The 72,089-nt window shown below is 33.9% G+C and overlaps 2 protein-coding genes and 1 long non-coding RNA gene across 7 annotated transcripts in view; 1 reads left to right on the top strand and 2 right to left on the bottom strand.

Annotated features, from left to right (window-relative positions):
* The window catches only part of LOC145307442 (beta-1,3-galactosyltransferase 1-like), a 23,661-nt gene extending 15,065 nt beyond the window's left edge, over positions 1-8,596 (top strand). The window contains exons 10-16 of the mRNA XM_080149886.1: positions 467-546; positions 1,947-2,038; positions 3,134-3,170; positions 4,328-4,366; positions 5,334-5,363; positions 7,211-7,287; positions 8,288-8,596. Of these exons, the coding sequence (XP_080006012.1) occupies positions 467-546; positions 1,947-2,038; positions 3,134-3,170; positions 4,328-4,366; positions 5,334-5,363; positions 7,211-7,287; positions 8,288-8,448 (516 nt within the window). The 3' untranslated portion in view covers positions 8,449-8,596. The remainder of the gene's footprint in view (positions 1-466; positions 547-1,946; positions 2,039-3,133; positions 3,171-4,327; positions 4,367-5,333; positions 5,364-7,210; positions 7,288-8,287) is intronic.
* Positions 8,597-21,165: 12,569 nt separating this feature from the next.
* LOC145307441 (uncharacterized) lies at positions 21,166-23,960 on the bottom strand. Its single transcript, XR_013875469.1, has 2 exons — positions 23,797-23,960; positions 21,166-23,342 (listed from the first exon to the last, which is right to left on the bottom strand). It is a non-coding gene; the product is annotated as an uncharacterized LOC145307441 (long non-coding RNA).
* A 2,983-nt stretch (positions 23,961-26,943) lies between these two features.
* On the bottom strand, positions 26,944-66,088 carry LOC145307440 (uncharacterized). 5 transcript variants are annotated; one of them, XR_013875468.1, is made up of 23 exons: positions 65,947-66,088; positions 64,813-64,940; positions 63,954-64,071; positions 58,935-59,059; positions 56,175-56,311; positions 55,140-55,218; positions 54,268-54,312; positions 52,492-52,580; positions 51,948-52,069; positions 50,199-50,316; positions 48,728-48,789; positions 48,378-48,422; positions 48,132-48,217; positions 43,516-43,590; positions 43,118-43,212; positions 39,866-39,958; positions 31,539-31,597; positions 30,830-30,980; positions 29,721-29,862; positions 29,048-29,117; positions 28,563-28,621; positions 27,474-27,679; positions 26,952-27,028 (listed from the first exon to the last, which is right to left on the bottom strand). XR_013875468.1 is itself a non-coding variant. In XM_080149882.1 (22 exons), exons 2-22 carry the CDS (start codon positions 64,927-64,929, stop codon positions 27,569-27,571), a joined length of 1,998 nt encoding a protein of 665 aa, XP_080006008.1. In that variant the 5' UTR covers positions 64,930-64,940; positions 65,947-66,088; the 3' UTR covers positions 26,944-27,568. The 5 variants fall into 5 exon arrangements, 4 of the variants coding, with proteins under 4 accessions (XP_080006008.1, XP_080006009.1, XP_080006010.1 ...); XM_080149882.1 differs by having other exon boundaries at positions 26,944-27,679; XM_080149883.1 differs by lacking the exon at positions 39,866-39,958 and adding an exon at positions 36,367-36,457 and having other exon boundaries at positions 26,944-27,679; positions 31,539-31,599.
* Between the last annotated feature and the right edge of the window lie 6,001 nt (positions 66,089-72,089).

The raw sequence follows: 72,089 nt of genomic DNA, 5'->3' as shown, positions 1-72,089 counted from the left end.
ATAAGAGAAGGTTATCAAAAAACTTTGGGGACTAGTGTAATAAACAGCCCAATGTCCCCTCCCTATGCATAAAGTTTATTTGATTTTCCATTTTTTCTTTCTTATTGGCCACTGTACATCTGTTGGAAATCTAATTTTGTCCCGTTTGTCCATCGTGACTTTTTTTGTGCATATTATCACCCTTGTTTTAAAAGCGAAGTTTTTCTATAATTAGGGTCGGTTCGTCCGTCCGTCAGCTTTTTTCGTTAGGCATGTTAGAGTTACCCTATCGATTTCAAACTTTGCATCAAAAATTTTCCTGAATTTAAGCAGTTTTTGACCAAATTTACTAAAAATTTTGTTTCTACTTTTGTTCATTTATATTCTGATTTTTCAGTTTTGACTCTCTACAAGTGTTAATGTTCGTTTGTCCTACCGTTTCATAGCTTCGCTTTTATGGATGTTGTCATCCTTGTTTTTTTTATAGACCCCCTATGGGCTGAATGTTACACGAACTATCCCATATGCGTTCCTGGGTCATGTCATGGATTCTATGAATATTAACAGGTAAACAGAAAGACAGACATACGGACAGACGGAAGGACATATAGACGAACAGAAATATGGATAGACAGACAGATAGACCGATATACAGACAGATAGACAGATGGATAGACAGAGAGAGAGAGAGAGAGACAGATAGACAGACTAATATACAGACAGAGAGAGAGACAAACAGACGGACGGAAAGATAGACGGACAGACAAACAGTCGGACAGACGGGAAGACAGACGGACAGATGGTCAGACAAACAGACAGGCAGACGAACAGACAGACAGACGGACAGACGGATAGAAAGATATACTTCCGGATAGACAGACAGATACAGATAGACAGAAAGACATCCAGTCAGACATACAGAAAGACAGACAGAAAGACATCCAGTCAGACATACAGAAGGACAGACAAAATGATTAAATCAATTCAATTCCTAACTCTTTGATGTACTAACCCTGCAGGGCTGCCCAGTACCCAAATTTAACCTAACCTAACACGAAAATCTATCAAATACCACCACGTTTACATAAAAAAAAGGAGAGGATGGGGTTATTATCTTTGTATAAGAAAACTGTGGTAGCACTGAAAATATAAGAGGAAAAAGCAGGGGCTAAAAATATGTTTTTATTTCTTCAAAAATTACAAATTATTATGTATATTTAAATGCTACACTATATAGAAGCTTTTTATAGTGCCTGTAACAAATGACGTCCTATTAAGATAGTCCATTATTCTAATATGACGTAATTTGGGATTTTTTGGCCAAAAATTTTAGATTTATACCCTTTCTATAGACACTACATTTAAATCTGAAAAATCCCGAATAAGGTAATAATAGAATAATGGACTATATTCTAATAAGTATAATACACCTGTGGATAATTTTTAAAAAGATAAGTCCAAAAACCGTTGGCTACCACACATTCAATTGTATAGCTATTTAGACTTTGAATACCGCTTAAAATGGTGTGCGGGTATGATCTGTACGTTCAGCCGTTTGGCAGCTAGCAGCCTTTAAAATTCATAGATTTTTGGCAATATTCGTTACCAGCAATATTTTAACGTGAACTGCAGTAGATCCTAAATTTTAAATCATCCAGAGTTGTATTATACTTATAAAAATCATGTGTAAGTTTCTGCTTTGGTCTCAGATAAAAATATACAAACTCGACCCACTCTAAATTGTACATTCCCTGTGATAATACACAAAATAATCCCTTCTTTAGATTATAATAAGTGGTTGAAACGTTTGAAAAACTCAAATTAATAAATCAACAAATCAAATTTCAAGAAAATCCCCAAAAGTGTTAAGCAAACCAATAAGAAAACATTACTATAAAACTTTGGGGACTAGTGTAAATAAACAGCCCATTGTCCCCTCCCTGTCTGACATAATTTTCCTTGTTCAGGGATGTAAACTCCAAGTATTTCATGCCGCCCGAATTTCTGCCTGGTTCCCTCATGCCAACATTCATACGGGGCCTCGCGTATGCATTCTCAGGTATGTAGTGTAGGGGATGTCCGTCAAATTACCGGATATCTGGTCAGATATTCTACCATGTCAACATTCATATGTGGCCTGGCGTATGCTTTCACAGGTCAGTAGTCTAGGGGTTGGGCCGGATACCATATGCCGGATATTCTACCATGCAAACATTTATATGGTGCCTGTCTTATGCTTTCACAGGTCAGTAGTCTAGGGTGGAGCCTGATTTATATTTAGCCGGATATCCAGCAAATTATCATATACTTCCGGTCGGATATTCTACCATGCCAACATTTATATGGGGCCTGGTGTATGCTTTCACAGGTATGTAGTCTAGTGGATATCCGGCAAATTTTCGGATATCCGACCAGGTTTTCTTCCATGCCAACATTCATACGGGGCCTGGCGTATGCTTTCACAGGTATGTAGTATAGGTGATATCCGGCAAATTACCGGATATCTGGCCAGGTTTTCTTCCATGCCAACATTCATATGGGGCCTGGCGTATGCTTTCACAGGTCAGTAGTCTAGGGTTGGGCCGGATACATTTTTTGCAAGATATCCGTCAATAAATCGGATATCCGGTCGGGTTTTTTACTATGCTAACATTCATACGGGGCCTGGCGTATGCTTTTACAGGTGAGTAGTATAGGATTGGGCTGGATACATATTTGGCAAGTTACCATGTACCGGATATCCGGTAAATTACAGGGTATCCGACCGGGTATTCTACCATGCCAACATTCATACGGGGCCTGGCGTATGCTTTCACAGGTATGTAGTCTAGGGTTGGGTCGGATACATTTTTGGCCAGATATCCGGAAAATTACTGAAGATGTCACAACTTTTGGCGCACCCATTCTATTGACGTCATAATAGAGGGGAATAGAAAGGGATTGGGGAAAGAAAGAAACTCCCTAGAAAAGAGAAGGGGTATAGGCTATTTTCTGACGTTAATAGAATAGGTAATTCAAAAGCAAATTTTCAAAACTGAAAAAAAAATTCTAAGAGGATATTACCCCTAAAATTTAAAGTTCCTCCTTCCTGTTTCGCCATCAAGTGCCCCTAGAGGCCTCTATGAGTGTAGCTGATATTAATTATTATCTTCAGGAACCCTCATCCTGCCTCTCTACTACTGCCTCGCAGGGTCAGAAACACATCATTTAATCACAGTGCGTTCGAAGGTGCTTTGACTTTTGTGTCAGAACCTAAATTGGGACATAGTGCATCTCATTACGCTAGGTTAAGTAACTTCATTTCACTTTTCAATAAAATCTAAATTGCAGCCGTTTTTGAGAAAATAAAGAAATTTGAACAAGTTTGCTTTTATGAAGTCTTTCACAAAACCTCTCTATATATGATTTATTTAAGGCTGAATTTCCGTGACCTTAGCAAAGCAACTGATAAAAATGGCCATTAATTAACTCAATTCAGGATTGGTTTTATGAAGAACTTTATAAAAGCAAACTTGTTCAAAATTTTAAATAAATAATCTTTGCTTTGCTTGTCATGATTATGCAGTAACTTCTAGGGGATGAAAATTGAACTTGAAATTTTTAAATCTATTTTTCTCAAAAACGGCTGCATTTTAGCTTTTATTGAAAAGTGAAATTAAGTTACCTAACCTAGGGTAAAGAAATGTCCCAATTTAGGTTCTGACACAAAAGTCAAAGCACCTTCTTACGCACTGTGTAATACCTATATGTGCGACAACTTTAGTTTAATACACTCTTCCAATTTTTAAAATTTACCAAAAGGCCTGCCTATTTGTTTCAAGATCCATGACAGATCTATGCAGGAAATAAATGTCTATAAATGAGCTCAAGTTTTCCAACGTCAAGTGTTTAAAACTCATAGTGCTTCAATAATCCATTGACCAGAACAATAAGACCCATTATTTTACTTTATTTCTTATTTTTTCATGTTGCTATTTGAATTACATTGAAGTATTTTATCTATAATACAAAGTAGAACGATGTCTGTCTGTCTGTCTGTCTGTCTGTATGTGTGTCTGTATGTCTGTTTGTCTGTATGAAGCTTAAAATCTCAGTAACCACTGAACCGATTGGGTTCTACTCTTCAGGGAATATACGTAGTGAATTTTGATTGATTGATTTGTTAAATTTAGTGTTTAAACGTTTAAACCACTAATTTTAATCTACAGAGGGGTTAATTTTGTGTATCATCATTGTAGATGTATTTCAATTTATCGGCCATTGTCTTATCCATTTATATCCCTGGTATATGACAGTCGCATAACCCCTCCCTTCCTCCCTGATATAAATGTGTGTTTCTGTGAACTAGAGGTAGATATATACCTGGAGAAGATGTCATGCTCTCAGGAATAATTTCAAATTTAATTTCAAAAGGGTCATCTCAGAAAACGCATATCTCAGAAAATGCCTAACTCAAAAACACCTATCTCAGAAAATGCCTATTGCCTAACTCAAAAACATTTATCTCAGGAAACCTAGGGTTTTGATAGACAAGAAAGCCAAAAACTTCAATTAACAAAACTGGTATCAATTTTGGGATTATCTTATTATTCGTAGAAAATTGCCAGTAATACGATGCTATATATAATTTTTCATTATGGATGAGACCGGTATTAATTCAGTAGATATTAATTAGTTTCGAAGCCATACTGGAATAGTTATTTATACCATTGTATTATAGACAGCTTTCCTCGGATATTAGAATGAAATATTATAGATTAAAACTTAATTAATTTTATGGTTTCTATATTATTATTCGTAGAAAATTGTCTGTAATATGATGCTAAATATAATTTTTTTAGTGTGGCGGAAACAGGTTTTAATCCAGTAGATATTAATCGGTTTTGAAGCCATACTATAAGTTTTTTCCGCTTAGACGTGCCTTTTTTCATTAAACATTTTTACACATCCATAAAAGCGAAGCTCTGAAACGGTAGAATGTCATAACTGAATAATCAGAATAAAAATGTACATTTTTACGACTTGTTTATAGATGCTTCGTGTACAGCAATGTACATTGTTGTCCTAGGAATCACTTAAAAAATCAGACCAATCGGATAATTAGATAACATAAAAATTAGTTGAAAAAGTTAAAAAGCAACAGGTTTAAATGGACGTACAGACTTTCTGGTAACGATTGTAGAGTTTCTACGCTTTCTAAATAATACCTAATTATTAGAGAAATCATCGTGCAAAGTTTGAAATCGATAGGACAATTCTAACATGCTTAAATTAACAAAAAAGCTAACCGTTACGGACGGACTGACGGACTGACTTCGCTTTTTAAAAGAATTGAATGAAAATTATTGAACAGGCATTTGTGGAACAAAACAACTGGGTCTCAGGTATGCATTTATATTTTCAACAGGGCTGGATACATGTATTTGGCCGGATATCCGGCTGATTTCTTATGCCGGATATCCAGTATCCGACTGGATATTTTTGTAATTTTGTAAATGGAAAAAGTAGCTCATTGTGACGTCATAAAAATGAGGGAGATGAGGGGAGAAGTGGGAAAGAAACCCCCTAAAAAAGAATAGATAATCACTAATTTTTATGACGTCACATGTCTTTTTTTTTTGAGCGACTTTCTTTATTAATTACCTAATTATCAATATCTACGTATAAAAGTAACAGAATGTCTGCGTGTGTGTTTCTATCTGTCTGTACTGAAGGATCTCGCTAATCCCTAATCTGATATGGTTCTCCTTTACATTGCATTGTATCTTCTCAAAGGTCCAACAAAGTTTATTTTGGGGGGAGGGTACTATCATGAGAAATCATTTTTTTCTAAAGAACATGTTCTAACTTTTTTTTATTTTTTTAACCCATTCGTGACGAGCTCACAAAGTTTTAAGTTTTGATTCAACGGGGTTCGATAAAATAGATTGTTTCAATAATTACTCAACAGAATTTAAAAAGTAAGGTGTAAAATTAAGATCTTACTATTTTTGTTCATAATGGCAATTTTCTTCTTTTTTTTGTTGCGTTTTAGTACCTTAAAACCAACTTAATATCTTTTAAAAACTTTAAATTACTTCAAAAATAAGAGGTCTACAATACAAACTGATTGCATATCTAAATTCTATGGATCATTTTACATCTACTTCTTACTAAAAACACCGACTAGCTCTTTAAAAAATCACAAAAGCTAGGACACGTTCTTTTGACACATTACAATCTTTCCCGATTTTGTATTACTTTTGCGGAACATGATTCCCGTTACATCATATTTTTCTTTCCCGAAAAAGGGAAGGGGGGAAGAAAATAAAGAGATGGGAGAAAAGGGGGTTTTCCCCATCTCTTTTGAAGAGATTTTATTCCCCCTTCCCTTTTTCGGGAATGAAAAATATGACGTAACTGGAATCATGTTCCGCAAAAGTAATACAATATCGGGAAAGATTGTAATGTGTCGTTCTTTTTTTATAGTAATGAATTAATTTTGACTGATATAAAACTTCCCACCACATTTTTGATTAATTTCTGACAGGGGTAAGTGGGATAAATTTACCAGTAATACTTTTGATTTAACCAAAAATCTAAAAATATTTTTTTACGACGAATGAACTAGAGTTGGGCCGGATACTTTTTTGGCCGGATACCGGATATCCGGCTGATTTCTAATGCCGGATATCCGGTTCTGGCCGGATATCTGGCCAACGTTCGATATCCGGTGATTTACCGGATATCCGGCGTTAAAAATCAGCCGGATATCATGTAACCGGATAGTTTTAATATCCAGTATCCGGCCGGATATTGAAAATGACCGGATATCCGGCCCAACCCTACAATGAACATATGTTCCTTCAAACCTACGAAAGGGACAAACGTACTAACATATGGTTATACCCCGAGAGAGTTATGGGCTGTTTATTACACTAGTCCCCAAAGTTTTAAACAACACTTTCTTATTTGTTGGCTTTACAACTTTGGGGACTTTGGGTGTATTTTAATTGGTTCGTTTATTAAGACAAGTGTTCAAACGTTCCAACCCCTAAATTAACACTGCAGCAGGGGTAGTTTTGTATATCATCATTGGGGATGTGCACCAATTTATTGGCCATTGTCTTATCCCTTTAGATTCCTGACTTTGATAGTTATATATGTCTCCGTATTATAGACAGCTTTCCGCGGATATTATGCGGATAGTATGTCTGAGAACCGGTTCTAATCCAGCGGATATCTTGCTTAGGTTGACCCACCATCCTGGATTTTGGAGGGGGCCATTTAATCTTGAAACCTTTGATATGTGTCTGATCAAAGAAGCAGGTTAGTATTGTTATTTTAATATTCGTGGAAAATTGTCTGTAATACGATCCTATACATGATTTTTGGTTCAAGTCTCTACGATACCTATCAAATGTTACGCTCAAGTCTCTACGATACCTAGCTTTGTTGCGTTGAAGTTAAATTTTATGTGATTTCTCTTGGGAGGGGGGTGGTACCCTCCCCCAAAATATTATAAACCTTTCCGGGACCCGATCGGTTTAGCGAGATCCTTCAGTACAAACATACAAACACGCAGACAGACAAACAGACATTCTTTTACTTTAGACTAATATTCAATTTTTATTTAACATGACAAAAGACATTAAATAACATTAAGTTGAATTTTTATAGCAAGCAAGGTATACAAAAGCCTTGGTCCAAAAGCTGGTGCACTCAACTACCATTAAAATTTAGGACAAATTTACGACGATAAAAGTCGTTCAATTAAATTGTAGACAGCCCTTTATTTTACAGCCAGTCAAACAAAAATTATTGCCGATTGGTTCAGCGGTTAGCAAGATCCTTCGGTGCAGACAAAAAGACATCCTGTTACTTTATTATAAGGTTTATTTTGGATATTATTACCTAATTTGGTCAGGACATCTTTCGAGTTCAATTTATAGTCTAGAGAACCCAAGGGCAGCCATCATCCGATTGTAATGGGATGCAATACTCTAACACCCACTGATGGATATTAGGTTAAGTAACATTCATCAGACAACCAACCCTTTAATTGCACCACCTTTGTCTGAGAAGTCCTAACTGTGTATGGTAATGAGTTGCGAATATTTATAGGTCAGCGCATTCACTCCTACTCTAACTATTTATATCGCGCACCTGACATAGCAGCAGTAGGAACGATTTTTAATGTCTTTAGTTAGTTATGACGCGGTATCGGGCTGAGGTTCGAACCTATCACCTCCAAAACGATGAGCAGATGCGCTACGTTTGAAAAAAGCTCATTTTGGCTACTAATTAATATTTTTTTTCTATTTTTCAGTTGCTGTTCATGATTTCGACCCAGACGTTATTACAGAAATATTTGAGACTATTCAGGAAACAATAAATATTCTTTACTACTTTTGGATGTTGTCATACTTGTTCTTATCTAATAGTTACTTATCACATCGTATTATAGACAGCTTTCCGCGAATAATATAATAAGATTAAAACCAATGTGATAGCCCCGTGGGGCCGAAGTTCAGGGCTAACAAAACTGGGGTTGATTTTATGATTTTTCTATTTTTTGTTCGTGGAAAATTGTCTGTAATACGATTATTCAGTTTTACAGAGAGCCGGTTCTAATCCAGCGGATATTAAACGGTTTCGAAGCCACACTGGATTAGATATTTACCGACACTAATTATAGAAAAGATTTAAAGTATAATTGTCTCTTTTATATGTATGTATTATGAATCAAAGATCTAAAGGGATAAGATAATGGTCGATAAATTTATATACATTCCAATAATAATACACAAAATTACCTCCTCTGTAGTTTACAATAGTGGTTGAAACATATGAGCACTCAACCTTATGGACCAACCAACCAAAATTCAATAAAAGTCCCCAAAGTTATTAAGCAAACGTTACTATTAAACTTTGGGGACTAGTGTAATGTCCAGCGCAATGTCCACTCCCTCCCTGGGTATTAAGAATATTTGTTGTGCCAGGACTCGAACTCATGTCCCCAGCCCAACTCCCTGATAGAACACAGCAAACCTGGAACTTTTGTGTAAAGAGTATACATGGCTGTACCACCAAGCTCCTCCTAGTGGGTTCAGAAATAGGACGAATGAAATGTCGTCTTACACCCTGTGATATCTTGTATTCGTCAACTTGTAACATACCATCCTATAATATAAAGTAATAAGCTTTTTTTGTCTGTAGCGAAATATCTAGCTAAACGCTAAACCTATATGGTTCTTCTTTACAGTGAAGCCTCTCATAGGCTCTGAGATGGTTTTAGTCTATTTATTTTTTTTAAAACATAAGTCTGGGTATGGTTTTAGGCTATTTTTCTGCCCTTTGAATATAGAGTCCCTAGATGCTAGGGTCGCAGCCGCTAGTACTTATAATAAAGTAACCTGATGTCTATTTGTCTGTTTGTTTATACCGAAGGATCTCGCTACCGCTAAACCACTCGGGTTCTCCTCAACAGGGTAGCTTCTCATAGGTCTCATAGATCCAAGGAGCTTTAAGTGTGAAATTTACATTGTCCGTCAGTCTGTTGGTCATGCATAAAAGATATTTAAAATATTTTTGTATTAATAATCAGAAAGGTTTCGTGATTTCTATTAATTATAGCACATTTATCAACCGAATCGTCCTTCCATTTTTTTATTGATTTGCTACTTATGGATATTGTCATCCTTGTTTTATTTATGAAAGTCGACATAAACCATTACCATTGAATGCTACAGTTTTTGAAATGACGTAAAGTGGATTTTAACGACTTTTGAATTTATTTCTCGGTGGATTAGAACTGGTTCTCATCCATACAAAAAACTATGTCTAGCATCGTATTATATTCAGTTTTCTACAAACATAAAAATGTACAATCATAAGATTAAAACTAGTTTTTTTATCCCGTGCCTTCAGCATCTCGTGGAAAGCTGTTTATAATACGATGCGAGAAATAACTATTATGATCCTATATTTTTGTTAATATAAATGTGTAAGTTATTGCAATAAAGTTTATTTATATACAAAGTTTTACTACATTTCTTTGTTATATAGTAACCCGAGCCGTGGATTTTTGAGTTCTTGATGGCGGACGTCAATAGAATACGACATCAGATGATATAGAGGACTGTGTTTAACCTATAGAGTAGCTTTGCTCCGATACCATCAAATAAAAAGGAAAAATATTAACAGAAGTGTATTGTATTGAAAGGTTTAAACAGAGCTGGATCTTTAAATCATTTTAGTGGTGAGCCAGATCGGGGTAAGCCAACTTTCCACCAATGAGAGCACAGCATTTTATAAATATTTGATAATATACATGAAATGAGGGTACAATGAAAAAAAATAACATGAATCATTACCAGATTTACAGATAATTGGCAACTTTTGGGGTTTATCCCTCCCACCAGCTAGGTGATAGGGTCACAGATCTATCAATTAACACAAAAGATAGATTAAAATACATTCTATTTGTAGACAACACAGTTTGATATCAAAAAATCTTAGGAGCGAAGCCACTCAATAATACACTCAAGACTTGTCCCTTACTACAGTTACATCCATTCTTTACATTTCTATTAAGGAAGCAGCCATTACGTGCCGCAAGGCCAATAAAACAGTGCTTTTATGCTTTAGAAGTACACCGACAAACCTTCTGAAGGGAAAAGGGTCCTATACAGTATAAGGACATACTTTCTTTTTTAGTGTTTCATTATATAAATACCTTGCTTATGAATCATCAGTCCAAAAAAATTATATCACATAAATCAAAAAGTTAATAATCAGCATGTTTTAAATGGACGTACGGACTTATTGGTAACGATCATACAGATTGAAAACATCCATAAAAAAATAAGCTCCCAAACAAGAAAGAATGACATACGAACATTAATTCTTGTAGAGTGTCAGAACTTAATAAAAAAGCAGAGTATTAATTTCTAAGTCTAAGCAAAATTTTACAAAAAATTGTTGCATTAAATATAGGATACAGTATAAGGACATACTTTCTTTTTTAGTGTTTGGTTTTAGAGTTGCCTCTCTTATAATATTGTACCTTGATCTCCAAAGAATCATTATTTCAAAAATTTGAGGTAAAGGATAATTATAATGAATAAGAAATAGTTGTAAAAAAACAAGGATGACAACATCCATAAAAGCGAAGCTCTGTAACGGTATGACAGACGATCATATACTCTTGTAGAGTGTCAGAACTGAATATATAAGATAAGAATATATAAGTTTTTACAAAATTAGACGTAAATTTGTTGCAAAACTTATCAAATACAGGATTCTGTTCAAGGACATACTGACATTTTTAGGACTTGATTATAGAGATGCTTCGCTCAAAATATGTACCTTATTGTAATATGAATTAGTAATCCAAAAATTAGACCAATCGGATGATTTTATCACATAAAAACTTGTTATTAAAAAATTTTAAAAATCCACATGTTTAAAATGGACGTAAGGACATTCTGGTTACGATCATAGAGTTGCTAGGCTTTCTAAATCGTACCTATCCGTTATAAGAATCATCATGCAAAGTTTGAAATTGATAGGACAATTCTACTATGTATAAATTAATGCAAAGAGCTATTTGTTACGTACGGACGGACGTACGGACCGACCCTAATTATAGAAAAGCTTATGTTAAATTATATATTAAGCACATTTAATTTACATTAAAAATATTTATTTCATAAAAAAATAAAGATATACAAAAAATATAGTTATTTATCGCATCGTATTATTAACAGCTTTCCACGGTTTTAAAAAGAAAATTCTAAGTTTGAAAGTTTTGTTAGCCCCAAAGGATCGAAGGCTTGGGCTAATGAAACTGTTATAAATTTTTTATTTTATATTAGTATTTGTGGAAAATTGTCTGTAATACGATGCATTAAATGATGCAATAAGATATTTCGAAAGTTGAAGGTCCATTTTTATTTTATATTTGTTTCTTGTGTTTGAAGGGGATCTAAAGGGATCTAAAGGGATAAGACAATGGCCGATAAATTGATGATCATCCCCAATGACGATACAAAAAAATAACCCTTCTGTAGATTACAATTAGTTGTTGAAACGTTTGGACACTCAACTAAATGAACCAACCAATTAAAATTCAATTAAAGTCCCCAAGGTTGAGTTGAGCCAACTAATAAGAAAACCTTATTATAAAACTTTGGGGACCAGTGTAATAAACAGTCCAATGTCCACTCCCTCACTGGGTGCTTAACCTCTTGTTGGCTAGGTGACGTTTAAAACAACATCCAACAGACAACCAACTCTTCGATTGTATAACCTTTGTCTGAAAGTCCTAACTGTGCATGGTAATTAGTTGCGCCTGTTTTGGACCACGGCATTCCCCTACTCTAACTATTAATGTCGCGCACCTGACAAAGCAGCAGTAGGAACCACATTTAAAGTCTTTATGAAACTGCATATTATTTTGAAGAATCGATATATTATCACTTGGATGTTGCACCAGATTTTCATGTACTCTGATAAAATGATGCTCGCAGCTGGCTAAAATAACCATACTCTCCATACACCCCCTTTACAATAACCCCTCTTCTCCTACTGGATGAACGAACTGGCTTATACCAAAAACAAATTTAATTTTAAAAAATCACGTGATTTTCAGCTGTTGTTGGGGGGCAACACAAGATAAAATTTACGAATTTTTATATGCCCCCCAAAAATATAATTTTACATTTATTTCGCTTATTGGCTATACCTTATTCCTGCATATAAGCAAGCTAAATTGACAAAAAAAATTATCCACATATATCCTTTATCCATTTTTTGAAGGTCCATGTCGTTTTTTTTGTTTGAAGACAGTTGCATCATTCCACCGCTCAAATTAGTTGTGAAGGTATTCTTATTTCAAGCCCTTCCCAACCATTTTGAACTGTAGAAGAAAGCAAAAAAAAAAACGCACTAAATTTTCATAGATTTTCTCTTTTTCTTTCGTGGATTTTTTAAATTAAAATTTTTAATTTGATGTATTTAGGTTCCAATGATCTAAAGGGATAAGACAATGGCCAATAAATAAATGTACATCCCCAATAAAGATACACAAAATTACCTATTATGTTGATTACAAATATTGGTTAAAACGTTTGGACACTCAAATTAATTAACCAACCAATCAAAATTCAAAACGAATAAGAAACCTTAATATAAAATTTAAGGGACTAGTGTAATTATTAGACCAATGTCCTTTAAAAAGCTCATTTAAATTTTATGAAACCTACATTATCCCCCCCCCTTTCAGCCCTCTTTTTAAAAAAATAAATAGAAAATATGGGAAAGCGGTTAGTTTTTTTTCTTATGCCTATCATAGTTTGGGGGACCCTAACCCTGCAAAGCTACCCACCTACTTTTAAAAAAAAAAAATAAGGAGGGGGAAGGGTTTACAGTGCTTAAAAAGGTAATTTTTGTGTAATCATTAAGGAATCTAAAAGGATAAAACAATGTCCGATAAATTGATGTACATTCCCATTGATGATATACAAAATTACCCCTTCTGAAACCTTTAGGCCTGAATTTTGTAGATGTTATCTAGCAAATTGATGTACATCCCTAATGATGATACACAAAGCTACCCCTTTTTAAACCTTTAGATCTGTGTATATGTAAATGTTGTCTAGTAAATTGATGTACATCCCCAATGATGATACACAAAATTACCCTTTCTTAAACCTTTAAAAGCTGTGTATGTAGATGTTGTTTGGTAATTTGATGTACAACCACAATGATGGTACACAAAATTACCCCTTCTCAAACCTTTATAGCTGTATATGTAGATGTTATCTGGTAAATTGATGTACATCCCCAATGATGATACACAAAATAACCCCTTCTTGAGAGCTGTGTATATGTAGATGTTATCTCTGCTGCTAGTTGGCCACAACTGACTTGCTACAGATATCATATTAATTAAGAAGATTATTGCGCCAGAATTAAAGGATTAGGAAAACTACGGAAAAACGGACAGACATGTCAGTTGAAAAAAGCTACTTATTAATTATCATTGCCAGTGGCTGCGCCCCTAGGGCGATATGGAAGGGCAGAAAAATAGCCGAAAACTACAGCATATTTATAAAAATAGCTTAAAACCATCCGGGGACCTAAAAGAAAGTTTCACTGTAAAGGAGAATCATATTGGTTCAGTGGTTAGCGAGATCCGTCGCTAAAGACAAAAAAGCTTACTACTTTATATTATCTATAAAATACAAATTAGAACGATGTCTGTCTGTTTGTTTGTTTGTCTGTCTGTCTGTTTGTTTGTTTGTAGCGAAGGATCTCGCTAACCACTGAACCGATCGGGTTCTCCTTAACAGGGTAGATTCTCATATGTCCCTGGAAGGTTTATAACTATTTTAGGGGAGGGTACCACCACCCTCCCTAGAGAAATTAAATTTTTTAAAAATTTCTCAATTTTAGAAAGAGAGTGCAACGAAAAACAAACATCAAACGTAAATTTTTTTTACTTTTTCTTTTAAAACCAAAAATAAGAAATTGAATTACTAAATTCGACTCTCTCCTCCTCAAGTGCCCCTAGAGGCCTCTAGGGGCGTAGCCGCTAGTTCTTATAATAAAGTAGTGTAATAGGATCTTTGTGTGTCTGTCTGTACCAAAGGATCTTACTAACTGCTAAACCAATATGGTTCTCCTTTACAAGATAGCTTCTCATAGGTCCTGGGATGGTTTATAACTATTTCGTGGGAGGATACCACAACCCAAAGAAACCGGCTTTCGAAAAAAAATAACCCCACTTACGTAATTTGTAGTATAATAGTTATTTATCGCATTGTATTATAAACAGCTATAAGCGGATATTTTAATGAAAAATTATAAGATTAACACCAGTTTTTTTAGCCCCCAGGGGCCGAAGGCCCGGGCTAACAAAACTAATATTCATTTAATGATTTTTATTTCAATATATGTGGTAAATTGTCTGTAATACGATGATGTACATGTTTTTGTCAGTATGGCTGATAATCGGTTTCGAAGCCATACTGGAATAGTTATCGTATTATAAACAGCTTTCCGCGGATATAGAATGTACTATTATAATATCAAAACCAGTTTTTTAGCCCCGAGGTGCCGAAGGCACCGGTTAAAAAAACTGGTTTTAATCTTATAATTGTACATTTCTATATTCGTAGAAAACTGGATATAATACGATGCTAGACATAGTTTTTTCGTATGGATGAGAACCGATTCCTATCCAACGGATTCGAATGAATATGAGAAAACCTGTTGCTTAATCTCTGAGAAATGAATACAAAATTAATATATGGCTTCCAGGGATTTAAAGGGATAGGACAGTTGCCGACAAAGTGATGTACATCCCCAATGATGATACACAAAATTACCCCCTTTAAGTAGAATTAAATTATTAGTTGAAACATTTGGACACTCAACTCAATGAACCAACCAATCAAAATTCAATAAAAGTCCCCAAATGTGTTAAGCCAATGAATAAGAAAACGTTATTATAAAACTTTGGGGACTAGTGTAATAATAAGCCCAATGTCCTCTCCCTCCCTGCTTGAAGGTAAACTACATTAGTTTGGTTTAGATCATATTTTTTAAAAATCTAATGGATCTTAAGGGATAAGACAATAGACGCTAAATTGATGTACATCCCAAATAATGATAAATAAAATTGCCCTTTCTCTAGATTGAGTGGTTGAAGAGTTTGAATACTACCAGTATTACACATTTTAAAATAAAGTACCCAAAGTTTTAAAGCCAACAAATACGATACTGTAGTTATAAAACTTTGGGTACCAGTATGATGTCAACTCCCTTAACCCCCGACCGTTGCACAACAGAGCTGGATCTTTAAATCATTTTAATGGTGAGCCAGATCGGATGTGCGCCGAATCACAGAGCGGCATTTCATAAAATGCTGTGCTCTCATTGGTGGACAGTTGGCTCACCCCGATCTGGCTCACCACTAAAATGATTTAAAGATCCAGCTCAGGTAGCCCGTCCGCTCATCGTCGGGGAGGTGATAGCTTTGAATCTCGGTCCGACACCGCGTCATAACTAAGGATGTTAAAATGCTATATCGGGTGTGTGACATTAATAGTTGGTGGAAATGCCTTGGCCCATAAACAGGCGCAACTCCTTAACATGCACAGACAAAGGTCGTGCAATCGAAGGGATGGTTGTCTGTTGGATGTTACTGAAATTAATATTCTTGGGTGTTAGAGTATCGCATCCCATTACAAGCGGATGATGTTCTGGATTCTCTAGATGATCACTTTTAAATCAAAGCATAGCAAGGTAAAACATGTAATAGTTTTTTTCCCGCATCGTATTATAAACAGCTTTTCCGCCTTCGGCACCTCGGGGCTAAAAAACTGGTTTTAATCTTATAATTGTACATTTTTATATTCGTAGAAAGCTAGACATAGTTTTTTCGTATGGATGAGAACCGGTTCCTATCCACCGGATTCGAATGAATATGAAAAAAAATATAATCGAGAGGATCCCTTGTAGCTTCTTCCTAGCTTTAAACCAGGCATATAGACATAGATAAGTTATAAATAAATAATAGTTATATATCGCATCGTATTATAGACACCTTTCCCCGGATTTTAAAATAACAAAAAAGAATAAGATTAAAACCAGTTTTGTTAGACCTGAGAGGGGATTCAGTACTCAATAGCTGAGAGAGAGAGGGAATATTTGGCTGTTTATTACACTAGTCCCCATAGTTTTATAATAACGTTTTCTTATTAATTTGCTTCACAATTTCGGGGACTTTAGTGAAATTTGATTGGTTGATTCATTAAGTTGATTGTTCAAACGTTTCAACTACTAATTCTAATATAAAAAAAAGGGGTTATTTTGTGTATTATCACAGGGGATGTACATAAATTTATCGGCCATTGTCTTATCCCTTTAGATCCCTGGATCAACAGGCAGTTTTGAGGGAAAAAACGTTTGTATGTCCGTTTAGTCCTGATTAATCCCCTAGAAGAGTAAAAACAGGGGAGGGGACATTACAGGGATCTAAAGGGATAAGACAATGGCCGTTAAATTGATGTACATCCCCAATTATGACACACCAAATTACCTGTAGATTACAATTAGCAGTTGAAACGTTTGAACACTCAACACAATAAACAAACCTATCAAAAGTCCCCAAAGTTGTTGAGCCAACGAATATGAAAATGTTATTATAAAACTTTGAGGACAAGTGTAATAAACAGTCCATTGTCCCCTCTATCTCTCTCTGGGACAATTTTCATTGATTGTGTAAAAACATATAATTCACAGAAGGGTTATTTTTGTTTATTATCATTGGGGGTATACATATATCCTTATAATAAAGTAACATGATGTCTTTCTGTTTGTACCAAAGGATCTCGTTAATCGCTAAACCGATCGGGTTCTCAGTAACAGGGTAGCTTCTCATAGGTCCCAGGAAGGTTTATAGCAATTTTGGGGGGAGGGTACCCCGACCTTCCCAAGATAAATCACAAATAAATTGAAAATAATTTAAATTTTCCCGCCGCATAGTGTCGCTAGCGTAGTGGAGCTGCGTAGAAGCATGAATTTAACAGCTGATTGACCATGGACAAATTATTTCTCAAATTAGATATTTGAAAGAAAAAAAAAACATTTAAATGCCACTAGATGCCTTTAGGGGCGTAGCCGCTACTCATTATAATAAAGTAACAGCATGTCTTTCTGTTTGTTTGTTTGTACTAAAGGATCTCGCAAACCGATGAACTGATCGGGTTCTCAGTAACAGGGTAGCTTCTCATAGGTCCCAGGAGGGTTTATAACTATTTTTGGGGGAGGGTACCACAACACTCCCAAGAGACTTGAACGCAGCATACACATGAAATAAAAAACACATTTACAGTGCCAATAGAGGCCTCTAAGGTGGCGAAGCCGCTAGTATATATTAATTTATCGTCCATTGTCTTATCCATTGACATCCCTGAGAGGCACTATATGCTACGGCTGTTGTATTGGATTAAATGAAACTATATCCTAATCTGGACTTGTGCGCTGCCAGGGATCTAAAGGGATAAGACAATGGCCGATAAATTGATGTACATCCCATATTATGATACACAAAATTATCCCTTTTATAGGTGACAATTAGTAGTTGAAACGTTTGAACCCTCAACTTAATGAACCAATAAATCAAAATTCAATGAAGTCCCCAAAGTTATAAAGCAAACAAATAAGAAAATGTTGTTATAAAACTTTGGGGACGAGTAAAATAAACGAGGGATCTAAAGGGATAAGACAATGGCCAATAAATTTGTGTACATCCCCACTTTTGATATACATAATGACCCCTTCAGTAGATTAAAATTATTGGTTGAAACGTTTAAACACTTAACTTAATGAACCAATAAATCAAAATTCACCAAAGTCTCCATAGTTGCCAAAGAATAAGAAATCGTTACAATAAAACTTTAGGGACAAGTAAAATAAACAAGGGATCTAAAGGAATAAGACAAAGGCCTATAAATTGATATACATGCCATATTATGATACACATAATTATCCCTTCTATAGATTAAAATTGTTGGTTGAAACGTTTAAAAACTCCCCTTAATGAATCAACCAATTAAGATTCAATATAAAAGTCCACAAAATTATTAAGCCAAAGAATATGAAATCGTTACAATAAAACTTTGGGGACAAGTATAATAAACGAGAGATCTGAAGGGATAAGACAATGGCTGATAAATTAATATATATATATCCCCAATTATGATACACATAAATACCCCTTCAGTAGATTACAATTAATAGTTGAAACGTTTTAATCCTCAACTGAATAGACGAACCAATCAAAATTGAGTAAAAGTCCTTAAGGTCTAAAGCCAACGAATAAGAAAATGTTATTATAAAACTTTGGGGACTAGCGTAATAAACAGCCCATTGTCCTCTCTCTCTCTCTCTCAAAATAGAACACAGTATAGGCACAATCCAGCCATATTATTGAGTATTTTGGTACGAAACATTTATTTTTTCGTTTCAATCAAAGTGTAAGTTAAAACCATAGAACAATTCTAACATTCCTAAATCAATGATAAGAGCTAAAGGGATAGTTTCACGAAATGCATTTGAACTTGTGAACCGCATATTTTATCCTGGTTAAATGGTTAAACTACATTTATATGGCATATATTTAACCCATTAACTAGGAAAAAATATGCGGTTCACCAAATCAAGTTCAAATGCATTTCGTGAAACTACCCCTTTTCAGGAAATACGGACAAACGACATTAACTATCGAAAAACATCACTTTAAAAATAATCATCATGTAAAGTTTGAAATCGAAAATACAATTCTAACATTTCTAAATCAATGATAAAAGCTATCTTTGAAGGACAAACGACCTTAACTGTAGAAAAGCATCACTTTAAAAAAAATCAGCATGTAAAGTTTGAAACCGATAGTACAATTCTAACATCCTAAATCAATGATAAAAGCTATCCTTTAAGGACATACGGACAGACTGACCTTAACTATAGAAAAAATAACTTTAAAAAATAATTAGCATGTCAAGTTTAAAATCATAGTACAATTCTAATATTTAGATTTCAAAATTATTGATAAAATCTATTTTTTAAGGACATACGATTACGGACAGACTGACCTTAACTATAGAAGAGCTTCACTTTAAAAAATAATCAGCATGTAAAGTTTGAAATCATAGGACAATTTTAACATTCCTAAATGAATGATAAAAGCTATCCTTTAAGGACATACTGACGAACGACCTCAATTATAGAAAAGCATTACTTTAAACAAGGATGACAACATCCATAAAAGCGGAGCACTGAAACGGTAGGACAAACGGACATAATAATCAGAATATAAATGTATAAGGGTTGAAGCAAAATTGTAAGTAAATTTGTTGAAAAATATTTGATGCAGGATAATGTTTATGGACATACTTACGTTTTTAGGATTTGATATAGAGTTGCTTCGCTTATAATAATGTACTTTGTTGTCCTAGGAATCAGTATTCCAAAAATCAGATCAATCGGATAATTGTTGTACCACATACAAATTTGGTTTTAAAAATCAATATATTTAAACTAAACGTACGAACATTCTGGTAATGACTACAGAGTTGCTACGCTTTCTAAATCGTAACTAACTACTACAGGAATCACCATGCAAAGTTTGAAATCTTTTGTACAATTCTAACATTCCTAAATCAATGATAAAAGTTATCCTTTAAGGACATACGGACAGACTGACCTTAGCTATAGAAAAAATAACTTTAAAAAATAATCAAAGTTTGAAATTATAGTACAATTCTAACATTTGGATTCTTAAATTATTGATCAAAGCTAACCTTTAAGGACATACGGACGTACGTCCTTAATTATAGAAAAACATTACTTTAAAAATAATCAGCATGCAAAGTTTAAAATCATAGTACAATTCTAACAACATTCCTAAATCAATGATAAAAGTTATCCTTTAAGAGGACATACGGACAGACTGACCTTAACTATAGAAAAGCATCACTTTAAAAAAAATCAGCATGTAAAGTTTGAAATCATAGTACAATTCTAACATTAATAAATGAATGATAAGGGCTATCTTTTAAGGACATACTGACGAGCGACCTTAATTATAGAAAAACATTACATTTAAACAAGGATGACAATATCCATAAGAGCAAATCACTGAAACGGTAGGACAAACGGACATTAACAATTTTATGGTGTCAGAACTGAATAAGCAGAATATAAATGTATGAGTCAAAGCAAAATTGTAAGTAAATTTGTTGAAAAACTGCTTGATACAGGATAACGTTTATGAACAATGACATACTTACATTTTTAGGACTTTATTATAGAGATGCTTCACCTATAATATTGCACTTTGTTGTCCTAGGAATCAGTATTCCAAAAATCAGATCAATCGGATAATTGTATGAATCACATACAAATTTGTTGTTAAAAAGTTTAAAAATCAGCATATTTAAACTGGACGTCGGACATTCTGGTAACGATTATACAGTTGCTACGCTTTCTAAATCGTACCTAACTACTGCAGGAATCACTATACAAAGTTTGAGATCGATAGGATAATTCTAACATGCTTGAATTAACGAAAAAAGCTATCCGTCACGGACGGACGGACCTTAATTATAGAAAAACTCCACTTAAAAAAATAAATTAAAGGATTAAATATATTATATTTATATACAACACGAGTAATAGCATAACTAAAAATCTAATAATTGCATAGAACGAAAAAAGGTTTGCTTACAATTTAGTTAATTAAGGAGCATTTATAACCCCCAACATAAATTTTATAACGGATGATGCTTTAGAAAATGCTGTTTCTTAAATTCGTACGCCTTTATACGCAATATTGGAAGGGTGACGCTTGATTCTTAAAAAATTAGGGTCGCTGGCGAGGCAAAATATTTTTTGTGAAAAATCCTCCAAAATCTCATAAAAATCTACAATAAATAAATAAAATTGCAAAAGGGTTATTAACGTAAGATTTTAATCTTAGTTCATGATTATGGAGTTGGGTTTAGTGCCGTATAATTAAATTGTAAGCAAGTTTTACAAAATTTTACATATAATATGAGGCACCTAATACTTATTTCTCGTATTCATTCGAAACCGATTATTTTCCGGTGGATTAGAACCGGTTCTCATCCATACGAAAAACTTATGTGAGGCATCGTATTATATCCAGTTTTCTACAAATATAAAAATGTACAATCATAAGCTTTTTTAAGCCAATGCCTTCGGCACCTCGGGGCTAAAAGAATGGTTTTAATCTTATAATTGTACATTCTATATCCGCTGAAAGCTGTTTATAATACGATGCGAGAAATAACTAATACCGTATTTTCATGATATTGATTTTTCTAAAGACAATGGCTGAGATATTGATATACATCCCCAATTAAAATCCCAAAAATATCTTCTATAGATTACAATTCAACTTAATGAACCAACAGATCAAAATTTAAGAAAAGTCCCCAAAGTTCCTTTCATGGCAACACCTCTTGAGGGGCGTTTTATCATATTTTCACATTAGGTTTTGTTAGGTTCCTTTAGGTTAAGTTGAATTGGGTGATTGCACCGCAGGATTAGAGACCCTGCAGGGTCTAGAAATAAGGGAAAAGCGTCTGTGAAAATAGGACGGAATGCCCCTGAAGAGGCGTTGCCACTAAAGACTATACCCCAATTTTTCCATGTGATCATTATATTGACAGGATAATTTAAAAACCTATTCCCGTTTGTGCAATATTTTGAAAATACAATACTTAATTTTGTCGTATTTAAAGCAAAAAAGAATGATTTTTTAAAACCAAGGTGGATTCTTTAAAAAATAGGGTTGATATTCGCTGTTGAAGCAATTTTTTTGTGTGAAAAATCCTCGAAAATCACCAAAAATCTTCAAAAATTAAGTAAAGGGCTATTAACATATAATTTTAAAAAAAAATCCACCTCTGTAAATGAAACATTATCGTTTAAAATACGATAAAATAAAAATTAACTTCCCTTTAAAAATACATTAGATATTATATTAAAATCAATTTAACATTTGATTTATGAGCATGTTTAGATTTAAAAAGGGGGCAAAAAATCCATTTTAGGGTTTAAAAAAAATAAGTATGATAAAACAGAACAAACCAGTCTAATTACACATAATAAAATCATTATATGTATATTTTTAACAATTAAATTATTAATAAAATGCTTTTATTTTCAATAAAAAATAAATAAAAAGAGTATTTTTAAGATAAATATTTCAGTATGGCTTCGAAACCACTGGATTAGAACCGGCCCTTAGCCATACTGAAAAATCTCGTATAGTAGACAATTTTTTTATGATTAACATGTATATCATAAAATTAATACAAAATTCTTATTTTACTATCAGTGGAAAGCTGTCTATAATACAATGCGATAATACTTATTTATCGCATTGTATTATAGGCAGCTTTCCGCGGATATTAATAAACTTAATTTATAATTTAAAATGCGTTAGTTTATTTTTATAAGAAGTAGATATTCCTAATAAAACATTTTATAATAGAGGTAAAATCCGTAAAGGTTATGTGTTATGAGTTAAAAACATTAGTAGAACGATAAAAATTTATGTTAACTTTTAAAGATTTTTTTTGTCTATAGTTCTTTTCAATAAGAAATACACATATTTAGTGAATATTATCGTTTTACTACTATTTTTAAGCCTTAAAACACACACCTTTACGGATTCTACCAGAAACCTACCCCTCTCTTTTTATGTACATATTCTTAGGTTTATTTTATAGAAAGGTTGAAATTTTTATATTTTTTGTAATCTCGCTTATATGTTTTCAAGGAATCTGAAGGGAGAAGACAATGGATGATAAATTAATGTATATCCCAAATGATGACCAACAAAATTACCCTTTGTGTATACCTTTTGAAATTATTAGTATAAAAAGTTTTTGAATATTACGGCAATGTGACAATTTACAAATAATACATAACAAATATATTAAAAAACTTTGGGGTAATTTTGATTATCTTCATTGGGTACGTACATCCCATATATTCCATTGTCTTAGGGTTGGGCCGGATACTTTTTTGGCCGGATACCGGATATCCGGCCGATTTCTAATGCCGGATATCCGGCCAACGTTCGATATCCGGCAATTTACCGGATATCCGGCCAGATTACCGGCGTCAAAAATCAGCCGGATATCATGTAACCGGATATTTTTAATATTAGGTATCCGGCCGGATATTGAAAATGGCCGGATATCCGGCCCAACCCTATATTGTCTTATCACTTACTCCTTATGAAGATTCTAAAAGTTTTACGGGATGTCTACATGAATTATCAAAAACATTATTAATGTTAATGTTGAAAGTAATAGAAAAATAGAATTATAACCCCTCTTCCTTTTTTTTGGGGGGGGGGGGGAGTGGGAGGAAGAAATTTTTATATTTACATACTTGATATACAGGGCGACCACTCCAAAACCAAAAAAATATAGTATATTTATAGTATATTTTTCCCCCCCATATAGTATATATAGTATATTTTTTTTTACTCATATAGTATGATATAGTATCGGACTTTGAATTATTTAGTAAATCGTAGTATATACTTAATCAATAATACCTCAAAGCAATGTTGTAATCAAAGCAATCTATGAAAAATAACTGATATATAAATCATAATTACAAACAATAATATATTTTAAGGGATTTACTCCATCTCTTTCTTAATGTAGCAGTGGCGTGCCAAGCACTTTGTCTTGAGGGGGGAGGGGGCAGTTTGAACATATTGCCCCCCCCCCGCCCCTCGGAGGCACTTAGCTTTAGGGGGGGGGGGGGCATTTTGATCATATATACCAATTTTAAATAAGGGCGTTTTAAGGGGGTGGGATTACTTGATCCCTTTCCATTCCCCCATCTCTTCAACACCATCCCTTCTCCCCACCCTGCAATGACTGGGAGCTTAAAGACATCTAGCAAAAAAAGAATATTACCCCCCCCCCCCCCGCCACTCATTGAATTAAAACATTTTTATGGGAGGGAGAATGATTCAAAAGGATGATTAACCCACCTTAAAAAAAATAGGTGGGGGCGAGCTAAAAACTCATTTTGGAAATAATTTGGAAAATCACATTTCCCACATTGCATTACGGACTGACATACATAGTGAATTGTAAAATTACTATCGGTTACGCCCCTAGAGGCCTCTAGTGGCACTTTAAATGTTTATTTTTTTATTTCAAATGTCTAGTTTGAGAAAAAATTTCTATATTGCGTTCAGATCTCTACATAAATAATTTGATTTTTTGTGATTTCTCTTGGGAGGGTGGTGGTACCTTCCCTAAAAATAGTTATAAACCTTCCCGGGACCTATGAAAAGCTACTCTGTTAAGGAGAACCCGATCGGTTCAGCGGTTAGCAAGATCCTTCGGTACAAACTGACACCCTGACAGAACTATGACTCTGGCAGAGAACAACTATTTTAGGTTAGGTTAGGTTATAGACAAGGGAAACGAGCGGAGAGGGGGATAAAAATCTTCAAAAGTGAAAAAAATATTACCAAGATGATAATGCCAAAAGTTATATCACCATCTCCCACCCTTTTAAATGGCACATTAAAAATTTGACACTTTTTAAAAGCGAAGCTTTTCTATAATTAGGGTAGGTCTGTCCGTCCGAGATAGTTAGCTTTTATTCATTAATTTAGGCATGTTAGAATTGTCCTATAGATTTCAAACTTTGCATGGTGATTCCTGTAGTAGTTAGGTACGATTTAGAAAGCGTAGCACCTCTATAATTGTTACCAGAATGTCCGTACATCCATTTTAAACATGTTGATCTTTTTACTTTTTTAATAACAATTTTTTATGTGATAAAAGCATCCGATTGATCTGATTTTTTGTTTACTAATTCCTATTACAATAAGGTACAATATCAAGAGCGAAGCATCTCTATAATCAAGTATTAAAATGTCAGTATGTCCTTAAAGAGAATTAAGAAGTTTTGCAACAAGTTTACGTATAATTTTGTCAAACCTTATATTTTCATATTTTGTATATTCAGTTCTGACACTCAACAAAAGTTAATGTTCGTCTGTCATATTGTTTCAGAGCTTCGCTTTTATGGATGTTGTCATCCATGTTTAAAGAGGTGTTCGCAAGGATTTGTTAGGGCGGTGCGCGAAACGCTCCTAGAAAATTTTACACCCCCTTTGAACAAAAATGTTGGTGTTATTTTAACAAGTCTAGAAATATAGGTAGATTGTTGTGTGTTTTAATTAAGGTTTTTTTAAAAAACATATCTTTTAGTTAAGGAAATATACACAAAAAATGATAAACTTTACTGAACATCATGTGATATATTATATTTATATGATCAAGGGCGTCCAAGCTTTTTCATTTGGGGGGGGGGGGGGGGGGGTAAAAAATTTGTAAGGGGTGGTAATTTGGTTTTGGAGGGGATAAAACGGCGCGCGAAGCTCGCCGCAAATTTTTTTACCCCCCTTATTGGTCATAATTGGCAATTTCGTAATATGGTAAAATTAATGGAAAATTCATCATATCACAGTAGCTTTTCATAGGTTAGGTTAGGTAAGATAAAGGTTAATGATTGCCCCGCAGAGGCTAGAAATAGGAGAAAACCTACTGTGAAAATAAGACAAAACACTCCATAAGAGGTGTTGTCACAAAATCCGTTTTCTGTTATATAAATATAATATTATATAGTATATATAGTAAATTTTGGTCAAATAAAGGTAATAATATATAGTATATATAGTAAATTTTTGTCATATAGTATGATATAGTATCCAAATTCATCCTATATAGTATAAATAGTATATATAGTATGCAGTGGTCGCCCTGGATATAACAAAGCACACATACATGCACAGAAAAAAAGGGGGGGGGGGGGTGTAACCCCTTATGAGACAAAAAATGTTTTTTCACCCTTAAAGGGTTACCCCCCCCCCCTCCCCCCTCTAAGCACGTATGTGTACACAGATCATTAGAATAATTGGACCAAGGAAAGAAAACGAAGTTGTGGGTTTCAACGTAGTTTCACCACAGTAGCTTTTAATAGGTTATTTTAGGTTAGGGTAGGTAAATGTTGAGGATTGTCCCGCAGGATTAGAAAATATGCCCCGCTGGGCTAGAGCCTCCCGCAGGGGCTACTAATAGAAGAAAGGCTACTGTGGAAATACGACGAAACCCGCAACTTCGTTTTCTTTCCATGATCCGAATACTTTTATAGAACTACAATCAACAATTTCATATTTCTCACCCAAAATAAGATAAATAGCCTAGAACCAGCAAGCCACATTATAATTAAATTTAAGTATTATGCCAAATGGCCTAAAACTAGACTTGTGATAATTTTTATGGATTCAAATAAATAATAAAATGCTAAAAGTTGAATTTTTAAAAATTTTAAGTCTATTTATGTTAAACATTATACCTACTTAGGTAGATAATTGAAATAATTTTTGTACAATAATTTTTACATTTCATTCTATTTACACTTTACACTGTGTTTTTGGTAGGGTTGGCAATCCGAATCCGGAATCCGCCCAATTTTTGGCCAGTTTTGGAATCCAGAATCCTAACCCGAAAACCGTTATTTTAATAGCGGATTCGGATTCTTAATTGTTAGGCTAAAATTAGCGTCTTGAGTTTTTTGGTCCGAATATATATTTTAATTTTTAACAGCCATTTTGACCGCAGTAGGCGTAGGGTCTATCTAGAAATAGGAGAAAAGCTACTGTGAAAATATGAAGAAAAAAAAACGAAGATTCAAGATTATTCTCAGTTTAATCCCTTAATTTATTTTTAAAAATGCCTTTTAAATAGTGCTAGAATCCGGAATCCGTCATAAATATAAGAATCCGGAATCCACGGATTAATCCGTTTTATTTTTCGAACGGGTTCTAGTAAGAATCCTAATCTTGTCCAAAACTTGGACGGATTGCCAACCCTAGTTTTTGGACACACTTAGTATGTAGCTGAGAGTGGCGGCGTGCTTAGCCGGTGTGGCGGCGTGCTCAACCGGTTTGGCGGCGTGTGGCCGATTAGCTTTCAACTTTGGTGGGTACTAGGGGTAGTGGGAGGGGGTGGGAGATACCCGACGCGTGCAATTCTTTCTTCATGTCGCATTCACCAGATTCTCTGTGGATCTTCATCTGTAATAATAATAATGGGGATGAGATTTTGTTTATTATAATCGGGCATGTATTTTAATTTATCATTGTTGGTCCAACCCCCCCCCCCCCTCAAGAAAATACTCATTACATCCAGGGATCTAAAGGGATAAGACATTGGCCGTTAAATATATGTACATACCCAATGATGATACACAAAATTACCCCTTCTGTATAATACAATTAGTGATTGAAACGTTTGGGCACTCAATAAACTGAACCAACCAGTCAAAATTCAATAACAGTCCCCATAATTGTTAACCCAAGAAAGAAAATTTATTATAAATCTTTGGGGACTAGTGTAATAAAAAAGTTACCCAAAATTTTCTAAAATGAAAAGTACCAAAAGCTTTAAAAAAATGACAGGTACCCAAAGTTTTAAAAAATGATAGGTACCCAAAGTTTTCTAAAATGATAGGTACCCAAAGTTTTTTTAAAATGATAGGCACCCAAAGTATTTAAAAGTGATAGGTACCCAAAGTTTTTAAAAATGATAGGTACCCAAAGTTTTTAAAAATGATAGGTACCCAAAGTTTTTAAAAATGATAGGTACCCAAAGTTTTTAAAAATGATAGGTACCCAAAGTTTTTAAAAATGATAGGTACCCAAAGTTATTAAAAATGATAGGTACCCAAAGTTTTCTAAAATGATAGGTACCCAAAGTTTTCTAAAATGATAGGTACCCAAAGTTTTGAAAAATGATAGGTATCCAAAGTTTTTAAAAATGATAGGTACCCAAAGTTTTCTAAAGTGATAGGTACCGAAAGTTTCTAAAAATGATAGGTACCCAAAGTTTTTAAAAAATGATAGGTACTCAAAGTTTTCTAAATGCTAGGTACCCAAAGTTTAATAAAAGTTTAGTTACCTGAGAAGAATCTCTGAACATCCTGTCACAACTGATACAGGGTATGTGGGGAGCCTCCTAGAGACAAAGATAACAACACTTGTTAAAATCATCCCAGCAATGTTAAAACTCTTAGATTTAGACATGTTGTTCTGAACCAAAGGCTTAATCTTTGCTAGGTAACTACTTAAGACATAAAATAAAACATGTTAGAATTAAGGTTGGCAATCCGTACAATTTTTGACCGGATTCGGATTCTTACAAAAAAAACGCCCAAAAAAGAAACGGATTAATCCGTGGATACCGGATTTTTATTTTTTTGAGTACGGGGGGGAATGCCTTGTTCAATAAACACTAAACTGTCAAAAGCATTATCATATAAATTAAAGTCGTGCAATCAAAGCCTTGATTTTCTGTTAGGTATGAGTGTTATAATATAGGATGGAAGTAAATGTCAGACAAAAAGGGGATGGTTTTATGCTATTTTTTTTAAGTGTTGTGTTCCTTGGTGTGATGGTAGGCAATATGATGTTTCAACCTCTCCTTGTCTTTGAAGGATTTCGGGCACTGGGCGCACTGAAACAAAAATATTATATCAGATGGTAGGACAAACGAACGTATTTTTCAGGGATATAAAGGGATAAGACAAGAGCCGTACATCCCCAATGATGATATTGATATGATACACAAAATTACCCCTCCTGTAGATTAAAATTTGTGGTTAAACTAAATTGAATCAACCAATCAAAATTCAATAAAGGTCCCCAAGGTTGTTAAGCCAACGAATAAGAAAAGACTGTGGGGAGTGGGACTAGTGTAACTGAAGGAATTCCATAACAGTCCCCAGAGTTGTTAAGCCAACGAATACGAAAAGACTTTGGGGACTAATTTGCAGTCCAATGATCACACAATGGCAGATAAATTAACATTATATACATCCTCATTGATGATGCACAAAATTAACCCTCTACCTTAACGGGCTACTTACAGTATGGATGAAATACTTACGTGAAATTATTTTATTTCTTTATCTTGTGTAAAATTGTATAGAGAACAAGGACATATGCTACATTTGATGATACATAAAGAAAAAAAAGGCTGTAAACCTTAAAAATACTTTTTCGTGGGTCTTACTGTACATCCCCATTGATGATACACAAAATTACCCCTTCAACCTACCTTAACGGGCTTCTCATTGGTATGGATGAGCTTGTGCTTCTCGACTTTACAGGGGTTCAAGAACATGAGGCCACAGACGTCGCACTTGTACTTCCTCTTGTCCATCTCGTGGGTAGCCCTCTTGTGACAGTACAGCGCTTTCCTAAAGCAGAATTCGTTTATTTAGGGACTGACAGACGTACGGACGGACGGACGGACTATTAAGGTACTAAAAGACAAACAGACGCTCATTCTCTTGTCCATCTCGTGGGTAACACTCTTGTGACAATAAAGCGCTTTCCTAAAATAGTATACGTGTACTCGTTTTTTAGAGACTGACAGACGTACGTATGGACGGACTTTTAAGATACAAAAGGGTAAACAGACGGACAACTGAATTTTCTCTTGTCCATCTCTTACGACAGTAAGGCGCTTTCCTAAAGCAAAATTCGTTTATTTAGTGACTGACGGACGCATGTACGGACGGACTTTTAAGTTACTAAAAGACGGACGGACAGCTAGATATTCTCTTATCTATCTCGTGGGTAGCCCTCTTGTGACAGTAGAGCGCTTTCCTAAAGCATAATTCGTTTATTTAGGGACTGACAGACGTACGGACGGACTTTCAAGATACTAGACTTATGAAAATATAAAAACTTTTGGAACCAGTTGAATTTCAATTCCAATGTCCCCTCCCTTCATGTAGTATTAAATGACAAGTAAAATGTCACTTTTTAATGAAGAGAGCCTCGCATACATCGCCGGATATTCAAACTATCCGGATACCAGATATCAGGCTGATTCATAATGCCGGATTTACGGTTATTCGGCCGGATATCTGGCAATTTGCATAATATCCGGCCGGATAGCAGACATCAGGCAATAGAAATAAGCCGGATATCCAGTATCCTGCCGAACCCTAGTAAATGTTACCTTTTAGTGAAGAGAGTCTCGCATATGTCGCCGGATATTGAAACTATCCAGATACCGGATATCCAGCTTATTTCTAATGCCGGATTTACGGTTATTCGGCTGGAATTATTTGCATAATATCCGGCCGGATTCCAGACATCAGGCATTAGAAATCAGCCAGATATCCGGTATCCGGCCGAACCCTAGTAAAATGTTACCTTTTAGTGAAGAGAGCTTCGCATATATCGCAAGAGTAGATCTGCTCTCCCGCGTGAGCCCTCTTGTGCACCTCCAGGTTACGTCTCTTCAAGAAGCTGGCGTCACATGTGTCACATGAGAAGTGTTTACAAATATGAACACCATAGTCCTACACACACATTATAGATTTATCCAGTGATCTAAAGGTCTCAGGGCTTACAAAACTGGTTTTAATCTAATTTTTAATTTTAATATCAGCGGAAAGCTGTCTATAATACGATGCGATGAATAACAAATATGAACAATAGTCCTACACACACAGGAGATTTATTTATTCAGTGATTGAAACGTTTGAACACACTGAAGACAGGTAGGATAAACAAATTCCAGGTTTTTCAAACTACCCATTTAAACGGTTTGCACAGCCTTAAAGTAACATGTCTTGGTATACTGTAAAAAGTAAAAATCAAATTTTTTTGGGGCCCTTTTTGAGAAAATCCGCAAAATATTTTTTTTTCATTTTCGCCTAAAATCCTCTAAAAATAAGGTAAAAAATGTTAGGGTACTAAAAAATTGTTAAGACATTCCAATGGAAAGCTTATCTCTTCTAGTTTTTAAAATGATAAACATTTTCAACATGCATTTATGCATAGTTTTGTATCATTGGATGGTACTAGTTAATAAAACTTTGAGTATTACTTTATAATACTATTGGATAAATCTATTCCTGGGGATTGAGGAAGCATCGTCCACAAATGTCGCACTTGATGTTCTTCTTACGGGTTGGTCTGTAAAAATTTTAATGTTCTACAATTTTGGTTGCGACGCATAGACGTAATTAACTTAGTTCTTTATATTTATAAAGCCTGTATGAAAACAATGGTCTTAAATGCATTTTGACTATATTTTGTTAAGAATATTTCTACACGGTCTGTTGGTCTGTACAAATGTAATTAACTTACTTCTTTATATTTATAAAGTTTATATAGCCTGTATGGAAACAATGTTCTAAAATACATTTTAGCATAAAATTATAATATTTTGTTAGTACTTTCAACAAAACTCTTAAACTGATTAAACAAATATACCTAAGTGACTCATAGATGTAAATAACTTACTCCTTTATATTTATAAAGTTTATAAAGCCTGTATGAAAACAATGTTCTAAAATGCATTTATGCATGAAATTCTAATATTTCTACACGGTTTACTTTCAACAAAACTCCCAAACTGATTTAACAAATATACCTAAGGTATTCTACTCTATTATTTTTTTAAAGCTTGTATGATAACAATGTTCTAATATGCATTATTGCATAAATTATGTTGAATAAAATTTTTAATGGTTCATATAACAAATATTAACACTCTTTTACAACAAATGATTTTTCTTATAAAGTTTTTTTGAATAAAATTTTAAGTGGTCTATATAACAAACATGAAGATTCTTATACAACCAATAATTTTTTTGCAATGCTCTTGTCTTGCCAAAAATGATTACATTAAATCTTTACCTTGAGTTCTTTAATTCATCAACAGGTATTTTTAAATCAAAAAACTTCATTTAGTTTAAGAGTCAACCAGGTGCAAAAATGCTAATTAAATCTTTAGACCATTTTACCTATTTAAAAAACATTAAATTTCTTTAAGGTGATCTTTATAAATATTTCTAAAAATAATGTTGAAGTGATAGGTGATTGATTGGAAAAAAGGTCTGAAAATAAATATATAATAATCATCATTTTTGATAAAGACTGGAGCATAGGCATGCAGAAGGGGGAGCTAAAGGGGGCTGTATCCACCCAACTGACAAATTTAAAAGTTAGGTTTGTTGGTTCACTACCTCAATTGGGAAAGTGCTAATATAATCTACAATAGCTAAAAAGAATATTTTGTTTACACAAGAAAAATAAATGTTGAAATTTGTATAGATACCAGACATTTTTTTCAAAGAGACAGTAAAGAAATTATGTCAATTTCTCTTTAACCTTACTCCATTTAAGGAAACCTGCAAGAAATACATTGATCTAACTGCTATAAGACTGCCACAAGTAGACCTAATACCCCACATAGAAACAAAATTATATGCTTATATTCATGAAAAACCTACATTTCCAGTAACTTATTATAATTTTACAAAAAAAAGCCCTATTTGATAGGGTCAAGCGGGGCATTAACCGGTAAGGGGCATTACAGGTAATTTTTTACCCACCTTCAGAAAATGACATTTTTCTCCATGACTGACAGAAAAAAAACATTAAAGCAAATTTGTTTCTTATTAAATTGCCTACAAAAAAGTATAAAATGAAATTTTTGTGAGATGAATTTTAAGGGTACTTTTTGGGTCTCAAAGTCGGACGAAAATTTTTTTTTTTCAAAAATTTTTTCACCTAGGTGTATAAAGATCGACCTACACAAAAATTGGTAAGACCTAGAACTGATCCGTATAAACCTTTTGATCTAAGAATTGCCCGCTCTTTCCAAATTTGTTGAGAGCTTAAATGTAGAGTTAATATTTTTTTCAAAAATTACCAAAGTTCGCGCGGGGTATTTTTTGGTAATGTCAAAAAAAAATTCAAATTCGATTTTTAAGATAAATTTTCAGGTTTTCTTTGGTAAAATCTAAAATTCAATACGAGCTTTTTAAGAATTAGGCCAAAAAGTGAATAGAACAGGTTTTTTTATATAAAAAATTTAAATTTTATTTTTTAAGAAAATTTTTGTGAAAAAAAATCGAAATTTCTCGTCTTTTTAAAAAGATGATTTTTGACATAGAAGGAATAGTCCGATCTTTATGAAAATTTTTGTGGATAATCCCTGTAACCTATACTAATTATGATTATTTATGTTTGACTGGCCGTTTGGCCGTTTTTCATCGATTTTTTTAGGTTGAAAAGACGTTACCCACAATGCCCCACAGTGGGGCATTTATCGGTAATTTCTTTGAGTCCAATTATGACAAACTTCTAAAAGTCCTAGGATAACGTCCTATTAGGACCTGATAGTCCTTTCCATAAGCTTTCTAATGGTCTTGGTCCCATTTAAAAATATTAATATTTACCCCATTTTTTTTCAAAAAACCCAAAAAATTACCGGTAATGCCCCGCCTCACCCTAGTCAAAATCATTCACAAAAATTTACTTTGTATTGCGCTGATAGTATTGTAGTGTAAGAATTTAGTATTTCCAGGAAATCAGAAGGCTGAATCTACTCAACAACTAATCACAGCTGAGCATTTCTAGATTCTTGTATTGGTTTCATTGCCATTTTAAAATGCCTATAACTTTTTTTTACTGATACTGAAGGCTTCAGATTTTGGGTACTTGGTCTACTTGTAGCAGTCTTTCAGTAGTTAGATTAAGGATTTCTTGAAGGCTTCCTGTAAATTAAAAATTGTGAAAACTTTAAAAAATATTTGAAGTTATTTGCTAGTTCAGATTTAACATGGGTCATCTATCACCTATCAGTGATCAGTATCATATTTAGAGATATATTTAAATACACCTTAATTATAGAGGGGGGGGTTAATGCAACCATCTTGTAATCAATGATAAAATGGCAATAAGAATCTAAATTTCATCACAAAACTTGGCATGAGAAATCCTGGATAGGTCTATTTTCCCTAATTTGAACAAAAAGTTGAAAAAGTAATGTTTAGCCTTTTTTGCTTTTATTAGGGCAAATTAATTAACTTACGTAGGAATCAACTTTTTGTAACATTTTAGCCTTAAATCATGTGAGATGATAACAAAAACTATTTTTAAATTTCTAGTACCAGCAACTACCAGCTAGAACCATTTGACAACGTTTTGGAGAAGCAAAATATATTATGTGGAGATAGGTTTCGTAATGGATTTAACATGAAAATAGGCAAAAAATGGCCAAACAGCTGAGCAGCCAACGGTTACTTTTCCAACTATTTTGTTTAATTTAGGGAAAATAGACCTATCAAGGATTACTCATGCCAAATTTTGAAACAAAATTCGGATTCTAAGTGCCATTTAATCATTGATTACGAGATGGTTGCATTAAACCCCCCCCCTAATGTATTTTTTTCAAAGACATTAAACATCTGTTTTACTCTCTTTAACTGCAACTGAAATAATTATCAAATTATTCAATAGCACAAATACAGACATCTAACTACTTGTAATAAATCAAAGTCTAGATCTCCACAACCCGCCTGGATTTGAGCATTATGGATCCACATTGAAATAAACAATAGCCTGTTAATCTGTGGACATCCTGCAAAAATCCTGTAATCCGCCTATTTCTGGGTACAAATTTGAAACAAAGATTTCCATCAACAATCCAATTATTATGCAAGATTTCCTTTAATATAAAGTAACAGGATCTGTGTGTCTGGATCTTGCTAACCACTGAACCGATATGGTTCACCTTTCAAATTTAGCTTCTCATAGATCCTTGAAAGGTTTACAACTATTTTGGGGGAGGGGACCACCTTCCTCCCAAGAATAATTGCCCCTAGAAAAAATATTACTCCCCACAAAATTTTTTATTTAACAAAAATTAAAGTATTGATATTTTAAATAGTACATAGAAATAAAATAAAAATAATATTATTTTGGGCTGTACAAAAGTAGATGTTTCCATTTTGTGAAAGAAAAAAATAAAATAGTTAATTAGTAGATGAATTTAATGAAACTTCCATTAGATTGGTTGATAAGATTGATCACTAATAAGGAAATATCTAATCATAACACACTTTCAATAGAGTAACAGACAAAGGAAAATTATAGAATTGTTTTGATTCACTTAATTAACCTTTATTTCAATTCTGTTCAAATAACCTTAAAAACCTATTGGAGCACAAGTCCTGAAATGTTGAATTTTCTTGGATCCTGAAAGAATCTCATCAATATTAGCAAAATTGTAGCGTCCCTGAAATTAGGATTCTCTGCGTGCTTCTTCATATGCATTTCATGCTCGTTTTGTGTTGTGAATTTTTCATAACAAATATCACATTTAATATCTAGATTCAATACTTAAATTAATAAATATGAAATTAGAGTATTTATAACCTGCTGAAAGGTCTTGAAATTGGATTTGTTATGTGTCTGAGTGTATGTTGTGGTTTAAATGTAATTTAGAATGAAAAGACAACGTGTTTGAAGTATTCAGGAACACAGAGTGTGCCAAGACAGGCAATTCTGAAGAACAAGAAAAAGAAACCATCAACATTCTTTCAGCTTTTCAGTTCTTCAACAGAGAGATCAGGCACAGGAATTAGAATGTTTTATTATAATGCCTAAATTAGTGTAAAATATAAGAATATAATTTTCACTTGATCATAAAAAAAATGTTTTTATTCTGGTTTACCTTAATACCATAACAAAATTGTATAAGTCAGCTTATCTTAAGCAAACAAGCCACGTTAACAAAAAAAGCTGAAAAAAATAGGTAAATCAGTTTTGGCACAAACATTTTTGATCACCAGCTTGATGATAATCCTTATTCTAATAAAATTTTAACTCTGCTTAAAGTGATATCAAGTCAGTTACCATAATAAACCATAAACCAAAATTTGAGTGTCCCTAAAGTTTGGATTTTCTTCGTGTTTCTTCATGTGCATATCATGTTCATTTTGAGTTGTAAACTTTTCATAACATATATCACATTTGATATCTTTATAAATCAAAATACTTAAAATTCAAACTATGGGACTGAGTTGTTTAATAAAACAAAATTTAGAATAAATGAATTTTTAAATCCTTAGGTAATAAATGATCAAACGTTAATAAAATTAAATTTCTAAAAAATGTTTCTCATGGTCAAAAACCAAAGTGTCAAAAATATGAAACTAAATGAAAATCATATGTATCACATATTTCATAATAAATGGTTCTCATGCTCGAAAATTTTTCCCATATGGTAGGGTAGTGCGGGGTTAATGCGGTAGGGGGGTCTAATTCCGGTCACTCGACCAACTTTTTTAAAACCGTTTTTTAACGGTGTTCTAAACGTTTGCGAGAGATCTTCAGAAAAGCAAAGTTGTAGTTTATTGCCTATACTTTCATTTCTTACTTCAGCAAATTTTTGTCAGATAACTCCTTCTATGATTTTTTTGCCCTCAAAAAGTTGCAAAAAATTTGCAAAAAAAAAATTCAAAATAGGCCATGTTCAATCTAAAATTGTGAAAAAATGGTAAGTCCTATTGACCCCCGGGTTTTTGTAAAATGAAAGATATGGCATTCATTTATCGTTTGCAATTGGAGGCGTTGTTCTAACTTGATTTTTTCATAATTTTTTTTTCGTCTCAAAAAAAGGGTCTATTCCGGTCACTTTTTTTTACTTTTTTTATTACTGTATTTATAAATTTATAATACCCTAATTTTTTTTTTCAGGTGATCTGGAAGCATAAACAACCTAAATGCATGACCTAAGCTTTAATCATTGCCTTGCCTGTTGTTAGATGTACATTATTAGTCATTTTACTGCTTGTATTATGTCATGTTTTGTTGCCTAAGCTTTTCAATTTGTAAAGACATTAAAAATTTTTCAGACACATTTTTATAGTAATGGGAAGAGTATATCACCCAAAGGAACGCCTTAAATATTTGCCTGAAGATGTATCAGCTGCATTGGCTCATGTAAGAAGGGGTATGTCTATCTAGAAAGACCGCTAGAAGATTTAAAATTCCATATGAAACCCTTGCATCTTTTTCGTATAAGAGGGTGTTCGCGATTTTTGTGCGGTTTGGATTTTTTATGTCAAATCGGCTAGGATTAAGCTAGAGAGGTGTTGAAGGTGTCTATAGAAAGCTCTTTGCATGTCCTAACAAAAACTCCCCAGGATATGGGTTCTATCTCCAAGATTTAGAGTACATATTCAAGATTTTGCATTTTCAAAATTCCTGTTGCATAAAATGTGTTGAAATATTAGAGTTAGACCCTATATCAATTCGAGTTAATTGTCAGGCATGTAATTTTGCATCTTTAGACACCTTAACCACCCTTGTAGGTCAATCCTAGCCAATTTGAGACAAGAAAAAATGTATCAAAAACTGCTGTCAAAACTGGCAGTTTTTTTAAAATTAAAAATTTTTGGGAAAAAAATCACTTTTTTCAAGAAATTCCAGGACCTGCGAATCAGAAATTGCCTCTAATTTATGTATAAAGCTTATAAAAACCTAATCATATAATAAAAAGTATGATTTTTTAAAAAAAGTTTGCATGAAAAAAATCGATGTTTTTTTTGCGATTTTACCGACTTTTTTAAAATGGGCAAAATGTGGTCAAAAAATTTTCTGATCTGCATGCGACTAGTACCGTTAGAAAGCTAATGACCTCAGCTTTCTACTCATAGTTTAAAATGTTAAAACAAAATATTTTAAGGGGGTGTTCCACCCCCCCAAAGTCAACTGACCGAAATAGCCCCACCGGTGGGGTTATTCCGGTATAGGCCAACCGCCGCCCTTAAAATCGATTTTTGACCGACTTCTAGTTGCGAGATCTTAACGGGAGGACCAAGACAGGCTTCTTCGTTATTGCCATATCTTTCATTTGCACTCTTAAAAACCGGTAAAAGTTTTTGGGAAGTATGTTTTTTTTTAAGTTGAAGCAAAAAATTGACCGGAATAACCCCGCACTACCCTATCATTTAAATTACAATTTTGAAAAAAAAAGCTGTATAAATGAATATTACTTAAACCAAATATCGCGCTTTTTTACAATTGAATGATATTTACATCCAAAGGTGTTAATGTTAAAAATATGAAACTATATGGTCATTTAAAGAAAAGAGGTAGCAAAATTTTCAAAATTGAAAAAAAAAATTCTGTGAGGATAATGTTATTAGTTATTTCTCACATCGTATTATAAACAGCTTTCCGTGGATATAGAATATACAATTATAAGATTAAAACTAGTTTTTTTTTGCCCCGAGGTGCCCCGAATTATTAAAATATTCATAATCTTGCAGGGGTGTATATTCTGCATGGGATCGCCGGCTCAGGGGGGGGGAAAAAAAATAAAAAATAAGTGGTTGGAGGTAAAAAAAATGTAAAAATTAAGAAAACTGAAAACATTTTTTCCATTTCGCCCCCCTCCTTGGTTAAAAAAACTAAAAAAATGTGTGGTAGGAGGGATAAAATAAATAAAATATAGAGTTCTTTAAATATTTTTCTATTTCCCCCCCTACTTTTTAAGAAAAATCTAGGGGGGAAAAAAAATAAAAAATTTTGTAGCAGGGGAAAAAAAATAAATCTTGTGCAGAATATACACCCCTGTAATCTTGTAAAAAAAACTGCAAGGAATCAAGCTGTAGTGCTGTCAAAAGGTGAGTAGATTCAAAGTTCAATATTTATTGTCATTGCTTGAGCATGAATTGGATCAGTTTTTATTTATTTTTGACCAAAACTGTAGGGTTTATATCACCTATTAATTTAAGACACACTTTTAAACAATATATAAAAGATTTGGGGTATAAGATAGAAGATTCTATTCTATTACAGGTTTATCAAAAACCAACTTCTCATATCAACTGCCCTAAAATGCCAGAGGTGAGGTCATAATGATAATATTTAATGAGTCTTTAAACTAAAAAAGTTTCAATTGTATTTGATAGTTTAGAAGCCTTTCAACTGTAGGTATTAAATTTTTTTTAAAATTTAAAGCAAGGTCAACTTTTGGCTTAGCAAAACCAAGCTTTTCAATATTTCATACAATAGGTTTTAATGTGGTTATGAAAATATAGGTAATTAATTAGGATAGTAAAATATAAAAGTATAAGGATTAATTCCAGTTTTTATGAAGTGTTAGGTAACTTATCTTAAACAACAAGTCTAATCTTATTTTCCCAAAAAATAGTATTCAACCTTTAGCCTATAATTGTAATCAATAGACGGAATAGTTTTGTTTATCAACAACATTGGGGTTGTAAATCTTTTCCTTATCCCTAATTTATCAGTATCTTATAAACCTCTTAAAAACAAAACTACACAATATCTGACATATTAAAACCTTTTTTAATCACCAAAAATATCCAAACCAAAGTAATGGGTCTATGCAAGCAAGCAACCAAAATTGTAGCGTGCCTAAAGTTTGGATTCTCTTCATGTTTCTTCATATGCATATCTAGCTCATTAGTTGTTACAAACTTTTCATAACAAATATTACAACTGATGTCTAAAAGAATACTTAAAAATAATAACAGGATTAGGGGAATAGGGATTCTATGATCCTGTCATACTACATAGGGTTCCTTCGAAATTAAAACAGGTTTATATAATACCTTTAGAGTTTCCTGTTTTTTATGCTTTTAACACATGCACCTAATGATACAATTTACCCAAAGACCTTTAAGGGGGTGAGATTAAACCTGATTCTCACCGTAACTTTGCAGTTTTGTTTTAAGCTTTTAACACATGCACCTAATGGTACAATTTACCCAAAGACCTTTAAGGGGGTGAGATTAAACCTGATTCTCACCCTACCTTTAGAGTTTCCTGTTTTTAATCTTTTAAAACATGCACCTAATGGTACAATTTTCACCAAAGACCTTTAAGGGGGTGAGATTAAACCTGATTCTCACCCCCACAGAAGCCGGGGGCAACCTTTATCCTGAATTTTTCTTCTTTGTCTATCTCATCTACCTTAAGATCTTAAAATCAAAAAAAAATGTAATTTCCCTCCTATGGTTAGTGGACCATCAACAAAACTTATTGTGGGGACATGATTGAGCAATTTAATATAACTTGTATAACTGGTTTTGGGATGCAAACAAAAGGGTGATGTGTATGAAGGGGGAAAATTAATAGAAGTTCACCAAAAATTGTTTTGTCAGAATCCTAATTTAGATTAGAGATAAGTTTTTCTATGTAAAGTAATTGTGGGCGAGGAGGTTTAACATGGTCCACTAAGAAAGTCAAGGAGAGTGTAACAAAAATATATTGACATCAACAAATAATCTTGTACTATCAAAAATGTTAAACAAAGCTCAATGCTTTTTCCAAGCCAAAAATGTTTTTGAAAGGGCAAACTAAGGCCGCCCCAAAATGTCAAAAGTGGCACAAAAAAAATGTCTAGATATGTTTGAAGCTTGTTTTTAAAGAGGTTTTTTTTTAAAGCAAATACATATGAGAGTACATTTTAGATACCTACTTTTAGAAACACAAGTAAGGGGAAAAACCACATTTCATACAAATAATAATAAGATTGTTCATGTGATTATATAACCCCTGAGAAAGGTAGGTAAGATTTTCATAATGTTAAGAAAACTTTTGGAATACTGTAATTAAACAACCCAATGTCCCCTCCCTCCCCGTAAATACTTAAGTAATAACCATGGCAATTTGGGCACACGCCAGAGAACTTTTTTCTTCATTTTCAGGCGAGATTAATCACATATAAAAATTCAGCATATTTGGTAAGAAAATGCTTCCCCCCCCCCCCACCATCTTTCTAGTAAAACAACCAAGAGACACAGGATACAAAAATTTTAAAAAGAAATAATACAGCTGTTTTCATTAAACTAATAAAAGTATTGCTTTATCTTTAAAAAGTATGCATTTTTGCACACTCTTTAAATTTGCCATTATGGTCTAGTTATTAATCTTTTAAAATAAGGCACTTCCAAAAACCGATTTTTAGGGCATGATTTGTTAAAAATCGCGCAACAGTTTTTTTTATAGATATTGCCCCATACCAATGAAGCTAGTTTATAATATAATGCAAGACATGATTCTTACCAAATTTAAGTATCCTGTGAACTAACCTGGAACCTGGATAATGACAGGACACAACAGCAGGTCACAGATACCCTAGAATTAGGGTCTGTACTTATGCAAGGATCTAAAGGGATAAGACAATAGCCGATAAATTAATGTACAATGTACATCTCCAATGAAAAAAAAAGAAAATTACCCCTTCTGTAGATTAAAATTAGTTGTTAAAACGCTAGGACACTTAACTTAATAAAACAACTAATGAAAATCCATTAAAAGTCTCCAAAGTTGTTAAGACAACTATTAAGAGAACATTATTTTAAAATTTTGTAGATTTATTTCCTTTATTTTAAATGTATACCTAGATAATCATGATAGTCTAAGCTTTTTTCATGCTGTGATCAGGCAATAAGAGGACATTGGCCAGTACCCAAACATTTAAACTCATATTGCTATTGGTACCCAAAACATTTAACTCATATTGGCACCCAAAACTTTTAAAATTTTTTTAGTTGTCTAAAAATCTTGATCAGTTAGTTCAGACTTTCAATGATCAACTATATTGATAAACAGATGGGGTAAATTTTTTTAATTGAGATTTAATCCTTTGCCCATTGTTTTATCCTTAAGATCTTTGTCTGTTATTATTAGTTTTAAAAGTACAGTTGAAAGGCTTAAAAACTGAGATTTTAATATTCAAAGCAAACTTAAAAGGTACAGAGTGGTTAAGAAAGGTTTAGTCAAAAGCAACTTCATGTTTTGAACCTTGAATTTAGCCAATTTATCACACTCAAATTTAGCTTCCTTAATGAGTATAATTGTTGCAGTCAGCAAATATTATTTACAATTCTACAACTCATTGAATTAACGGCAACAGCAATAATAAGTCACACACAGTGTGTCCAAAGTTTAAATGCCTTTTCCATATTTAGAGTCAGTTAAAAAAAAAGAAAAAAAAGACTCCTTATTTTCTTTAAACGCTATGTCTTAATTAAATTCTATGGTTTTTGTGTTTTATGGTTAGTTTTGAAATTTCCCATAGGAATTTTACAACACAAAATTGACTAGGTAAGAAACATTTAATATTATTGATAATACTAGGTATCATGATGCTGAAATTATTAGAATGATTGAGTAAGATTTTAGAAAACATGTTAACTTTACACATAAGGTTTCGTGATAGAGGTGGAGCTTTGAAAACATGTTATTTGAATACTAGGTTTCGTGATAGACAAAGATTTTTTAAACATGTTATTATCAACTAGGTTTCTTGATGCTGAAAATATTAGAAACATGTTACATTAATACCTACCAGGTTTCGTGATAGAGATTTCAAAAACATGTTATTTTCAACTAGGTTTTAATGCTGAAATTATAAGAAACATGTTACCTTAATATACCTACCAGGTTTCGTGATAGAGATTTTGAAAACATGTTAGTTTAAGCTAGGTTTCGTGATATAGGAAGAGTTATGAAAACATGTTTTTTTAACTAGGTTTCGTGATGCTGAAATTATAAGAAACATGTTAGGTACTTTACTACGATAAGTCTAGGTTATTTTAACTAGGTTTCGTGATTGAGGAAGAGTTTAATAAACATGTTATTTTTTAAGTATTAGTTCCTGAAGTATGTGTTAGCATGTGTCTCTTCATGGAATATTTGTTGATATTTTTACCACAGAACAGGCACAGTTCCATCATCATGTGAGGCGCGTGATTCTAAACAAATAAAAAGGATTATTATTATTAAGAGATAAGACAAAGGCTGATAAATTGATGTACATCCACAATGATGATACACAAAGTTATCCCTTCTGTAGATTAAATTGGTTAGGTAGTTAATAGTGTAATAAACAGCCAAATATCCCCTCCCTCCCCGACCCGTCTGTCAGTCTACTATGCATTACCTCAGCACGATTTTTCTTAATTTCCTCATGAGCTGAAAATACTGCGTCACAATAGAGCGTGGGAAAATTCATTGGAAGGTGGGAAAATTTATCGAAGTGTGAGAAAAATGAATACCTCTGCACGATGTTTCTTAATATCCTCATGGGTAGAGAATACAGCGTCACAATGCTTGCAAGTCCACTTGGTCCTACAGGGGACACAACACATATTTCTTTAATCTTCGAATTTAAATTATTACGTAGATTTTTTTTTTAATTGGAAGATTTTTTATTTTTCAATATTAAAGAGATTTGTAGGTATACTGTGCCTAAACAATTATTTTAACTAAATTTACAAGGAATCTAAAGGGATAAGACAATGGCCGATAAATTCATGTATATCCCAATGATGATACACAAAATTATCCCTTTTGTAGCATAATTTTAGTATTTAAAAACTTTAACCACTCAGCTTAATAAACCAACCAATCAAAAATCACTAAAGTCCCCAAAGTTGTTAGGCCACAAAAAATTAGAAAACTTTGTTGTAAAACTTTGGGTACTAGTGTAATAAACAGCCCATTGTCCCCTCTCTCTCCCTGACACATAATTGGTTAGCTCTTTTCGTTAATTTTAACATATTTGAATTGTCCTAGAGATTTAAACCTTTATATGATGATTCCTATTACAGTTAGGTACGATTTAGGAAGTGTAGCAAAAAAAAAAATTATTAATAAACCAATCAAATTCATCTAACTTTTGGAATACTGATTCCTATTTCAATAAGGTACAATGTTACAAGCGAAACATCTCTATAATCAAAACCTAAAAATGTAATTATGTCCTAAAATCGTAGGCTGTATTTAAGCAGTCTTGCAACCAAATTTACTTACCAATTTTGTATAGACTTCTGCAATTACATTCTGCCTTTTTTTGAGATTAGTGGTTAGAAAGTTTAGCAGTATATCTGTCCTTCTGTCCGTCAGTCGGACAGTATTCTCTTAATAGATCATCTTCGACATGGAAATAGTAGTTGCATTTTTATTTGAAACTATTTGATAGATTTTTTTATGTTACTATGTTGGCAGTGATAATTAAAACTGTAGGAATCTAAAGTGACAAGCTAGTGGCCGATATAATTGACGTAAATCCACGGATGCCGAGAAGAAGCCTGTCCGCGGTGCATCTACCAACTTCAGAACATCAGAGGTTGCAAAGTTCTTCGTCCACTCCACTTCATCATCTGCATCAGGAGATGCCATCAAGCCTTCATTACTGTTACTAATGAAGTTTTTTCTCGCTTACCTCCCTACCTGCTAGTCTAATCCAACTACTTCTTCTTATGGCCGGAGTAGAACCTAATCCTGGACCTTTTAATCCTAACATCTGTCCCGTATGCAACCTTAAAGTAAACTGGTCAACAAAATCTGCCCTTTGTTCAAAATGCAAGGCTTGGTGTCATATCAGGAAACAGAATAACTGTAGCCAAATTGTCAACTTACGAGAATACAATAAGAACACCTGGTGCTGTCCAAAATGCATAAATCCAACAACAACCTCTGTACCTGTCACTGAAAATATTAAAATACTTCAATTCAACTGCAATGGACTTCGTAATAAAATCATAGAAATAATTAACTGGATGAAGAAGAAAAACATAAAAATCGCTGCATTTCAAGAAACTAAATTAAATGAAGATACACAAATTAACAACATTGGCAACTACACTTTAATTAGAAAAGACAGAACAAGGGATGCTGGTGGAGGTGTGGCATTTCTTATCCATAACAGCATCAAATTCCAAGAGCTACCAGATATTCAAGATCCTCATATTGAATTCCAAGCCATTAAAATTTCAAATCTGACAATTGCAAACATTTACATCCCTCCAATCGGCAGCTGTACCCAAGGTTATATTCCAAGCATAGATAAATATTTTACCAACTCTGACGCTCTTATACTAGGAGATTTTAACGCCCACGACGCTCTCTGGCACTCCTCTCTTCAAGATGCCAGAGGAAGCTTGTTTGCTGAAGAGATTGGAAATTCTAACTTTGGAGTACTTAACACTGAAAAAGCTACAAAAGTGCCTTCTAATGGCCAACCTACATCTCCAGACATCTCTCTTGCTAGCTACACCCTTCTACCAGCTACAGAATGGGACACTTCTACAACTTTCAGTTCAGACCATCTTCCTATTATTATCACCATTTCCGCCACAATTGATAAATCCTACAGTGAAAAGAAAACCTTTGTCAACTTTAACAAAGCCAAATGGGATGACTTTACCAAATTCACAGAAGAAGAATTCTCTAAACAACCGGAACCTAATGATGTTTATCAAGCTGAAAAAGTTTTCAGAAAAATAGTCAACAAAGTCTCCAAATTCTGCATTCCAAAGGGAAGAATCAAAGAGGTCTACCCTGAGATTCCTACTGAGGCTGCAAGAAAAATGGAGGCCAGGGATAATCTAAGATCCACAGATCCTACTTCTGAAGATATAAAACGTCTAAATAATGAAATTAGCTCTTTGATTTTTGATCACAAAAAAGAAAAATGGCGAAAAACTGTGGAAGAAATTAGGCCTAGCTCTTCCAAACTTTTCAAACTAATTAAAAGATTAAACGGCAAATCTGCTAGCACTGGCAATAGACCAATCAAATTTAAAGGCAAATATATTTCCTGTCCTGTAAAAATTGCAAATAATTTCAACAAACAATATTCAGCTGTAGTTCATCACAAAAGTTCCAGAGAAAGCAGAATCATCACAGATAACATCAGAAAAAACAACCTTGATAACCAACATGCTCACACTGATGACGAAACTAAAGAAGCTATAAAGAAAAGTAAAGCATCAAAAGCCATAGGTCCTGATAACATCACCAATTTACACCTTAAACACCTGGGAAATAAAGGTATTTCTTTTCTAACCAAAATATTCAACCTCTCCTTAAATTCCAGCAAAATACCAGCAATTTGGAAACAATCAATAATCTTCCCACTTTTAAAACCTGGCAAAGATACTTCTGACTCTAAATCCTACAGACCTGTTTCCATCCTCTGTCCTGCAATCAAGATACTTGAGCGCCTTGTGCTTCCAACCTTGGATCACCATCTTAAAGTTCCAACTTTTCAACATGGTTTTCGGAAAAACCACTCTACCATCACAGCTCTTCATGATTTCAACGAACATGTATGTAAAGGTTTTAATCAGAATCTACCCCCTGACAGAACTCTGCTCGTGCAACTTGACCTTTCAAAAGCATTTGATATGGTAAATCACGATAAGCTTTTGAAAGGACTTAATGATTCTGACCTTCCACCACACCTTAAAAGATGGTTAAATTGTTACCTGAGAGGTAGACAATCTAAAGTACAGTTTAGAAATAAACTATCAACATCCAGGAATGTCCGCACAGGTGTACCTCAAGGGGCAGTTACCTCCCCCCTTCTTTTTTGCTTTTACCTTGCAAATATTCCTGACCCACCAGAAGATATCTATATTATCCAATATGCCGATGACATCTCCATATACACTTCTGGCGTTGATATCCAGGCTTTAACCATCAAGATAAATGCATACCTGGATAAACTACTTGATTTTCTGGATGAAAGAGAACTCCTGGTTTCTCCAGAAAAATCTACAGTCACTCTTTTCTCACCCGATACCAAAGATTACAAAATACACCCTCAAGTCTTTCTTAGAAATAATTTAATCTCCCTTGAAAACAAGCCAAAGTTATTAGGAGTAGTATTTGACTCGCTCCATAAATTTTGTCATCACACTCAGTCTTCCATTAATAATGCTAAACCAAAGATTAATATCCTGAAATGCCTGGCTGGATCAGACTGGGGACAGGATAAAGAAACCCTAGTCAACACCTATAAATCTATTGGCAGAAGTGTCTTAGAATATGGGTGTCCCATCTGGAGCTCTATAATTAGCCCTAGTCAATGGCAAAATTTACAAACTATCCAAAATCAAGCTCTTAGGATAGCTACTGGCTGCTTAAAAATGTCCAGCATAGATCATCTCCATCAAGAAACAAAGGTTCTACCCCTACAACCCCATGCTCAGCTTATTACCAAACAATTCCTGCTCGCTTCACACTTACCTGGCCACCCTGGACAGAAACACCTGGATCGCCCCCCAGACCCAAGACAAATGAAAAAAACTGCCCTTCAATATAAAAACGAAATTAGACGCATTACTCCTATTACAAATAAACCAGAGTTAAAAAGAGGCCTTAAATCTCTGCACACAAAAACCATTGCAACTGTTAAAAGCAAATATAAGAACAACAGAGTCCTCAACTTCAAACCCCCAGAAATTAGTAAATCAGAGAACACACTAACTAGAAAGGCCCGCTGTTCTCTGTCCCAACTCAGATCTGGTTTTAGCACTAAAGTGAATGACTACAATCACCGTATCAACGAAGAAATTGACAACAAATGCCCAGCTTGTCAAGTTTCCCCTCATGATGTCCCCCACCTTTTCAACTGCAACTCCAACCGTACAGATCTGAATCCTATCGACCTTTGGAAAAAACCGAGAAAAGTAGCAAGATTTCTACAGCTAGATGGCAACCCTGAACCAGACCGATGAAATGGCTACACACACACACACGTAAATCCACAATGATGTTTCAAAAAATTACCCCTTCTGTAGACTACAATTAGTGGTTGAATCGAAACGTTTGGACGACAGTCAACTTAATGAACTACCAAATCAAAAAGTATGTGTGTTTTCCTGGGTGGTTTGTTAGTCTTTGGCTTGTCCTTCTTGGGGTTGGTTGGGTCGTGCTTCCTAGCCATATGCTCTGCCAATCTTCTAGGACCTAAGAATTCAGAAAGAGCGTGAGAAAACTCATAGGGGCGTGGGAAAATTCATAGGAGCGTGGGGAAAATTCATATGGGTGTGAAAAAATTTGTATGTTTGTGGGAAAATTTAAAGGAGCATGAGAAAATTTAGAGATTTGTGAGAAAATTCATAGTTACTAGGGTCATGCTTCCTAGCCATGTGCTCTGCTAATCTTCTAGGACCTGCAAATTCAGAAAGAGATTGTAGTTGATTGTATAGCGGTGAGGAAGATTTGAGCACTGTTAACCCCTCCCCATTAAACTATCAAAACTTTAAAAAAGGGGAGGGGAAGGGTAGTTTTTCTTTGTTTAAGGGAGGGAGGGGGTAGAGGGTTAATGCAACCATCTCAAAGTCAATGCGCAAATTGCACTTGAAATCCGAATTTAGTGATAAAATTTATTGGAGCATGGGAAAATTCTTCTATGTGCATGAGAAAATTTTGAGGAGCGTGGGAAAATTCATAGGAGCATGGGAAAAATAATATTACCTGCACAAGTCTTGCCGCAGATGTCGCAAGGTGTCGGAGTGTTGTACTTGTTTATATTACTGAAAAAATTTCCAATTTGCTCAAATTCAGAAATTTAACTGGTACCCAAAGTTTTATAAACACATGTACTCATAAGTTGAATAAAAAACTTTGGCGACAATAAAAATAAAAACTATTTTCAACCAATATTATTTTTATCACAAGGGGGAATTTTGTTAACCATCATTGGAATGTACATTTTTACAAATGTACAAATGCAAATCCTTTGTCTGGAAGTTCTAACTGTGCATAGTAATGACTTGCAAACTCCCACTCCCCGATTTTTGTCACAAGATCTTTTATTATGAGGCGGTTTTGTCAAAGATTTGTTGCAAATATATTTGCATCATTGCAAAAATGTACAACCAGCTCCACGTATAGTGAAGCGCACATTGGTATTCAAGGCTTTGCTTTAAGGCAGTCAATATGTAGTTATCATGTATTAAACATCATGCAATAAGTTAAGTAAATAAATGTATAATAATGAGTTATCTTTTTATATATAGTAAAATGTATTTTGGTTAAGCAAAGTGTGCAATAGCTTAAACAGATTTAGATAGCTCTGTCTTATTCTAGATGTTTGACAGGTCTCTCTTTTTGATGCCAAATTGGCTAGGATTGTGTTAGGTTAAGGTGTCTATGGAAAAGTCTTTACATGCACCATAAAAAAATTCATAACATTATGGGGTCTATCTACAAGATTTCAAGTATCTACTTAGGACGGTTTGTTCTTTTTTAATCCTCATGTATGTATAGAAAAATTCTCTTCAAGGGCTAGGTCTCAAGCTGAAGTACTCTGGAGAGTTGATTAGATTCAAAATTCAATAGTTTTCTCATAAATTGGCTTTTTAAAAATTATTTTTAGACTAAAACTGTAAGATTAAAACCTATGGGGAAAAAAATAAAGCGATTGGTTTTTTAAAAACCCTTTAGTATTGTTGGTGTTGACTATAGTGTTCTCATTTTAAAGTAGGTATGTTATTGGTAGGGTTGGCAATCCGTCCAATTTTTGGACCGGATTCGGATTCTCACAAAAATCCGCCCAAAAATGAACGGATTAATCCGTGGATTCCGGATTCTTATTTTTTTGACGGATTTAAGGATTCTAGCAATATTTTAAAAGGCCTTTTTAAAATAAATTGAAGGATTAAATTTACCGGGTACTGTGAATAATCTAAAGCTGCGTGTTTTTATATTTTCACAGTAGCTTTTCAATTTCTAGACCCTAAAGCGGCCAAAATGAATTAAATATATATTTGGACAAAAAAAACTCAAGACGTACTAACTTTAACCTGACAATTAACAATTCGAATCCGCTATTAAAATAACGAATTCCGAAATCCAAAATTGCTCCAAAATTTGCAGGATTCCGGATTGCCAACCCTAGTTATTGGCCCTAAAAATGTCTTACTTTAATTGAGCAACTTTCCTGTAACGTTTGGCCCGCCGCTGTTTGATGGGCAGACCGTCAGCGTCGAGTTCAGGCTCTTTCTTCACCCGCTGTTTCGTCTCCTTGGCTCGCGGTTTACGCATCTTCTTAGGCTCTTTCACTATAAACAAGAAGAACAATTATTTAAAGTAGTAAGAGTGTTTTGACTTTAGCTCAAGATTTTGGATTTAGGCAATTAAATTCTTTTATCTAAGTTTAAGACAATTTTTCTACTTTCCTTACTCCTCAAAGTTGTCCCCAAAGTTGTTAAGCCAACGAATAAGAAAACGTTATTATAGGACTTTGGGGACTAGTGTAATAAACAGCTCATTGACCTCCCTATCTCTCTGCTAAAAAAAAAAACTTAAGGGAAATTAACCTTTCACAGTTTCAAAAATCAGCTGAAAGTCAAATATAGCATTCCATTTTTTCAGTAAAAATTGATAATGTCCCCTCCTTCCCTGGGACAAATGGACAAATTTAGTTATATACAGAGAGAGAGAGAGGGGACAATGCGGTGTTTATTACACTAGTCCCCAAAGTTTTATAATAACGTTTTCTTATTCGTTAGCATAGCAACTTTGGAGACTTTTAATGCATTTTTTGACTGGTTGGTTTAATAGTGTTACTGTCCAATCATTTCAACCCCTAATTGTAATCAAAAGAAGTTTTAATTTTGTTTATCATAAAAAAATGGGGATTTACAGGATATATTAATCGTTCATTGTCTTATCCCCGGTCATATCACAATCTATTTTACATTAAAGTGGTAGTTGCACGAAATGCATTTAAACTTAATTTAGAGAACCGCATATTTTTTCCTGGTTAATTGGTAAAACTACAAAAGAGGACGACATCATACATGCCTACGAGGACTCTTCACTACCAAGCATAGTCGTTAATGATAATAAGTTAATTATGTTGCTTAAATTAAATATATTCTCATGTTATGTTCATGTAAATAAGATTCTAAATGATTATTAATTTGGCTTTTGTTTATTGCAGATTACTGGGGTTTTTAAATATTTATATGTGGATATCAAAATTAGTAAATCCTGTTATGTGTTTTAGATTAATGTGAACATGTCATTTTATGTGCTGGTGTTTAGTGCTTCCTAGGGTTGGGCCAGATATCCGGTGTGGCCGGATATCCGGCCGGACATCCGGCCATTTTTAATATCCGGATATTGAAACTATCCGGCCGGATATCCGGCTCTATAATTTTTTATACTTTACACCAAAAATCTCTGCTTTTTAAAATCTTAAATGGCTATAATTTTCTTATTATTGAAGCTAGAAGAACATTTTTTCTGAATAAGTTTAACTTTATGTAAATTTATTTAAGATTTCTGAAGAAATTTTTTTTACTACTTTAATATCTGGTAATTTTGCCGGTTATCCGGCCGGATATCCGGTAATTTGTCGGATAACCGGATATTAGCAAGATATCCGGCGTTGGCCGGATATCCGGCCGGATACCGGATATCCGGCATTTGAAATCAGCCGGATATCCGGTATCCGGCCAAAAAAGTATCCGGCCCAACCCTAGTGCTTCCTTAGGTAAATTTTACAATTTTAGCATGAATGAACAATATGTAAAGATCTACGGTGCACATAAAGATATATGGAGAAAACACCTTAATTGGTTAGTAATTAAAATTTAGTGTCCAAACATTTCAACCATTATTTGTGTTTCATCATTGGGAATGTACATTAATTTCAAAACTTTTCGTGAATATTCATCAAACTTACGTGGCTTGAAATCCATATCTTCATCTCCATCATCAGCTCCCTCCATGTAGTTAGGATCATAATCTTCATCCTCGTAATCGTCATCATAGTCGCCATAGTCCTCCCCATTCTCAGCTTGCTCTGACATTGCAGTGCGCCATTTTAATTTTGAAAATTTCTGTTTTTTTCGACGATTTAACCGATTAAAACTTAAGATTTTTTTCCAGTATGGCTTCGAAACCGATTGATATCCACTGGATTAGAACCGGTTCAATTCTCAGCCATACTGAAAAATTAGGTATATCATCGTAATGCAGACAATTTTCCACGAATTTTAAAATAAAATTCATAAGATTGATACCAATTTAGTTCGCCTGGTCCTTCGGCACCTCGGAGTTAAAAAAAAACTGGTTTTAATCTTATAATTGTACATTCTATATCCGCGGAAAGCTGTTTATAATACGTTGCGAGAAATAACTATTATCATCTATTGACTTATCCCTTAAGAACCCTGCTAATAACAGCGGAGCTGCGTTGCTAAAATTATTATTAGAATAGCGTTCCTTGATCCAGAAGTGACATGAGCATCTCAGCTGGGATGTTCATCATTCCATTGATGTTGAGATTATCCAGCTGACCGGCACCTTCGTCATACTAGAGATTATAACAATAATACTCATTTTTCTCGTATTCATTCAAATCCGGTTGATAGGAACCGGTTCTCATCCATACGAAAAAACTATGTCTAGCATTGTATTATATCCAGCTTTCTACGAATGTAAAAATGTACAATCATAAGATTTAAACCATTTTTTTTAGCCGGTGCCTTCGGCACCTCGGGTCTAAAAAACTAGTTTTAATCTTATAAATGTACATTCTATATCCGCGGAAAGCCGTTTATAATACGATGCGAGAAATAACTATTATACCCCTCAACTTAATTAAAATGTTTGGGTATAGTCCCTTTCGTGGCATCGCCTCTTAAGGGCCGTTACGTCGTATTTTCACAGTAGCTTTTCCATAATTTCTAGCCCCTGCGGGGGGGCTCTAACCCTGCGGTGCGATCACGTAAACCCAACTTAACCCAATCTAATCTAAAATAACCTATAAAAACTAATGTGAAAATACGACTAAACGCCCCTTAAGCCTCTTCAACTTCAACGAAAAAGACTATACCCTATACTATAAAGACTATACATATATATGTTTTTCTATACGATTTTGCGTTAAGTAAGAGGCGTACCTAAATACAATCTTCCATAAACAAAAAAATACTAAAAAGCGAAACTATTAATTTCTATAATTAGGGTCGGTCTGTCCGTCCGGCTGTATTTGTTCATTTTAACAGGTTAAAATTGTCCTATCAATTTCAAACATTGCATGATGATTCCTTTCAGAGGTTCGCTCTTATGGATGTTGTCATCCTTGTTTCGGCGAACCTCATATTTTAAAGTTTTCAGGGGTGTATATTTTACATGGGATCCCCTGCTCAGGGGGGGAAAAAAATAAAAAATAAGTGGTTGGAGGGGGAAAAAATGTAAAAATTAAGAAAACTGAAAACATTTTTTCCATTTCCCCCTCTCCTTGGTGAAAAAAATTTTTAAAAATGTGTGGTAGGAGGGATAAAATAAATAAAATATAGAGTTCTTTAAATATTTTTCCATTTTCCCCCTACTTGGTGAGAAAAAATTAGGGGGGGAAGAAAAAAAAAATTTTTGTAGCAGGGGAAAAAAATAAATCTTGTGCAGAATATACACCCCTGAAAGTTTTTTTTGGTAACTAAATTGTTCTCTTTTTGCAGAGAGGTGGGACAATGGGCTGTTTATTACACTAGTCCCAAAAGTCCTATAATAACTTATTTGTTGCCTTAACGGCGTTATCCTCTTAGAAAATTTTGTACCCCCCCCCCCCCCCCCCCCCGACTACCGACGAACAACTATTTTAGGTTAGGTTAGGTTTTAGGCTAGGGAGCCGAGCGCTGCGGCCAGAGTTCATAGTTCGCTAACGGGGGGGGGGGGGTACTCAAACTTTCAATATTGAAAAAAAAATTTCTAAGAGGATAATACCGCCTTAACAATCTTGGGGAGTTTTACTGAATTTGGATTGGTTGGTTAATTAAGTTGCGTGTTAAACGTTTCAACCACTAGTTTTAATCTACAGACGGGTTAATTTTGTTGATTTTAGGAATGTACATCAATTTATCAGCCATTGTCTTATCCTATTAGATCCTTATAATTATTTATAGCTCCGTATCATAGACAGGTTTCCGCGGATATGATGCGGATAGCATTACTAAGAACCGGTTCTTATCCGGTGGTTAACAATCGGTTTGATGTATTACCTGTTCAGGTTCAGCCTTGACAACTTCCTCCAGTTTTGTCTGCACCTTCAAATTTGAATGGATGTATAAAATATGGATAGGTATTGTGATAGGGAAACTTTTGTCGTCAATTTGGCCGGATACCGGATATCCGACTGTTTTCAAATGCCGGATATCCGGCCAACGCCAGATATACGGAAAAATTACCGGATAACCGGATATTAAAGTAAGAAACAGAAGTTTATCCATAAAAATTATCGACTGTTTTAAAGGCTGCGGCGGCTGGCAGCTGCCAAAAGATATATATTAAGATTTAGGTACCTAGAATATATGATTTTCATATAATCAAACATTTTCTGACAAAATTGTTCTTCTAGCTTCAAAAATAAGAAAATTACAACCATTTGAAAATTAAAAAGTAGGTATTTTTGTTGTATAGCATAAGAGACTTTAATGCCGGATATCCGGCCGGATAGTTTCAATATCCGGTAAACGGCCGAATATCTAAAATGGCCGGATATCCGACCCAACCCTAGCCTCCCCTAGCTCTCCATGGTTAGAGTAGGGTATAAGGGACATGAAGGAGGGGGGATTGTTATATTAGCCAGCTAAGAAAATCATTTTGTCAGGGAATGCGTGCATCTGAATCTTAACTTCCGAGAGAACCAGAGCTGGATCTTAAAAACATTTCAATGGTGCGCAAAATCGGGGTGCGCCGAATTTCAGCCAATCCCAGCGCGGCATTTCGTAAAATGCTATGCTCTCATTGGTGGAAAGTTGGCTCACCTCGATTTGGCGCACCATTGAAATGATTTAGAGATCCAGCTCAGGGCTACATAAATGCATCAGGGTATGCGAAAAACTTTATCCACGTATTAATATATCCTTTGCACCTTGTGACACTTGCAGTTCTTACATTTACCAGTCTCGTCTGATAAATTCTCCTTCGAAATAAACTGGAATATTTCATCTGAGACAAAAATACTCTTATTTTATGATTTCTATTTTACTATTCGTGGAAAATAATCTGGTATATGATGCTTTACATGATTTTTCAGTAAGACGTGTAGAAATACTCTTATTCTATTATTTTTATTTAAATATTCGTGAAAATAATCTGTAATACGATGCTATACATGATTTTTCAGTATGGTTGAGAAAACAAGTTCTAATCCAGCGGATATTAATCGGTTTCGAAGCCATACTGGAAAATGTTTACTTTTCAATCTATCTAAGGTAGGTATGATCAGCTGTTTATGAAAAAATAGATGGGGTTAGTCAAGTTTTTTTTGCGATTTATCTTGAGAGCGACCAGCGAGATCCTTCGTTACAAACAAGACAGTTATCCTGTTACTTTATTAAGGACTAGCGGCTACGCCCCTAGAAGCCTCTAGGGGCAATGGTAGGTGGGGGGAAAAGTCAACCTCATCCAATTTTAAATTCAATAAAAATATTTTTTTAGGGGAGAGGGGTGAAGACACCCTCTCTAAAAATAGTTTAAAACCTTCCCAAGACCTATAAGAAGCTTCACTGTAAAGGTGAACAATATCGGTTCAGCAGTTATCGAGATCTTTCGGGACAGACAAAAAACGCTTACTACTTTATATAATAGGAGGATAAAATTAATAATTAAAAATCTGTGGGAATATTCAAAAAAAAATTCGTATTTTATGGCGAATTCTCTTTGCAAAGTGGTGGTACTTTGGTACACCTTTGGTACACACAAAAAAGCTTACTACTTTAATCTACAGAAGTGGCAATTCGGCGTATAATATTTAGCGGTTCAGCAGTTAGTACAAACCAAAAATCAGAATTGATAATTTTGTGTATCATCATTGGGGATAAACATTAATTTATCGGCCAATGTCTTTTCCCTTAAGATCCCTTATAAAATAGGATATATAAAATTCATAATTAAGAGTTTTCCTTTGAGTTCTATGAGGCAGCTGCCCTTATTAATTCTATCATTATATGCGGGCTTCAGTTTCTGAGACAGCTGAGGTTGAATTTTGTCCAGGCATAACACAATTAAAACTTCTTCAAACGTTGGAGATAGTATCTCGTCCTAGGATAGATAGATAGTTATATAGTAAGATAGTAAGATAGATAGATAGATAGTTAGATAGATAGATAGATAGTTAGATAGATAGATAGATAGTTAGATAGATAGATAGATAGATATATGCGGGCTTCAGTTTCTGAGACAGATAAGGTTGAATTTTGTCCAATTATAACACAATTAAAACTTCTTCAAACGTTGGGGATAGTATCTCGTCCTAGGATAGATAGATAGTTAGTTAGATAGATAGATAGGTATATAGATAGATAGATATATAGTTAGATAGATAGATAGATAGATATATGCGGGCTTCAGTTTCTGAGACAGATGAGGTTGAATTTTGTCCAGGCATAACACAATTAAAACTTCTTCAAATGTTGGAGATAATATCTCGTCCTAGGATAGATAGATAGTTAGATAGAAAGATAGTAAGATAGTAAGATAGTAAGATAGATAGATAGATAGATAGATAGATAGTTAGATAGATAGATAGATAGATAGATAGATAGATAGATAGATAGATAGATAGATAGATAGATAGATAGATAGATAGATAGATAGATAGATAGATAGATAGATAGATAGATAGATAGATAGATAGATAGATAGATAGATAGATAGATAGATAGATAGATAGATAGATAGATAGATAGATAGATAGTTAGATAGATAGATAGATAGATAGATATATGCGGGCTTCAGTTTCTGAGACAGATGAGGTTGAATTTTGTCCAATTATAACACAATTAAAACTTCTTCAAACGTTGGAGATAATATCTCGTCCTAGGATAGATAGATAGTTAGATAGATAGATAGATAGGTATATAGATAGATAATTAAATAGATAGGTATATAGATAGATAATTAAATAGATAGAAATTATATATCGTTAGATAATTAGATAGATAGATACCTATATTAATTCGGGTTGGCAATCCGTATCCGAATCCAAAGTCCAAAATCTGGAATCCGCCCAATTTTTAGCCAATTTTGGAATCCAAATCCGGAATCCGTTTTTTAATTGGTTGGCTAAAATTAGCATCTTGAGTTTTTTCTTTCAACTCCGCCTTTTTGAAGGCAAAGATTATCATCATTATATCTATCTTTTTAAATCTGGTTCGATTTTTGGAAGTGAATTATAGAATACACCAAGAATATCAATTTTTAGGACATATGTAGAACTTAACTTTTTTAATTTTCAAAAAAAAAAGCCTTTTAAAATATTGCTAGAATCCGGAATCCAAATCCGGAATCCGCCAAAAATAAGAATCCGGAATCCGCGAGAATCCGCCTTTTTTGGACGGATTCTTGTAAGAATCCGAATCCGTATCCGGTCCAAAAAATTTACGGATTGCCATCCCTAATATTAATGTGAAGATATTTAGAGATAGATAAATATACATTAGGGTGGGTCGATTTTAGACATTTTTTTTCTGAGGCCAAAGCGGGTATCTGCACTTAATTTATATAGATATAATACACCTCTGGATGATTTAAAATTTATCCTAAGTCTTAAAACCGCTGACGACCAGACATTCAATTGTATAGCTATTTGTAAATGGGAGTCAAAAATTTATTGAATCAGAACTATGGCTTCATGGTGCTCCCTGGAAATGCCTTGAGGAGCTGAGTCAGGAACTTTTGTCCGTTTCAAAAAATCTCGTTCCTAGCCTTAGAAATCACTAAAAAACTAAATTTTTTAAGGTTTATTGAGAATTGTCCAATTTGTAGAGGTTTTTTAGATTTTCTCAGGCTAGGAACGAGATTTTTTGAAACGGACAAAAGTTCCTGATTCAGCTCCTCAAGGCCTTTCCAGGGAGCACCATGAAGCCATAGTTCTGATTCAAATTTTTTTGAATGTCGTCTTTGCATACTAATAAGTAATGAATTATATTTTTAAGTGGTCGTGTTCTAAAACTCAATTTTTTAAAATTCTTTTTCAGTCAGAAATGTTTTTTAGGTTAATTTTATCTGTTGCATATCCCCGCTTTGTCTAATTCCGATATGAACCCACCCTAATATACATATGTTAAGATACCTAGAGATAGAAGGATATATGTTAAGATACCTATATATAGATAGATAATTGATAAGATACCTAGAGATAGATAGATATATGATAAGATATCGAGAGATAGTTAGATATATGTTAAGATACCTAAAAGGAAGATAGACATTTGTTAATATCTATTAATCTATCTATCATCAATCTACCCATCTATCTATCAATCTATCCATCCGTCTATCAATCTACCCATCTATCTATCAATCTATCCATATGTCTATTAATCTACCTATTCATTATTTCATCAATCTATCCATCAATTTTTCCATTCATCTAACAATTTTATCATATATCTATCTATAAAACCTAATCAAACAATCTATCTATCAGTAAATCTATAATTCCATCCTTTAATAAAACAATCTATCAAGCTATCTATTAATCTATTTGTTCAACTATCAATCTATCCATTCATCTTTTAATCTATCCATTTATTTATTAATCTATCTATTTATCAATCTATCATTCTAAACATCTATCAATCAATCATCTATCAATCTATCTATTTATCAGTCTATCTATTTATCAATCTATCTATCAATCAATGAATTTGAATCAATCCACCTGAATCAACTCATCATCGCCAATTTTATGTCCCCTTTTCCTGAGATTATTGAGAACAATATTCTTGATCTTGTCATAATATGCCGCCACCCCCTGGGAGGGATCATACTTGGCGTCTGTCAGATCTATACACAGTCAGGGTGTTATGGATACACAATACATTTTCGACCTACCTTCATTAAATGACCTTTATCTCCATGTTTCTATCGAATGACAGAAAAAACGTAAAAGTAAAGTTGCTCGTTATTACCTTGGCTACAATAAAGTATAAAATGATTTTTTTGTGAAATGAATTTTAAGGGTACTTTTTAGGTCTCAAAGTCGGACGAAAAAACTTTTGTGTTCTGGATACACAAAGCATTTTATTATGGGTGAAAAAGTACCCAAAATTAAAAAAGTACCCAAAGTTGAAAAAGTACCCAAGGTTGAAAAAGTACCCAAAGTTGAAAAAGTACCCAAGGTTAAAAAAGTACCCAAAGTTGAAAAAGTACCCAAGGTTGAAAAAGTACGCAAAGATGAAAAAGTAGGTACCCAAAGTTGAAAAAGTACTAGATAAACGGCCCAACCAATAAATGCGAGGGGATATTGCATCCTAAATTGACGACAATTTTTCTCCTGTCATAATATCCACGTATATTCAACAACCAGAACCATAAAAATAAATGTTAGGAAGAAAGGGGACATGGAACCGTAAATTACACTGGTACCCAAAGTTTTATAAATGTTAGAAAGGGAGGGGACATGGAACTGTTAATTACACTGGTAACCAAAGTTTTATAAGGGGGGGGGCACATCTGACACTTTTGCGTAAACAGGGATTATAGGCTTTGTCTTAGGAGTTATAGGATAGGTTATTTGGGGAAAAAGTTTAGTTTTTGGGTGTATTTTCCTTATATTTAAAAAAAATTTTGATAGGTCTCCAGGTTCAGGTGCTGCAGGCTGGAAGGTCACTTCTGGACAGGTATAAATAAAAAAAAAATTTAGTTTGAAGAGTTAGAGATCAACTTATTAAACAAAATATGCATCTTTTGGGATGTTATGAGCATATATAAAGAAAAAATAAAAATCAGCCTCCAGGTTCAGGTCCTGCAGGCCTCCAGGTGAATTCTGGACAGGTAAAAACTGAAAATTTTAAATTTTATAGTTAGAACAAAACTTATTTTACAAAAGTTGCTACTTTATGGATGGTATGAACTAATTTGAAGAAAAATTTGATATCGGGCTCCAAGTACAGGTACTGCAGGCCTCCAGGTAAATTCTGGACAGGTAAAAACTGAAATTTTTTACTTTTGAAGTTAGAACAAAACTTATTTAACAAAAGTTGCTACTTTATGGATGGTATTAACATATTTGAAGAAAAATTTAAAATCGGGCTCCAGGATCAGGTACTGCAGGCTTCCAGGTAAATTCTGGACAGGTAAAAATTGAAAAATTTTAATTTTATAGTTAGAACAAAACTTATTTTACAAAAGTTGCTACTTTATGTATGATATGAACTAATTTGAAATCGTGCTCCAGGTTCAGGTACTGCAGGCCTCCAGGTAAATTCTGGACAGGTAAAAACTGAAATTTTTTACTATTGAAGTTAGAACAAAACTTATTGAACAAAAGTTGCTACTTTATGGATGGTATTAACATATTTGAAGATAAATTTGAAATCGGGCTCCAGGATCAGGTACTGCAGGCCCCCAGGTGGATCCTGGACAGGTAAAAACTAAAAAATTTTACTTTTTAAGTTAGAGCATAACTTCTTTAGCAAAAGTTGCTACTTTATGGATAATATTAACTCATTTAAAGAAAATCTGAAATTGGGCTCCAGGATCAGGTACTGCAGGCCTCCAGGTGGATCCTGGATAGGTAAAAACTAAAAATTTTCACTTTTAAAGTTAGAGCATAACTTATTTAACAAAAGTGGTTACTTTTTGGATAGTATTGACCAATTTGAAGATAAATTTGAAATCGGGCTCCAGGATCAGGTACTGCAGGCCTCCAGGTGGATCCTGGACAGGTAAAAACTAAAAATTTTTACTTTGATAGTTGGAACAAAACTTATTTAGCAAAAGTTGCTACTTTATGGATAGTATTAACTCATTTGAAGATAAATTTGAAATCGGGCTCCAGGTTCAGGTACTGCAGGCCTCCAGGTGGATCCTGGACAGGTAAAAACTAAAAAATTTTACTTTTTAAGTTAGAGCATAACTTCTTTAGCAAAAGTTGCTACCTTATGGATAGTATAAACTCATTTAAAGAAAATCTGAAATCGGGCTCCAGGATCAGGTACTGCAGGCCTCCAGGTGGATCCTGGATAGGTAAAAACTAAAAATTTTCACTTTTAAAGTTAGAGCATAACTTATTTAACAATAGTTGTTAATCTTTGGATAGTATTGACCAATTTGAAGATAAATTTGAAATTTGGCTCCAGGATCAGGTACTGCAGGTCTCCAGGGGAATTCTGGACATGTAAAAATTAAAATATTTAACTAAAGAGTTAGAACTATATCTATTTAACTAATACAAAGAAAAATTTGAAATTGGGCTCAAGGTTCAAGTTAAATCCAACCATTTTGTTACATTTTGAATTATATCTGCAAAAAAAAATATTAAGCATTGACTAGAATATATATAAAAAAAACGTACTGTCAACAGGTCAGTCACTAAAGGAAGCCTGCAGGAAATACACTGCTCTAACTGCGGCAAAAATCCAACCAAAATCCAACACAATACCCTCAATTTGATACAAAAAAGTTATTGAAGCTGCAGGCTTCAAATTTGGGGTATTAAGCCTTATTGTGGCAGTCTTTCAGCAATAAGAGCGGCATATTTCCTGCAGGCTTTCTTCAACTATCAAGTATAAAAAAAGGGATATGAAAACTTTCTGACAAAATTAACTTAAAAGTAACAAACAAACCAAACAAATTTTGTTAAAATAGACAATTAGAACTAAGATACAAGTTAGACATCATCTATTCATTGTCAGATTGAATTGCCAATAAAACCACATGTTTCTGCACAAACTTCCTTTAGTGACTGACCTGTTGACAGTACGTTTTTTTAAAAATATATTCTAGTCAATGCTTAATATTTTTTTTGCAGATATAATTCAAAATGTAACAATGGTTGGATTTAACTTGAACCTTGAGCCCGATTTCAAATTTTTCTTTGTATTAGTTAAATAGATATAGTTCTAACTCTTTAGTTAGATATTTTAATTTTTACATGTCCAGAATTCCCCTGGAGACCTGCAGTACCTGATCCTGGAGCTCAATTTCAAATTTATCTTCAAATTGGTCAATACTATCCAAAAAGTAACAACTTTAGTTAAATAAGTTATGCTCTAACTTTAAAAGTGAAAATTTTTAGTTTATACCTATCCAGGATCCACCTGGAGGCCTGCAGTACCTGAAGCTGGAGCCCGATTTCAGATTTTCTTTAAATGAGTTATTACTATCCATAAAGTAGCAACTTTTGCTAAATAAGTTATGCTCTAACTTAAAAAGTAAAAATTTTTAGTTTTTACCTGTCCAGGATCCACCTGGAGGCCTGCAGTACCTGAACCTGGAGCCCGATTTCAAATTTATCTTCAAATGAGTTAATACTATCCATAAAGTAGCAACTTTTGCTAAATAAGTTTTGTTCAAACTATAAAAGTAAAAATTTTTAGTTTTTACCTGTCCAGGATCCACCTGGAGGCCTGCAGTACCTGATCCTAGAGCCCGATTTCAAATTTTTCTTCAAATATGTTAATACCATCCATAAAGTAGCAACTTTTGTTCAATAAGTTTTGTTCTAACTTCAATAGTAAAAAATTTCAGTTTTCACCTGTCCTGAATTTACCTGGAGGCCTGCAGTACCTGTACCTGGAGCCCGATTTAAAATTTTTCTTCATATTGGTTCATACAATCAAAAAAGTAGCAACTTTTGTTCAATAAGTTTTGTTCTAACTTCAATAGTAAAAATTTCAGTTTTTACCTGTCCAGAATTTACCTGGAGGCCTGCAGTACCTGTACCTGGAGCCCGATTTCAAATTTTTCTTCAAATTGGTTAATACCATCCATAAAGAAACAACTTTTGTTCAATAAGTTTTGTTCTAACTTCAATAGTAAAAAATTTCAGTTTTTACCTGTCCAGAATTTACCTGGAGGCCTGCAGTACCTGTACCTGGAGCCCGATTTCAAATTTTTCTTCAAATTGGTTAATACTATCCAAAAAGTAGCAACTTTTGTTAAATAAGTTATGCTCTAGCTTTTAAAGTGAAAATTTTTAGTTTTTACCTGTCCAGGATCCACCTGGAGGCCTGCAGTAACTGTACCTGGAGCCAGATTTCAAATTTTTCTTCAAATTATTTCATACCATCCATAAAGTAGCAACTTTTGTAAAATAAGTTTTGTTCTAACTATAAAATTTAAAATTTTCAGTTTTTACCTGTCCAAAATTCACCTGGAGGCCTGCAGGACCTGAACCTGGAGGCTGATTTTTATTTTTTCTTCATATATGCTCATAACATCCCAAAAGATGCATATTTGGTTTAATAAGTTGATCTCTAACTCTTCAAACAAATTTTTTTTTCATTTATACCTGTCCAGAAGTGACCTTCCAGCCTGCAGCACCTGAACCTGGAGACCTATCAAAAATTTTTTTAAATATAAGGAAAATACACCCAAAAACTAAACTTTTTCCCCAAATAACCTATCCTATAACTCCTAAGACAAAGCCTATAATCCCTGTTTACGCAAAAGTGTCAGATGTGCCCCCCCCCTTATTATCATTGGAGGTAACATAAGACTGTAAATTACACTGGTACCCAAAGTTTTATAATTATTAGGAAGGTATAAACATGGAATCGTAAATTACACTGGTACCCAAAATTTTATAGGTATAAACATGGAACCGTAAATTACACTGGTACCCAAAGTTTTAAAGATTATCAGGAATGTAAAAGACATTGGACTGTAAATTACACTAGTACCCAAAGTTTTATAAATTGATATCTTCAAAACCTAATCATGTATCCATAAGAACCTAGTATATTCGTCATATCAGGCATGCCATGGCCGCCCAACAGCTGGTTGTCTGTCTGCATGGCTTCAGCCAGCACTGGGATACTTTTCTGTTCTATCATCTCATGGGCCTCCTCCTGCTGTAGGTAAGAGCACAAATTATCAGGGTGTTTAAGAGATAAAATAGCCAAAATCCAGTGTTTATTACACTAGTCCCAAAAGTTTTGTAATAACGTTTTCTTAAAAAATTTTGGGGACTTTAAAGAATTTTGTTTGGTTGATTCATTAAGTTAAGTGTTCAAACTTTTTATCCACATATTTTAATCTACAAAAGGAATGTTTTTGTGTATCATAATTAGGGATGTACATCAATATATCGGCCATTGTCTTATCCCTTTAGATCCCAGTTTATAGGAGCTGGGTAAATCCCATTTCCCCCATAGCGTTACGGATCTACGGACAGACAAAGCGAATTATCGAGTAGCTTCGTTACTAATCAAATTTCTATAGATTTGGGTTGCAAAGTTTGAAACAAACCAATAATGATTTGATAAGGGTATCAAAAGTTTTCTCGCCAACGAATGACTTAATCCCAAAACCTTTCATATAGGTTAATGTAGGACACATGCCATATCGGGGAATTATTTGAGATTAAAGTTCCTCCTGCTGACCTTTATTTATTCTCAGGGAGGGAGTGGACATTGGGCTGTTTATTACACTAGTCCCCAAAGTTTTATAATAACGTTTTCTTATTCGTTGGCTTGACAACCTTGGGGACTTTTATGGAAGGGAAGGGACATTGGATAGGTAGTTAACTGCTGCATTGGTACCCAAAGTTTTATAAAACAGGGTGGGGTGGCTGATCTTTTATTGGTGCTTGCCTGATGCATCTGCTGTTGCTGTTGGTCATGAAGTTGTTGTTGTTGTTGCTGCACCACATCAACATTCTTCATCAGCTCGATGTTGTATTTAGTCTCCTCCATCTCCATTCCCTCCATCCTGTGGCTATCTGCAAGATAGATAGATATAAATAGATAGGTAGGTAGATAAATATAAATATAGATAGATAGATAAATAGATACAGAAAGATAGGTAGATGGGTGATTAGATAGATAGATAGTCGACTGATTTTTCAGGGATTTAATAGGTTCTTCATATGTATTTTCTTATATCCTTCGGTTCTCAGCTATACTAAAATCTCGTGTATATCATCGAATTACAGACAATTTTTCACTAATATTAAAATAAAAATCATAAGAATAATACCAGCTTTATTAATCCGCACCTTCGGCCCCTTGGGTCCAACAAAACTGGTTTTTAATCTTGTAATATTTTAATTTATTTTCCGCTGAAAGCTGTCTATAACATGATACGAAAAATAACTATTTTAGTCTAAATTAAAGGTTCGGGCCATGCAATGGCCTCGAAAATGACATTACTTCCAATTAAGGCCTCAAGCCAAAGTTCATGGATTGAAACCAGTGGCGTCAACAGGGTTTTAACAGGAGGGTGTGAAGTCCAGGTGGGGTACAAATAGGGTGAGGCATGTCTTTGTAGCATCTTTGAGCACGCTTTTAATTGAAACATAAACTTAGACCATTTCAAAATTCAAATTTTATTTCTTTCCCCCCAATGTATACCTATAGAAAATACAGCACTTTCTTAATTTTAAGAACATGAAAAAAATACACCCCTGTCATACTGATAAGATAGATATAGAAAATGTTACCTACTTTAAAGTAAGTAGATAGATAGATAGATAGATAGATAAATGTTTTTATATAATTTATTTCGAGTTAAACATGAAACAAACTATGAATTTATGTATTTTTAAATGTTTATAATAGATAAATTACGAATTACGGAATATAAATCATGTACATTTGAAGTATGAGATATTATTTTTTTGTTTTAATAGAAACTCAAGAAAAATAGATAGATAAATAGATAGATAATAGATAAATAGGTAGATAGGTGGGTGGGTAGGTAGATAGATGACGTAAAATGTTACCTACCTTAAATAATACTGTTGAACAATTTCTGTATCTTGTGTCCGCTTCCACCAAGATTATAGCATAATAAAACTCTGAAAAAAACAAGGATGACAACATCCATAAGTAGTGAAGCTCAAAAATCATGAATGGACAAATGAACTATAGAGTAGTGTCATTAAAGATAAACATAAATATATCAAGAAACCTTATAAAGTTAATAACGTGATAAGTTCAAACCTAGGAATCAATCTAGCACACTGCCTAATTAAGGGGGGGGGGGAAGTTCTGACACTTTTGCGTAAACAGTGATTATAGGCCTTGTCTTTGGACTGAGAGGATAGGTTATTAGGGATAAAATCATTCTTATATGATGAATTTCCCCCAGATTTAAGATTTTTTTGGATAGGCCTCCAGGTTCCGGAGCTCCAGGCCTCCAGGTGGTCTCTGTACAGGTAAAAATTAAAAATAAGATTTTTTTTTGAAGAGTTAGAAGTTAACTTATAAAACATAATATACTTCTTTTTGATTGTTATTCACATATTTGAAGAAAAAACATACAAATTTTGTCTCATAAGCTGACATCTAACTCTTAAGAATTTTTTTTTTCTTCATTTTTACCTGTAGAGAGACAACCTGGAGGCCTGGAGCTCCGGAACCTGGAGGCCTATCCAAAAAATCCTAAATCTGGGGGAAATTCATCATATAAGAATGATTTTATCCCTATTAACCTATCCTCTCAGTCCAAAGACAAGGCCTATAATCACTGTTTACGCAAAAGTGTCAGAACTTCCCCCCCCCCTTGACAAATCTTAATGAAACTTGGTGAAAATACTAAGCATGTAAACTTATTTAATCCCTAAAAATTACAATTGTCTAGGTATCTTGAAAAGGAGCCGAGAAAATCACGTTACACCCAAAACATTTAATTCCACCTAATAATCTTAAACGGAAATTCATTTATCATTATAAATTGGCATAAATAAAACTCTGAAAAAAATGCAAATGATTTAAATCCCAAGGATCTAAAGGGATAAGACAATGGCCTATAAATTTATGCACTTCCCCATTGCCCAAATAATTACACACAAAATAACCCCTTAAGTAGATTAAAACTAGTGATTGAAACGTTTAGACACTCAAATATATGAGTCAACTAATCAAAGTTCACTAAAGATAATCGACACCAAAATTAAGCCATTGATAAGAAAACGTTATAATAACACTTTGGGGACTAGTGTAATAAACAGCCCATTAAAATCCATCCAATCATTTTAAAGGGAGGGTTATTTTGCTTATTATAATTGCGGTTAGGTACCCATTTAGTTTATTGTCCTTTGTATTATCCCAATTAAGATATTTCATTTTAAAGAGTAAAGTTTTAGTTGGAAGATTTTTTCTTTCAAAAAACGAAGATTTCTCCTCTAAAAATTAGAGGATTTTTTCGTGAATAAATCTTTCCAAATCAGAGAATTTTTTTTCCAGTATGGCTTTACAGGGTATCTTCTCAGGTCCCAGGAACTATTTTGGGGAAGGATACCACCACCCTCCTCCCAAGAAAAAAGCCTCTAGGGGCGTAAACGGTTGTATGAACATAATTATTACCTTATGGTTATTAGTCAATCTTTAAGAATTCTAAGCTTCGCCTTTATGGATGCTGCCATGTAACACATCGTATTACAGGCAACTTTCCACGAATATTAAAATAAAATTAATAACAAGTTTTGAAAGCCTTTGGCCGCCCGTGGCTAAAAAACAGATTTTAATCATATTTTTTTTCATTTTAATATCCGCGGAAAGATGTCAACAATGCTTTTGAGTATAATAACAAATATAAATAAAAATAATTTTCAAAACAACAACTGGTGTTTATATAGTAAGGTGGAAACTATAAAAATAAACAATTTTCAAAAAAAATTAATACCAAGAAAATTAATTAAGCATATAAAACAGGGTTTAAGGATTTTAAATGAATAATAAAAACGGCCAGATCCCAACTATAGGCATGGTTTTAAGCCATTTTAGCGGATGTTAAACAGGTTTTCACCCACCGAAAAATGGGAAAAGTTTACATTATATAACAATTAAAAAAATATATAAACAAAATATAATAAATGAAAATTAAATATTTGTTATAAAAATATAGAAAAAATAGCATAAAACCTTCTTTTGTTCCGAAATGAAATAGTTGTGTATGTATATATGCTAAAAACTGGTAAAAGTTTGGGAAGATGGGAGGTGAACCTTATTTCCAGTCTGGCTTTCAAACCGGTCAATATCCGCTGGATTAGAACCGATTCCAAGCCGTACTAATTATCACTGAGAGCTTGTTATTTCCCGCAAATAATAAATACAAAAATATGTAATTTACATAATATTTATTCTCACGGGCCTTCGGCCCCTCGTGTCCAACAATACTGGTGTAAATCTTATGATTTTTCATTATGATATCCGCGGAAAGTTGTCTATAGTACGATACTTTCAATAGGCAGGTAGCCACCCCTTTCTTTCCCCATTTCCCCCTCACTACACCGGCCAAACACAAATGTTGGACAAAAATTATTTTATATTTTCCCCTGAAATAATTTCCGACATTTTACCATTAAAATTAAATGATTTAAATTGTTTAAATAATAAACGATAAAATTATGCCCATTATTAAGTAAAAAAGATGATTTATTCACTTATTGTAGATAAAAATAATTGGTTGAAAAGTTTGTATACGTTCCTTCCTAGATAGGGAAAATATGCTAAGAGAATTAATAGTCTATAAAACCACTACTGCGCATGCTCAGTATTAATTTCCTGATTTTAAATGTCGTCTTTTAAAAAATATCATTTCAAAATTAAAGTTAAGTTATTTCTAACTAGTGCTTGTGCCCCTAGTATCTAGGGGCTTTGTATTAGAACATGTAGAGAAGGACAGCAAAATATCCTTAAACCAACCCAAGACTCGTATCTAAAGATAAAATAGCATAGAACTATCCCGGGAATAAAAAAACAAACTTCTTTTTATAATTTTTTTGTGGATATTTATTTATTACTATAAGCTTGGATGTTACATTGGATTTTCATGTTTTCTAAAAGAGTGATACTCGCAGCGGGCTAAAATATCCCTTAATCAACCACCTATGCCCCATCCCTTACTACTGGATGAACGAACTGGCCAAATAATAAGTTCTATGTTAGCATTATAAATTGACGACAATTTTTACCCTGTCATAATATCCACGTATATATTCTATATACATTTGTGGATATATAATGTCTTTTAATCTGTCTTGATCGAATGCTGCTTTATAATTTGCGTTTTTTTCTTAATATGGGCATTTGAAGATTACGCAAACTATAAAGCATAATTTTAATAGAATAAGGCTAAATTTTAAATGTAAATAGATACCTTTTTCTTAGTCTGTTTTAAGTTGATCAAAATAATCTCAATGTACTTAAAAAATGTCTGGTTTTAAATGAAGGGACTTTGAAATGCTAAAATGTGTACCTTTATAAGAGTCAAGGCTAAAATGTAGACAAAAGATTTTGGTTAACCTATGATGGAACAGAGAAAAAATATAAAATAATTTTAAAGCAGTAAAGAAATATTTATTCAGTTTTATCAAAGTAAAAGTTTATTTTGGATTAAACTATATTCTTTTTTTCAATCTAAATTTTTTTCTTTTATATAATAAATTCTGCATTTAACTATAACATGAAAAATCTTTTAAGACATTTTTCAAATCAATATCCTTCTCTTTTTGTAATTAAGATTCTCAAGGTACTAAGATTAAAAATAAGCTAAAAAATCCATAAATTTTTGTTGTTTTATAAAATACTAGCGGCTTCGCCCCTAGCCTCTAGGGGCTTTGCCCCAAGAGATGACAACAACAAAAAATTCAAAAAAAAAATAAGAACTAAAGAAATCTTCTACAAAAGAAATTTTCTACAAAAGAAATCTTCTACAAAAGAATTCTTCTACAAAAGAAAAAAAAAATTGGGGGATTTTTTTTTGTTTTTGGGGGGGTTGGGGGTGTCCCACCCCCTAAGAAAATAGCTTAAAACCACCACAGGACCAATAGGTATATACCCTGAAGAGTAGAATCCAATCGGTTCAGCGGTTACCGAGATCTTAAGGGACAGACAGACAGACGGACAGACATCAAGCTACTTTGTATTATAGATTTGCAATACTTTTATTTGCAATATAAAAATACATATATTTGCGCAGATTTTTGCGTGTGGAGATCTGAATGAACCAATGGGAGACCGAGAGTTGGAGGCAACACCCAAAGTTGCAAATTTTGAAGGCGGACACCATAGCTGACTTCATGGCAGTCCTGGACCTGGAATACACAGTTGAATACCAACAATTGACTTGGCACGACCTCCTGCACTCGTTCCCCCATTTGTTTCAACAACATCTCTCAATAGTTTAAAATGCATTATTAGTATATATTTAAAATGTCTCAGTAAAAATATAAGAAATTTGGCTAAAAATAGCTTTTAATATCTTTTTTTATGATAATTTTAATTTGCGTCTTAGTTGTTGATGAGTAGGTAATAGGATGTTTGACTAGTAACTAAAGATCTCTATCAAAAATAACATCAATATGCCTTGGATGTCAAAGATTGTCCACAACAAGAAATTAAGGTTTATTCATTCTGGTGAGAGATACACTAACCAGTGTATAAGATGAATAATAACCCAAAAATAGCCGTAGGATCTTAGGTGAGAGTGTCTGGAGGTAGCAGAAAAGGATCTTATGAAGCAATGCTGTATCTTTCTATATTAACCGCTGGATCAATGAGGACTCATTTTCATGGAAAATACTTATTTTTAAGCCATTTTTTAACTGGGTTGAAAGACGTCATCTAATAGGATAATTAACACTCTAAGAGAGAGAGAGAGAGAGAGAGAGAGAGAGAGAGAGAGAGAGAGAGAGAGAGAGAGAGAGAGAAGAGAGAGAGAGAGAGAGAGAGAGAGAGAGAGAGAGAGAGAGAGAGAGAGAGAGGGAGAGAGAGAGAGAGAGAGAGAGAGAGAGAGAGAGAGAGAGAGAGAGAGAAAGAGAAAGAGAGAGAAGAGAAAGAGAGAGAGAGAGAGAGAGAGAGAGAGAGAGAGAGATAGAGATGTTTTCTTTTTCGTTGGCTTATCAACTTCTTTGGGGACATTAGTAAATTTTGATCAGTTAATTCATCAGGTTGAGTGTTCAAACGTTTCAACCACTGGCGTTATCCTCTTAGAAAATTTTTTTCCAATTTTTTTTAATTTTGTCCTCCCCCCCCCCCCTCCCCCCCCCCCCCCCCCCCGACTACCGACGAACAACTATTTTAGGTTAGGTTAGGTTTTAGGCTAGGGAGCCGAGCGCTGCGGCTAGGCAGGCAAGGGGGCCGAGCGCTGCGGCTAGGCAGGCAAGGGGGCCGAGCGCTGCGGCTAGGCAGGCTAGGGAGCCGAGCGCTGCGGCCAGAGTTCATAGTTCGCTGTCGGGGGGGGGGGGGGGGGGGGGGGGTACTCAAATTTTCAATATTGAAAAAAAAATTTCTAAGAGGATAATACCCAACCACTAATTGTAATCTACAGAAGGGGTAATTTTGTGTATTATCATTGTAAATATAAAAAAAAATTAAGCGAAGCTTTTCTATAATTAGGGCCGGTCTATCCGTCCTTCCGTCCGTACGTCCGTCCGTCCGTACGTCCGTCCGTAACGGATAGCTTTTTTCGTTAATTTAGGCATGTTAGAATTGTCCTATCGATTTCAAACTTTGCATGGTGATTCCTTTAGTAGTTAGGTACGATTTAGAAAGCGTAGCAACTCTATAATCATTACAAGAATGTCCGTACGTCCATTTTAACCCTTTACAGTCGGGCCCCTTGCCGCACCTTAATCAGTCGGGGGGGGGGGGCGTTCAACGCCCCCCCTTATTATCTCAGTTCCTATTAGAGCTAGAGGGCTAAATTTTTTTGTGCAAGTCCCCTGTTTGATAATGATTTTCCGACCTTTTATAAGTCTAAGTCAATTTTCGCTTCCTTCACCCTTTTATTTAACAACCTTTGTTTTTAGGTCCTTTTTTACTTAAAAATTTCAAACGGCTGTAATTTTCTTATTTTTGAAGCTAGAAGAAAAATTTTTTTCCAGAAAATGTTTATCTTTATGTAAATTTTACATTAGAAATAT

This window comes from Acartia tonsa, chromosome 15 (genome assembly GCF_053477335.1).
Source record: "Acartia tonsa isolate MP-2025a chromosome 15, ASM5347733v1, whole genome shotgun sequence".
Lineage (NCBI taxonomy): Eukaryota > Metazoa > Arthropoda > Copepoda > Calanoida > Acartiidae > Acartia > Acartia tonsa.
This window is presented reverse-complemented; position numbering and strand designations above follow the sequence as displayed.

Excerpts from the sequence above, each read along its gene's own strand:
- LOC145307440 (XM_080149882.1), bottom strand. The coding sequence starts at position 64,929 with ATGGAGGGAATGGAGATGGAGGAGACTAAATACAACATCGAGCTGATG. Across the intron at positions 54,313-55,139 it reads AGAACTGCAAGTGTCACAAG|GTGCAGACAAAACTGGAGGA; the intron begins GTGCAAAGGATA and ends TCAAATTTGAAG. Across the intron at positions 29,863-30,829 it reads GAAGCTCTCTTCACTAAAAG|GAAAGCGCTGTACTGTCACA; the intron begins GTAACATTTTAC and ends ATTCTGCTTTAG.